The 72089-nt window shown below is 46.9% G+C and overlaps 1 protein-coding gene and 1 pseudogene across 1 annotated transcript; one reads left to right on the top strand and one right to left on the bottom strand.

The window, feature by feature from the left end:
• Positions 1–16058: 16058 nt before the first annotated feature.
• Positions 16059–17135, top strand: LOC119382046 (uncharacterized; annotated as a pseudogene).
• Positions 17136–22790: 5655 nt separating this feature from the next.
• On the bottom strand, positions 22791–28762 carry LOC119383866 (uncharacterized). Its single transcript, XM_037652137.2, has 3 exons — positions 28659–28762; positions 26251–26558; positions 22791–23489 (listed from the first exon to the last, which is right to left on the bottom strand). Exons 2-3 carry the CDS (start codon positions 26535–26537, stop codon positions 23051–23053), a joined length of 726 nt encoding a protein of 241 aa, XP_037508065.1. The 5' UTR covers positions 26538–26558; positions 28659–28762; the 3' UTR covers positions 22791–23050.
• Positions 28763–72089: the final 43327 nt, after the last annotated feature.

Genomic DNA, 72089 nt, shown 5'->3' on the forward strand with positions numbered 1-72089 from the left:
CAAGCTTTGTACCTTGCGGTTGAGTGCGGTGGCAGGTAGCCCCACTTGTCCATCGTTTTCGCAAGTGATCAATATGGGTGAACCGCACGCCGTCTCTGATTTTGACAAGATATGTAGCTGGGCTGATCACTTGCTCGATAATTCCCTCCTGCCAAGATTCTACTTCACCTCTCACCGACTTTACATACACTGTGTCACCGACTGAAAAGTACTCGGCTGACCATCTTCGGTGGTTGCGGAGCTCCGACTCTTTTCTCCGACGCTCCAACATGTTATCTGCGAAGCTTGGCATGAGTAGAGGAAACTTTACACTGGGTGAACGCTTCAAGTATAGTTCAGCTGGCGTCTTTGCCGTAACCGAATTTGGTGTGTTTCGGTATGACAGCAAGAAATCCCAGAGACGCTCTTGCATAGTACGCTTTAACCCGGCAGCGTCATCAGCCAGTACTTGTTTCAGAAGTGCCGTCTTGGTTGTTTAACAAGCTTTTCTGCAGCTCCGCTGAATGCGGCATGGTATGGAGGCGTCCTCGTATGCTTAATTCCGCGTTGTCACAGGAACTCTTGAAACTCGTCTGAGGTAAACTGCGGACCGTTATCCGTCACCAGTTCTTCCGGGTAGCCATATGCTGCGAAGAGGTTGTTCAAACACTGCATCGTTTTTGCACTAGTTGTCGCAGGGAGGCAGAACACCTCGATGCACTTTGAGTAGGCGTCGACCAGCACCAGCAGAATAGAGCCATCCCTTGTAGCGTAGTCGACATGAACGCGTTGCCAAACACTTGTTGGATAGGGCCAGGGTTGCAATCAACCGGTGGTTTTAGCTGGGAGCACACTTTGACAAGTGTGACAGTTTCGTACTGTATCTTCGATGTCCTTGTCCAGGGAAGGCCACCAAACATAAGATCGAGCTAGCATCTTTATCCGTGTCATACCCGGGTGTCGGTCGTGCAATAGGGACAGAACATCGGGTTGCAAGCTCTTGGGCACAATGACTCGGTTACCCCGCGTAAGGCAGTCCTGTTCAATCGACAGTTCATCTCGGCGCATCCAAAATGCTTGCATTTCGCTTGGGTACCTGGCTGGCCATCCTGTGAGCGCATATGTGACCACCGAACTTAAAGAGGCCCTGCAACACTTTTCGAGCATGCTCAAAAAGCGCTGCCGATCGGTAGTCGAGGCTCTCGAGAACACGCGAGCCAAATATTATAGCGATGCGCACGGCCTGGAATTTACAATAAATTCTCAAAGTCAGCTGAAAATCGCTCCCTCTTCTCTCGACAAATGATGTATTAGTCCGCAAAATATGACGCGATTGTCGGCAGTTCCACCATTGGCTGATGTTATAATCACGATAACACCCTCATTATTACTTTCGTTGTTAATTTTAGTTCAATAAGCAGATAATATGTACGTTTATATTATGTTATCGCGTTAAAAACACCGAACAAACATTAATATTAGCACTTCCGGTCTCACCGACAGCTCGTCTGCTCGTAGTTGCGTGGTTCCGTTTTCTTCGCCATGCGCAGTGCCGAAAACGTGAATATTTCTGTGCTTTTGACCATCGCCGGTTGCCGTTGAGAGTGGCAGCCGTTCGAGTGTTGCCTCGTCAGCTGAGAACTGCATCGTCGGCACGTTCTCACGACCGACCGAGGCACGGGCGCAGCGTGTCTCCGATAACAATGCTGGCGTCCGGTAATGGCGGCGCTTCGGGGCCGTCTGCCAGTGCCGTCTTACGAGGCGGTGTATCGGAGTATGGGCCGAAACCGATCTCAGCTGTCATTCGTTCCAAACGAGCGCGCACGCTTGCTTCCATGGTTGGCAGAGTGATGAAAACACTACGGCGTTCGAGGTGCACACCCAACATTACCAAACCGACGCGCAGTTTTCAAGCACGCGCGACACACAGCGCGATCGACTCCGCTCGACGAGAACGACGAAAGCCGACCGGAAGTGGCGGCACAGACCACGTGGTTGCGCCGAGACGCCAGAGAGAAAAAAATGAAAAAAATGCCGCCGGCGCTGACGTCGCCTCCTCGCACCTCCGCCCTCCCTCCCTCCCCTCACGCCGCGCGCAGCTTTCCGCGCGCTCGCTGCGTTGAGTTGAGAGAGAAAGCTGCGGAATGTGATCTCTATAATTTGGTAACACCACTTAGACTTGACGGATTCGAAAAATTTTTGCGGCATATGACTCGTGAAGAGTCATACGTCAATAATGAGACTATTCCAATATAATTAAGAAAGGTGTTGCAGGGCCCCTTTAAAACAATGTCACTCTTGGTTTCTTTTGCAACCTGTGTCGCAGTGAATGGTGCGGCGTTAAAAACGGCCAAGCATTCAGGTCCGTCGTGCGTTTCCACTGATAGCGGCAAGCTTGATAAGGCATCAGCTACTTGCATGTCCCTTCCGCTTCAATATTGAGTATTGTATCGGTATGCGGCCAGCGTCATCGCCCACCGTTGAATTTTTGCTGCTGCAAGTGGTGGTACTGGTTTATCTTGTCAGAGTAAGCCTAGGAGAGGCTGATGATCCGTGTAAGGTCACCGTGCATACGTTAGGAGCCGCCACAGTCGCGCGCTGCCTCCAGCGCCAAAGCGGCCACGGCAGCTGATTTGGCGGGATAAGGGAGCAGACGACGCAGGCGGCGGCAAGCCACTGCGCCGTGCTTTGGCGCTTTGCTTGAGGCGTTTTCTTTCCCGTTTGATTCCAAAACACGTCAAATTTTTAGCAGCTGTCAGAGAACGTAGCGTAAGCCCGTGTGCTTCTTTTCGCCAGACCTCGTGTATCCTCAGGCGGACGCGGCAACGTAAAATGCATGAGCTGGGGGAAGACAACGGAGGTGACGAGCCCGTTGAGCGAAACTGCCCACGTGTAACGCGAGCCGCCTAGCTCACTAAACAATCACAGCTAAAGGCATCGTTCCTCGATTTCACCCAATTGCGAGCGCGCGAGAGCATCCCGCCAAATCTGCGCTTCTTGCCGCTAGGGACATCGGGCACGGTAATGTGCTCGTGTGGTAGTTCGCGTCGCACGTACACTGCACAACGTACTCGATCCTGGGAATGTACTCACACCGTGCACGGCGTGGCCTGGCACGCATACAGTATGCATGACGTTGCGATTTGGTACCCCATGTAGCCGGGGAGTCACAGGTCGGCCGCTGCTACGTAAAACTCCTGCAAAGGAAGCATATCATAGTGACACCGCAGGGGATCTTCCGCACTAGAGCAGACACCGGTGGTGGTGAGGGCGGTTACCTGTTATTTGCCGATAGGTGTCAGCCATATGATAGCCGTTAGGAGGGGGCACGCCGCCTGCCTGCAGGCAGATGAAGCGTAGCTGGTTCTCAGGAGCCAGCAGGCCGGCAACCGGGCTCAGCGGGAGCCTTATGTTTCTGTTCTGCTGGCCCGGTTGAGGTGGGAGGTTGCCTTCGGGTGGGCGAGGCGTGGGAGAGTCCTGCTTCTTTGGACCAGGAGGCGGCCCCCGCTGCTGTGCGCCTGTTTGGCCCGCATGGGTCGATTTTCTTCCATCAATTTGTCCTGCTGACTGCTCCAGGCAAAATTCCCACTTGTGTCCACACCGGCCACGCTACCCAAGCCGCAACAGCACCCATGCACTCATGCACACCGCTCCACACGTAGATGCGACCTAAACAATGCCACAACGTTGGCTCGGGAACTAAAGTGGAGCAAAAATAAACCCTAAAATCGTGGTTCATTCGTCTTAAACCATCTGCTTGCAACAACCGCAGCCTCCAACCGGACGTTCACAAAGACGTATGTGACACTGGTCGATCTCCGCTCACTTGTTGCCAGTGTATACTCAGAATGCTACCTGCATAGGTGAAGAAACTAGACTCCCGAGAAAAACCGCTCTGCCGTCCCGTCTGATGCAAGTTGACTCGCCAGCACTCTGCGGGGCTGCTCGACTGGTGGGCTCTTAGGACTTATCAACGTCGCCTGGTCATTGGCATACCAGTTTTTGTGTACTTTTGAACTTTTGTTATAGTTAGCCACTGCAAGCATATGATTTTCCACTTTTAATCTTAGCAAACTGCAATTCGAGCGTTTACACACACACACACACACACACACACACACACACACACACACACACACACACACACACACACACACACACACACACACACACACACACACACACACACACACACACACATATATATATATATATATATATATATATATAGCAGTGGGAAAAGAATCACGCAGACCCCGATAGAATAAGGAATGAAGAAAGAGGCTACGACTTTCGCTGATTTGGCACTGCGTATTTTCACTAACGTTTCGTCTGGTCGACCAGACCACGGAGTAAGCTAGACAGGCGCGCAGACTCCGCTCGTATGGAAGGGACACATTTTGCAACGCCCCTTCATACATCGCGGCGTGTTTGCCAGATGGCGCTACGAATGGAGAAAAGCGGCGTACGAGAGACGCCGTCCTGGAGCAGAGCCACGGGCGGGGACTCCGTAAGCCGTTGCTATCCGCTTTGTGCATCGGTATGGTGGCGCCACCGCTCGGCTCAGGCGGTTGCACCCTCTCCCAACCCCCCATAGGATCCCATGCATTTTGAATGACGTTTGCGATACCGTTGCGCAAAAACAAACTAGCGCCATCTCTCGACAATACGCCACACCGACGATGCAACACTTCCTCTTTCTTCCACCGACTGGCCATGCTCCAAGCGAACTCCTCTCTCCACTTTCTTTTATTTCTTTCGGTGGCCGTGAGAGGGCGCGCTGTGCACTGTGTAGTCGTAGGCGCTGCACCTTGCTCCCGACCGGGCTGCAGAAATTAATCGCCTTTTCCTCTTCAAACCACTACCACTGTGTAGTTGACAGCGCACCCGACAAGGCCGGCTGGGCTCGTTCCTTTCGTCGCGTCTTCCTTGGACGTTGCAACGTTAATATTGTGTAAGGCGGTGGCCACACGTCGGACGATGAACCCTGATTTTGTTCAGCTGCCATCTCATCAACGGCAATGTTTCAGACGCCTCAGTTGTGGACTTTTGTCCGTTGTTTGCGGGCTTCCTGCAAGACCGCGTTTTTCCAAGTCAGCTGTGTGTGTAGTTCTCGGCGTCGCAGCAGTTTGATGACACGAGGACGTAAACTGGTGCTACATCGTGGGAACCGCTTAAGTGACTGCAAGCTTGACGGCATTGTGCCAGAATATTCTAGCGTACTGCACGCGCACGATTGTGCTACACTTGAAATAGCACGTTTGGCCTCGCGCGTCAACCTGGTACGCCTGTGTGCAACAAGTGTGTTGTTATCGTTGTTGCTTCGGTTAATATTGAATTGCAATTGGAATACCGTTTTTGCAAAGGTAAGTGAAGCTGTAAGTAGTTGCCCTTCTACATGCTGGCTACTCCACGAACATTACTTCTAGAATACCATTTTATGTTGAGCTGCACGTACAAAAGGAGAATCTAGCATATGAGATACATAAGACGCGTGCACATTGCCTATATAAATATGAGTAATGCCATGCTCAATTTAAAGCGCATGTGTTACAGGATTGCGACTTCAATGGTGAAAGTTATTAGATATTCCGAAATATGTGATTGCAATGCAGTTAGAACTTTCTCATATGTTAACACGGTCTGTGAACAAAAAAAAAGAAAAAACGCTGTGTGAATGTTTGTTGGTCATTTGCTAAAGCACTTTCACGCATTATTATGCAGCTGTGTGACGGCTGTTAAAACTTTCAGCAAGTTAGATTTTGGTTTTCTTGGCCTAGTTGAGTGCTACGAGTGTTGGGCGAAGATAAAAACACGTGTATTTTGTGCGTTTCTTAAGCAGGCATACAGCCGTAATAGTCATTGTGGTTGTACTGTTTGGGGTGTTCAATAAAACAAGAATGCTGTTTGGTACTGCAACAGTTTTTATTTCCTCTGTGTTAACAGATCACGCAAACAACTTGGACATATGTACGTAAGAAACGTACGCAGTGCATCGCGCGCACGCATAAAAAACGGGCCTGTCATTTTAAAACAAATAATATAGAACAATCGACGTAACAAACGGCATGGTTGTCTAGTGGAGCAGCGTCGTCAGTACAAATATCAAACCAGAATGAAAAATGAATAGAAAAACGGCGAGTAACGGGCGCTTTGCCCACGGCTTCTATGAGCCGTGCGTATCCACATTTAGCCACCGTTCGCCGTTGGTGGCGCCACCAGTACAACTCAAAGCAGCAGCGCACGAGGCGGATAGCAGCGGCGCGGACGCGTGCTTGGCCGCGTTCGCGGGTCTGCATGCCTATATGTGTTGTCGTCTGCTCCGCGCATGCTGCACGCCTGCTACCAATTCTTTTCTGTAGAGCGCAAAGCTTTTGTCACAGATGGGGCCACGAAGGGCGGAATCTTCTCTCGCCCTTTGCCGTAACCACATTTACAGGCAGGAACAAAACACTTCATTGCCTCCTGTCCTGTTGCTCCATGTTGTTATGCCAGGGCTCCCAAAGCAACCTTCCTTGCTTCGACAAGACATTCAAGCTGGTAGAACATGTGACGCAAGTGGTGTCAACATCGATAGACTGTCTGATGCAACCAACGCCTACACCAGCGAGGTGCCATGCAACCCTCGGCAACTCCTGCGATGCGTCTGACGCAATCTGTGTTAGCAACAACTTGTAGGTTTGGGCGAGTCGGTTCATGATGCGAAAACTAGAGCAGCGCGAAAAAAACGACGACAAAAATAGGAACACACTCAACAGGACTAGCGCTGTACTCACAGCTGTGATGACGGAAGTAGGGTAACCGAATGATTTAAGTCTTTCGGTCTGATGCATTAGGCTAGCCTTCATTTGGTGCTCACATGATTTGTTAATTGCACTTTGTACATAGGTGATGGCGATTCCCCTTTTTACAAGCTTGGAATGGGCACTATCATACGGAAGGATGCCTTTCTTAGATCTAGGTCGATACTCCCAGCAGACATGTTCATTAGACTCAAGAAAGGAAATATTAACGTCCAAAAACTGTATAATATTATTCTTAGGCGTTTCAAAAGTGAATTTCAGTCCCCCTCCAAGCATCCTAAAAATGCCCAGAATATTTTGGACTTCGTCATCAAAACAGTATCCTGGACGTCTCTTTAAAAGAATGAGGTAGTCATCAACGTAGCGATAAATACCAGTGACTGGAGAGTCATTTAACGCAGCGCAAATACGGTTGTCAACGCTAGATAAAAATATGTCGCTGAGAATGGGCGCAATGGATGAACCAATACAAACAAGACTTCCAAACAAGACTTTGAAAACTCAGCAGGCATAAATGTTGACAGTTTTATCACGCTTTTAGAATTTTATCTCAATTCGACAGCCATTAATCAGAATGGAACTTTTTACATTCAGCGCACCGGCATTTGTATTGGTTCATCCATTATCAAATCAAATCATGAATGGTAGTCTACCACTATCTCTCAAGAGGAAGGTATATAACAGCTGCATCTTACCGGTACTTACCTACGGAGCAGAAACCTGGAGACTTACAAAGAGGGTTCAACTTAAATTGAGGACGACGCAGCGAGCGATGGAAAGGAAAATGATAGGTGTAACCTTAAGAGACAGGAAGAGAGCAGAGTGGGTCAGGGAACAAACGGGGGTTAAGGATATCATAGTTGAAATTAAGAAGAAGAAATGGATATGGGCCGGCCACGTAGCACGTCGGCAGGATAACCGGTGGTCATTAAGGGTAACTGACTGGATTCCAAGAGAGGGCAAACGCGTGAGGGGAAGACAGAAAATTAGGTGGGTAGATGAGATTAAGAAGTTTGCAGGTATAACGTGGCAACAGAAAGCACAGGACCGGGTTGATTGGCGGAACATGGGAGAGGCCTTTGCCCTGCAGTGGGCGTATACAGGCTGCTGCTGATGATGATGATATATATATATATATATATATATATATATATAAGTATGAGAGGTGGCACTTCAAGAAAACTTCATTTATTACGTCGACGTTTCGGTCAGAGCCTAACCTTTGCCTTAACTCCCCGTCGCCTTGTCTGCTCCGTCTATCAGCTCTGCGCAGACGCAGCCGCAAGCTCAGACACTCAACTTCAGCCGGCTCTTCGTCTCCGGGACAGAATAGAGCGACGACTTTTAACAATGAGTAATAGCCGACGCATAAGTATAAGCCCTGTCGCGAAGCACTCCGCTGTCGGCGGCGGCGTGTTACTCCTCGCTCCTGATGGGCCCTAAGCAAACTTTTTCCCCTCCCGCGCCTTCTCTCTCTCACCTCCTTACCCTCTCATCTGGTGTCCATATAAACACGGAAATATGCACGAACATTTCGTCTTGAGAAAGGTCAGGCTCTGACCGAAACGTCGACGTAATAAGTGAAGTTTTCTTGAAATGCCACCTCTCATACTTATACGGCAACCAAAGGCAACCACCTCACATATATGTATATATATATATATATATATATATATATATATATATATATATATATATATATATATATATGTATATATATATATGTGTGTGTGTGTGTGTGTGTGTGTGTGTGTGTGTGTGTGTTTATGTTTTGGGGGTTTAGCGCTTCGGCTGGCCCAGTAACCCTTCAGGGACGAGACCAAGACAGACCAGCAGCCATCTTTGCTCCGCCGAGCCCCGGCCACAGCTGCCCGCTGCCAGCGGCTGCTGAGCGCGAGCTGCGAGCGCGCCATCCTTCATCGTTCTCTTCTACGGTCGGCGCGCTCGCAGCCGCCGCTCCTATACTGCCCCCTGCCTCGGGAAAAGCGGGGGAGAAGGACGTGGGCTACTTAGCGCCGGTACCTCGCACAACTGCCCTCGGCGGACGGCACGTGGCGTACATGACCTCACGCCGGCACGGTTCGTCCACCACGTCATCAAGATTCCGGCACTGTCCGTGGCAACTGAAGGCCGAGCATTCCCCTTCAGGTCAGCAGTCGTCGTGGCAGCCGCCTTGCTGCCGCTCTCTGTGGTTGCCTGGTCTTCATGTTGTTGACGTCTGGTTCCTCCTTGTGATCAGGGTGAACATCCTCGGAATCTGCTTGCCGAGCCTTGCTTGCATCCCTGTTGTTGTTAACCTCCTCCTCGTCGTTCTTGTCTTTGCTGTCGGCTGACTCGTCCTCGTTGGCGGCTGCCGTTGAGGCCACCTCAGCAGCGGCAGCCTCCTTCTCTTCATCCTCGCACTCATCCTTCTTACTCCCTGCCTCGTTCTTTTCTTTACGCTCTTCTTCCTCACCACCATCCTTCTTAACGTTCTCCTTCAGTTCACATTTTGTATTTGCGGCTGTCTTCACGCTGCGCGATCTCGTCTTCCTTGTCCACTGCTTGGCCGTTGGCTACCCCTTCCCACTTTCAGCGCTGTCGTCACCTTCGGCGTTCTCATCGCCTTTCCCTTCTTCCACGGCCACCGCTTCGCCATCCGTCGACTCCGCGGCCTCTTTGCCACCACGTTGCTACTGCCCGGCCTGCTATTCGCAGTGCTGAGACTCACCGACCTCTTCGCCGCCTTGGCAGTCACCGGCCGCGTCCCCAACGATCGTCTCGTCCACGGTCGCCTTGTTCTCCGTGGCCTCCACATCACTGCACCGCCCGTCGTGGTCTCTCTTTTTCTTACTTTTCTTCTCCTTCTTCTCAACCTCACAGTTAGCGCCATTGGCTGCTCTCTCCGGCTCCGCAACGCCGTCTCGTCGCGCGGCGTCTTCACAGACGGCGTCCGCCGCAACGCCAGTTCCACGCCCGATCAACCCCCTCGAACCAATCTCCCGCCGTTCGTGGCTCTCGTCACCCGCCACCCGGAAGCCGTGTCCGCACGGTCGCCACATGAACTGTGCTTGACCCGGATCGACCGCCCCGTGGCCTGGACGTCGCGCCTACCTTGGTAGCTACAGCCTCGACCTCTATATGGCAACCCACCCCTAGACGCTCCGGAGCCGTTCCGTGGACTCCTTCTCTTGGATAGGCACCCAATTGAGCCACCACAACCTTACACGGCCGAGGAGACCCGGTCCCTTTGTCCAATATGCCGAGTCCCAGAATTTTTCCGGCGCGCACATCAGGACGGCTGCCTCTACCGCAGCCGCCTGCTTGCGGTAACGACCGTCGAGGCCGCTGCTGCCCTCTTCCACTCAGCCCGTCCGGACCTCCGGCGCAGGGAGCCCTTCTAGCCCTCATCTCGGCGTCACCCCCCAACCCGCCACCAGCGGTCGATGACCTTCTCGACTTCGAGGAATGAGACGCTGCTCATCGAGGGGGGAGGGCACTGGTGTGGGGGCGCTGGTATACGCGAAGACAAGTAGCACAGAGGCATGCGCTGACGATGGAACGGCAGCGTTCAGTCGAGCCCGGACTCCAGGCAGTAAAGGTGTATTTTCTCGTTCTGCCTGCGTGTACTCTCTGAGGGCTTCAGCCGACCCTTAGCCCTGAGCCGACAGTGTTTGTATGTGTGATGTATGTATGTTGACATGCTAGCCCGTCCCCGCCCCCCGAAAAAAATTTCTCGCGACGCCACTGCGTGTGGTCACTATTCATATCATGTTCATTTTCGTATTAAACAGTTGATATTTTGCACTTGTGCATCATTGTTCTCTGTGTTCTGTTCCTTTTTTAAGTTTTCACAAGAAAAGTTGATTACGTTTAACCAACTAGCCCACTGTGAAGTTTTTTTCCGTGAGAAGTTGCGGACTTATAAGCCTGAAGACCCTGTAACCGGCAAACAGTTTGTATGCCGTCTTGCCAACTATTTTGATCGATGGATAGAGTTAACAAAGACAGGAAAGACATACGAAGGAGTCCCCGACCGAATAGTTGCTGAGGAGTTCTTTAACCGCTCCAGCAACAAGTTGGCAGTGTGTTTGAGAGAGAGGAAGCTACGCACAGTAGAGGAGATGGCAAAGCAAGTGGACCAGTTCGTTGAGGGTCAAGGACTAAATATTTTAGGAAAGGTGGACAGTGACAAGCCCACCGCTGCCGAGGGAGAGTTTAAGAGTCAGGTCCGAGTTGGTATACCTAGGGCTCAGCAGCGGTGTTTCTTGTGTAATCGACCGGGGCATATAGCTAAGAATTGCCGAACGAGCAATATTCGACAGGAATCGCCAGTGATCTGCCAACTATGCCAGAAACGGCGGTGCAAGGCTGGCGATTGCAGAACTAGGTCAGTAGGAAACGCTGCACTTACAGTCAGGTTGGAAGAGAAAATGCAGATCGTTTGCACAGTGATGGTCTTGTGAGCATGCAGTGATATGGTGGTGCCGTGACTTCTTGTGTCCATCTTGCACGCTCTGTCTTTCTTCCAGGGGCTGCCGCTCACAGAGAGACTTAAGAGTCTGGGAGTAACCATGTCCAGCGCTATCCTATTACTTCAATACCTTACAGAAACCATCGGATTCAAGTACATAATGACTTGGCGTCGTAATACCGACCCCATAGAGCAACTGTTCGGTATCGCTTGACAGTCCAGTGGCGGTAACGCTCTCCCGTCGCCAGATGTGTTTCTGATCACTGTGAACTGCCTTTCATTTTACGAAATTGTCAGAAGTGTTGGTGGTGCTAATGCAACTTTTGACATTGTCGGTTGACTGCTCCATGTACGTGACAGGACGACCTCAGGCGTCAGACCAAAAAAAAAATCGATGAACTGCTTGCGCAAGGCAAGTTGGATGAAGCACAGAAATGTTTGATTTAAATACCAGCTTCTTGCTTTCTTCCACAACTTTAGTTGTGGAAGAAAGTCACTCACGACTGGTCTGTTACATGGCTGGTTATGCAGCCAGGAAATGTGTTTTGAAGTTTGACTGTCCATCATGCACAGACCATCTTGTAAATCCAAGTTAGACAGTGGAAAATCGGCTCCCGTCAGGGTGGCACATGGCAGTGTGACTAGGGCGGTCTTCTATATCCATCAAAGGACATTTACGCTTTCATCTCTACACTTGAGAACCTATTCGCTGAATGCTTCAGTGTCAACATCTTCGCCCTAACAGCATATGTCTGATGTGGCTTTTCTATGCAAGAACTTCCTTCGAATACCGTGGGCTGTAAAATTCACTGTAGAAAATTAGTATGAAATTTGTTCCTTTGCTAACAGCACTAAGCAGTGCTAACAACGCTAAGCGTCAGAGGTTCAAGTACATTAAGGTGAGCAGGACTACTTAGATGAAAAATGTGTGCAAATTCATTACCCGTCAACTCGCACACGCACATTTGCTGCCGATGTATTCTTTGGTGAATCAAATGTTCGTACTTGTTTTCAAATGCAATAAGCAGTTTTGGCCTAGTGATACAGTAGCATAGTATACAGTGATACAGTGACACAGTACGCGGATTTACTTCACAAAGTGGATGAAAGCGCAGATGCACCAACAGATTGGTAGGCGGTGGGTCCAGCGTGCTCGCGGCGCCCAGGTGAAAGTCGCAGTGGCACCATATTCCGTCGTCGATGCAAATGGACTCGCCGGAGAGCTCGCCCCACTCCACTACCCCTGATCTAGTACACTCTAGTAAGGGGCACGAGCCACGTGCCGAACGACGAGGTTTAGATGGTATGCGAAGTGCAGAAAATTTCTTGATGATATGCGCCTCTGCCACGTCCACGTACGCTATTGGTCGGTGGAGGGTTCGTGGAACGCGAGCCGAGCCGTGGTAAGAAATCCAAAAAGGGAGAACCGCATTGTCTGTAGCGCAACGTTCGAAGAAGGTCGATGAAGCCGATTAACGTGAGAGTTTGGGCGAGCTGGTAGTTCATTGTAAAGGTAATTTCAACTAAAAACGAATGCACGAAAAGAGAGCTGACACAGACAAGCGCTGACTTTCAACTGATTTTTTATACAGGAAAGACACATACATGTAGTGAAAATTTGCGCAATTTGCGATGAGAAAAAATTGTGTGTTCCTTATTTTTATTTTCATTTTAATTCGTCATCGCAAGTTGCGCACTTTTTGACTACATATATGTGTTTTCTGAATAAAAAACCAGTTGAAAGTCAGCGCTTGTTTGTGTCAGCTCTCATTTGGTGCATTTGTGTTTATTCCCGCGCTGTTGAAATTCCCTTTTCGAGGAAGCCATCGTCTCATGGGTGACGAGAGCAGCAGGTTCCAGGTCCGGAGGTGCAGCACCGAGAGTCCCGCGCATACACGTCGATCCCGGCAACGACCGGGTGAGGCTACCACGCAGTCGCAGCATCATCACCACAAGGGGGAGTGTCCAAAGCGCAGCGCGAATACATGGGAGGAGCAAGGGCCTTTTGCGGTGAACTTCCGCGCCGCGGCGCTGCCGTGCCGGACCCGTGGGCTTTCTCCGCGGCGGAAGCCGCGTCAAAGCGGCGAGCGTCTGCTACGCGCGTGATATTTTGGCCGCTATTAGCTAAAATTGTGGAACTTTGGGCAAAATTTAATACTGCGTCACTGTAACATAGTACTGCAGCGACTCATCACACAGAGAACGCGTTTGTGTGTTTTGAAACGGCGTTTTTGTATATATCCTTGCAGCTGGTTTGTCACCGCATTGGTCCACATTTCCGCGGCTGTTTGAGGAACGCATCCTGCGCACACTTCATCGTGAGAAAAGGCGCTTAGCTTACTTTCCTGTGGAATGATGAACGTAAACTTGCTGCAGGAGAGAATAAACTGGTGATAACCAGGAGAACGTAGCACATATGCACGTAGTAACTAGCTCATGCATGTTAACGCGCTTGCACCCTTCATATCCTATCTTTTATTTCGTGCATTCGATTAGTTTTACAAGGCTGCCTCCGGCGCTCTGCTGTTTCAAGCCGTTTCATGCGAAGCCGAATGTGTCAGTCGGCGTGGCCGCGCTACCAAAAGTAAAAAATTACTCGCGTAACTCGCGTCTCGTTCACTTGGTATACACGAAAATTGGCACGGAGGGGCACGAATGTACGTATGCCCAACACGACCGATAGGTCATGGCATCACTAACTTGACATGCTTGCCGTTTGCGTAACGACTAACAATAATAATATGGTGTATGGCGCGCAAACCCGCTTTCAGCCAGAAATAATTCTGACGATGTGTGGTCTGACGATTTGTTTCCGTCAGGTTATAAAAAACGTGGTGGTCACCAATATCGATGTCAACATGTTAGACTTACCCATACATTTTGAAGAACTGACCGCGTAGGTAAAATGTATGCGAAAAAATTACATGAAAAAAAAACATGGTCCCTTATGCATTCGCCGGAGATGACTCGAAAACGAAAGCCATCTTTTTCGTCAGTCGATGCATTGATCCTACCTCGCTCCTCTCTGAAAGCTTTCTGCACATAACGTGGTTGCGGACTGCCGACAGGATCGAAGGCATTGCAAGCTTTCTGCACCTCACCTGCTTTTACATTGCCTACAACGGGGGCCGATCACGGAGGCAATGGAAAGCGACCATGTCATGTGATGGCGTTATCATATTACGTCACGTTGAATGACGTCATAGTGACGTCACAAGTTCTGTCGACATCATCGCCTGATGATTTTGTACATCACTCGTGTTAGCTACGCGGGACTCCGACGGTCAAGAGAGAGAGAGAGAGAGAGAAAGCTGGAAGAGGAAAGGCAGGGAGGTTAACCAGACGAAAGTCCGGTTTGCTACCCTGCGCTGGGGATAAGGGAATGGGGACTAGAAAGAGGAAGAGAGAGAGAAGGAGAGCAGTGCACGTGCAAAGGAGTACAATCAGTCACTGAGGCTGGAGCTTCTCTGACCTACGTGACATCAGCGCTCTGACATTCCATTGGGGAATCGCAGCATTTGAAAGGGCCATGGGCGAGCTGTGGCGATTACTGAAGCGCTGAAAACACTGGATCGACAATCTCCAGCAGTTGCAGGGCAGTTCGGGCTGTCGGAGTGTTTAGCTTGTTCAAAAGCATGAGTATGGTGTCCAGAAGAGAGCGAAGCATCGCAACAATGTCCTGGTCTTTCTCGGGCATGTCGTGTTGAACCAGCGCTGTCGTTGACTCGGTCACTGTCTGCTGCGACCATTGGAGTCGCTGTGGATTGTGCTGTGGCTTTGGCTGTTGCTGTGGTTCTGGCTGTGGCTCTGGCTGCAGCTTTGGTAATGCCGGCCATGCTTCAGAGTCCATGTGTTCTTGTGCGGTCTTGTCCTGAGAAATCGACTCGGACGTGTCTGGTCTAGGAAGCAGAGGAGGAGGTGTCACCTGTGAACTGCGATTCACAGAGTTCCTTGAACCTCTACGGCGTCGGGAGCGTCGCTTTCTGACGACAGCAACAGCTTCCCGACGTGTTTGATTAGGCATCTAAGGCTGATCGTTAAAAAAAAGACAAACCAAAGAAAATGTAACGATAACAGTGCAACATCGTGTATGCCTCACTTCATGTTACGAGCGATCGCCCGAAAACAAACGTGATTCTCAGTTCAGAGCAGCTGATTGCACGCGTCTGCGAGACAAAGGAGGCTTGCTTTACCCGTCTGGTCATCTCTTTATATTTATTCAAGAGATAAGCAGACTCGCTATTTAAGTACTCTCGGAGCTTCAGCACGAAATTGTGGCGGACGCTATATTGAGGTCACCAGGAAAAAGCGGGAAATTGCGGTCGGGTGCCCTGTTGGCGCGCACTAAACTGCCGCAGAAACAATTGTATTTTATGTAACTACTCGTCCACATATTTTCGTAAAGTCTCTGAACCGGGTGAACGCTAACCTCCGAGAACCGTGAAAACATCTGAAGTTGAGAATGAGCTGTTTGAAACTGTTTTCACTTCGTATGGTGAAGGCTTGAAGCAATGCACGCATCTCGCGCTAAAGCCCGAACCATATGGAGTGTTTTTGCCGGCGTTTTCCCGGCGTTTCGTACGCCGGCGTCCCTCGACGTCGACGCTACCGGTGACGGTGGCCGAAACGTCCACCTCTGGACGGTCCAGACATCACGGGCGCCAGCGTCGACGCCGGAAGCGCTTCGCGAATTGGCTAACCAATCAGCACGCGCTATTGCCACGAACTTCCGCCTGTGGCCTCGCCGGCCAAGACGACGAAGTGTACGCCGCCATTGCGCGTGTTTGTCTTGTGTTCTCGTTCGGACTTCGCTGATATCCACGATGCCTCCCCACGTACACATTGACAACGAACGGCTTATTGGAAGCGTGGAGGCGAGGCCGATATTGTGGCAGGTGAAGCATAGGGACTACAAGAATAGACAAAAAAAATGCATTATGGCTGGAAGTCGCCGCGATCGTCCTGCCGGGTGTCCCAGATGCAGGTAAGTAGCATATCTGCCGAATTTGCCGTAATATCTGCCTCATCTAGGCCTTTATTAGCGAATTTACTGTGTATGTCGCGTCCAGTTTTGCGATAATATCGCTAGTTGCGTCTTAATAGTCGACAAGATCCAATAGGCTTCATTAGTTCAAACAAGCAAACTCGGGCAAAACGAGATTGTTCTACGAGATGTTTATTAACATCGTCGCTAATCGAAAAAAAAAGAACGAGTGTTTCTTTGACTGTGTAGGTCGTGCCCGTTTTGTTGATGCTTGCGTTTTGCATCACAAGAGATGCGTATAGCCATGTTAAGTACATATATGTATGTGCATGTAGTCCTGCCTTCCTTTGGGGAAAAACTTCACCAGAACCTAGATCCGATTGTTTAGTGCACTAGAGATCAATGTCCAGCACCACGGCTTTTAAACCTTATCTTGCGCTATAAACGCTGCCCCATATGAGTGTCTGGCACGCAAATAAATCGGTTGTTAGTACGCCCATTGCAGTGTTTGTTTGTTATTTTTACTTGTCCGTACGCCTGTTTTTGGCAGTGCGAAGTCATCAAGTACGAACTAGCCGATGGCCCACATAGCTGCTCTGCTTGCGTTGTACACGGCCGTTTTTGCATATCGCTTCCTTCAAAACTGAGCAGTTTGCAAGTGCGTAGTAGCACCTATTGACATACGAGAGAAATGTTTGACGGTTGTGATGGACATACTTTTGCAGAAAAACACATACAGACGCGGTGGAAGTCGCTCCGCGACAAGTTCCGCCGGCTGTGTGTGGCCTTAAAAGCGGCCCACAAGAGCGGGGCCGGTGCTGAGGACAGCGAGGAATCCGATGTGGCCTGGCCCTACTTTGAAATGATGCATTTCCTTAAAGGGGCCCTGCGACACTTTTGCGACTGCCCTATTTAGCACCGCAATTGCGTGTAGTTATGAATGCCGAGACGAACGCAAAAAGAATTATGCAAATTGGTGCACGAAAAGTGAAGTTATTAGTCCTCAAAGTTCAAAACTCAAGCAGACGACGACGAGAAACGTTTTTTTCGGATTTCACTCTCCCGCTGACGTCAAAGACCGGCTCCAATCACCGCGCGCGTCTTATAAAGACATACCGGAAATGTCACCTCATGGTGGCCTTCACACAGTACATTGCTACACCTCTTTTTGACGGCGTTGTTACCATGCTTACGACAAACCACGTCCGTCAGCTAGCAGACGCTCCAATGATTTGTCGTGTAGTGCACAAAATGAGTCTGGAAGACCTAACAGACCTCGAGCGCGAGCTCTTGCGACGCAGTGATTGATTCCATGTCGTGCACGCCATTGCAAATTGAAAGTGCGTCGCTGAGCCCCGCGCAACGCGAGGATGGCTCCATGGGCCCAGACGAAACGCTAACGCCCGATGAAGCGGAAGGCGTCGGCCGGTAAGCGTTTAGAATTTTTTTTTTGGTTGACAGCATCGCGCCGAATTGAGCGTTGCGTGTTTCGCAGTTGCCGGTGTGGCCGGTGTCGCTCGATGCCGCAAAAGACAAAACGCGGAAGAGTATCGTTTGATTACCATTTCACAACGCACCTAGCGTCGTGTTCGTTGTTTTGAAAATATATCAGTTAGAAACAGGAATCATTTGTTTCTGAGAAAGCATAAAAAGGGATTTTGCTCCTCTTAGACCTCCGTAGTATGGCCTAGCTACCATCATATGAATATTGCACGTCACGTGTCGCGTCAAGCCAATCAAAAACGAACGGTCTTTGTCGTCACTGTCACATGACATCACGCCACTTCCTGTAACAGAAATAGCCGATGTGTGTCGCCATAGTGCGAAATCAAGGTAGTTTATCCCCGTGAATTAAAATTATAACCGCTTCGATTTCGGCGTTGCCACTTGCGCAACAATATCGGTGCATTCCCCAGTGCCAGAAGAACCGATGAAAAAGACATGCTCAAAATTGTGTCGCAGGGCCCCTTTAAGGACAGCGTCGAAGGAAGACCGTAAGTTGCTGGCGTGAACATTTTGACATTCTCTAACAAATAGATCACTGGGCCATTCCTATATAAGGTAGCAGCATACTAGTTTTGAGAGCTGCATTGAGCAAGAAAAAGAAAGGAGTGAACAGTTTCTAACCTGAATTTTATGATTAGTGCTTGACTAAAATAAATTACAATGTAGCAGCTCAATTTAAGAAAAACTTTCCTGCTGGAAACTTCCATCATAAACTAACATTCAAAGCTTCATAATCGCTGTCCTGGATTTGTTTGTGCTCCTCACGCTTGCATTTGTTGAGTTGTTTAAAGATGTGTGTGCATTTCTTTCAGGCGGTTGCACCGTCACCACCTTCATTATACACGGTGTGTGGAAACGGTCAGCTGCATGCAACTACACCAATACAGGTTGGTTGTGTCTGGTTGCTTGTGCAAGAATGAACTTGGCCAATATATAGCATGTCTGCGTGGTGAACAGCCTAACCAATACGCAGCTATGACATATGGTGCACTGATGCTGTAGTCCTCATTTTTGTGTTTTGTCATTACCAGGCATCAGCCAGGTGGCTTACCAATGCTGGAAAGGCTATATTTGGGAATTTCTGCCTCTCCCCAGAGGGCAGAAATTTCAACCCATCGGTAATTTCTCCACTCGCAAAACTGTGTGAATGACCGTGTATTGACATTGGAAAAACCTGAGAGGCATTACATGAGACTACAAAGGTGATGGAACACAAGTGTGAATTCTTGGGACACACTTTACTGAGAGAAAAAGACATGAATCAGTGCTGCAATATGCGTTTGCTATAAGTCGTGTTGAGTGCTGGAAAATGCACAATTATTAATAATACCAAAGAAGTTGAGATTTTTGAGAACGTCTTGGACCCATTACATTGTAGTCAGCATTACATGCAAGCACGTTCGGCAGTGGTATTGAATGTTGTCATAATGTACTTTCAGGACATCTGGAAACATGGAGTCGGCGCAAGACATTTTTGTAACCATGAGATGCAGCCAGGAAAGCAACACGGACCTTGAAGGGTTCGATGTTGATACGTGTCCAGTGCTCAGTGATGTAGAAGCGTCACTGAGCACTGAACACGTATCAATGGTTGTCACAAGTGATGCCAGTGACAACACTCTTCACGGGGCACCACCGACATCAGCAGCAGGCAGCGTCACCACACATGAAGGGCAGCGTGCCCTCCAGCCACCTCAGAAAAAGAGGAAAACGAGGGAGCTCTTCATTGAAGAACTAGGGCACGTGGAGAAGGAGCTCACTACATGTGCCAAGGACATTGACGAAAATTTTGCGGCAACCCTGGTCGATCACATGAGAACCGTGAAGCCAGAGCTTAAACTGGACATGCAGCTGAAGCTTCTTCAGGTGGTTAAGGAGTTTCAGACCCCTGCACATTAAATATGCCTCCCTCTATGTTTTCGAGGTATGTTGTTTCTTGGTCCTGGCTATAGAAAAAGCCAGCAAGGTTACTCAAAGCAGTAGTCACTTGGAAGCTTTATCATTTCCAACACTATCATTCGGTATGTACAAGCATAAAAAGTACCGCTGTTTTACATAAAGAAATAACAAGGGAAAAAGTCAAGGGGAGTGCTCCCCTTGACCACTTTCCTCATTGTTTCTTTGCACAAAAACAGCCATACGTTCGTGTCTTGTACATGAACCAACAATCCCAGCAACGTGTACTTCTATCATTCGGCTTGCTGTGGGCCAATGTCAAAAGAGCCTCTTCACAGGTTTTGCAGCGCAGGAATGGAATGAAAAAGCAACAAAGCTAAAGGTAATTTCTGTGTGTGCAGGTCAATGAACAAAAGTATAGCAAAGCCAGCACAGCCTTTTAATGTGATGAATTATGTTGTCTGATTGTTTTTTTTATGTGGGGGACCTACCACTGTCAGCACAGGTTGACGGTTGCCCACCAGGTTCCATGGCATGGTGTGGTTGCACAGTGGCAACTTCAGTAAGATTTTCAATGCTGTCGTACAGTCCGACTGCCCGATGAAACCTTGGTATACACTAGCAGCACGTACCTAGTCAGCTTGCCATGAAAATAGTATAACATGTAAAAGAAATAAATGCTAAACTTGCAGTGCACAACGTCGCATGTTAATGACACCACAACAAAATGTAGCACTCTTGCCACCTACATTTTATGATAGTATAGTACAGATAAAAACTAGTATACATGCCCTTAGTAACAGTGATTAAACATCTTTGATGAATTCAGACACAGTCAGATGGTGTCCCTTGCGCAGCTCAGAAATACGAAAACAAAGATTAGCTCTGCATTAAAGAAAAAAAACTTTAAAAAATCGTCCTATTTGTTTGAATATACTGCCGAGGATCCTGGGCTTAGTATACTGTGCTAGCACAGTGGAACTAAATGCAAAGGTACAGCAGTGTGGGATAAAAAAAATCAATGACGACGCCAACCTTTTATGAGCCATTACATTTTTTCAAAATATTTTGCATGAATTTCAGTAGATTTTTTGCATCTTGCAGGAATAATTACAGAATACTTTGTATTAATTCTGCACATCCACATATGTAAGCATGAACGGTTCCTTCAAAAACGCAAAATCTCAGCCAAACATTTGCATTGTTACTGTTGGGAATAGCAAATTAGAGAATTGTGATGAGAGGATTTAGCAGTAACAGATTCAACATCTGCGAGTGGAAGGGCGACTATGGGCTCGCATACAAGTACAATATGAATTCCCTCAGTCCACTCTTTCTACACCGCTGTTGTAGCTTGTCACAGGAGGGCACAGTGCTCTTCGCCACCTATGGTTATATACAACTTACAAGGGAGGACAGGTCCTACCCAGATGACCAAAGTACAACTGCCTCCGAGACTAAAGTCTAAATCATGAGCCAAATGACGGATTCACTGGCTTTTTGGCTCGTGGTGTCACACTGTAGTTTGCACCTCTCGGTGCAGGGTCATATACTCCCCCCTTTCATATGTCAGCTGTCTTCTGAAGTGGTGACCGCCTATTGTGGATTACCAAAGGTGCTGTTATCTTTTCCTTGGGAAGTCCCCACTATCGCACAGATACATCTGCGAGGATTTACTTCAGGTCGTGAATGTACAGTGCTGATAGAGTCAAATACGGCCTTCAAATTTTAGCCGTAATTCGTATGCACAATAGCTCAAGATAACCACATCTTGTTACCATGAATATGGCCACCAAGATTGCTGTGGGCTCTGGTGCAAGTGTACCAGCAAATGTTATACCAGTCTGACACAGACTGATGGCAGTGGAACTGAAATTACATGGGCTACTTAGCTCTAAATTGGCATGTTCTAATCTATGAGCTCTGTACATTAGTGGACGGTGAATGTAGCACACTTCGCTGAGGTCCCACCGATCTAACAATGCCATCTTGACAGACTTTCACCTTGCGCTTGGGCCTGCGACACCTTAAAACCCCCAAAGTGGTGAATTTCAAATTTTAGTTAGTCGGGTGACCCATATGGGGTTGCTTGTGTGGTAATGTTCAGGAAGGCTGATGGATTCTTTGAGCAGACATGGATATTTATTGCACATAAAATCAACATTCATTTATAAAACAGGTTTGAATATGTACAATTTGCTTCACAGGCGGAGAATACGGACGGGCTGGGGGCTGAGCCTCCCCCCTGGCGCCAGCACGGGGTTTTCTATAAGAGCTTGGCTTAGGTACCCATCCATAGACAACGAACTGTTGTCCGTCCTGTCTGGCAGTTATTTCACAGGACTTGTATATGTGCGCTTCATTCTCATTTCAGCTTTTTAAAATTCCAATCATGGGCCAGTGCCAAGTCAAACATTGAGTAGAAAATGTTCCTCAATTGGGTCTTATGAGCAAAATATGCTGTGTTGATGCACAACTGAGGTGACCGCTCAAGCTATGACAAGTAAAAAAGTATTGAACCATGTAGTGACTGGTTTATAAAACACAAGAATGCTACTGAGCACACAAAGTCTCGCATAGACTTGCTCGCCAATAAAAAAAAGGGGCAATTTATTGGTTGTCTACAAATGGGTACCCTTTGACATAGAAGTGCCGTGAAAGGATGGTACGCATTTTTGATTAAGAAGCAGAGTTTTACTATCAGGTCGGTGCCCCAATAGCAACTCGAATACTCGTCCAGCAAGCAATCTTTTTCGGAAAAATTCCTAGTCACAACTTCACGCAAGGTGTAGCACTGGCAAATGGTATTTGCTACCTTCTGAGAATAATTTTGGCCACTTTAAATTCACTAGTATAATTGAATCTTTCTGTGCCAGCACTGAACTACTTTCTACGGTCTGCAATGACATGCTTTAACAAAGTAAAGCATGTCAATAAAAAATTCGGCAGGTCTGACTCATTGTGGGAATCTGCTTCATGCGATGTAGTCAGCCAGTAGCAGCCTATGCTTTTTTTGCCTTGAGCCAAACATTACAAGGTAGTTCAATGTTGTAGTGCAAATTGAAAAATAAATCCGGAGTCTATCCACTACAGATCTTCATTCTGGTATACTACAGCGCAGACACACAAAGGACTGAATGAAAAAGACGACAGCGCTCATCGTCGTCTTTTCTGTTCAGTCCTTTGTGTTGTTTGTGCTGCAAGTATACCAGTATCATGTACCAACAAGCCCAACTCGCCACTTTAATACACATCTTCATAATGATATCGCGGTGTCGGCAGCTACGAGACTAAAGTTATATTAAATTTTTCAATTCTAAAGACTCTCTCCCTCTGTCTATATATATATACCTGAAAGAGCAAGTCGGGCCCCCGCCCTCTCCGGGCAAATGAAAAGTCTCTGCCTATGATTAGCTTTCTCGACAGCGCTCATCTCCTTATCAGGGGCAAGAGCTGTTGCTCTTGCAGGTGCTTCAGAGCAGCATCTTTAGCCACACCTGGATGATTCCACTGCCAAGGGAGCTCACCAAAGCTGCTGCAAAAGTAAGCAGTAAATATATTCCTCGCATCTGCTGCCTCTGCAACGAAGTTCCTGGCATGCGTGGGTTCCAGGGAGAAATATCTGGGAGCTCGGCTGTCCTGAGCTGCCCCTTCCACGCTGTCCCGCCAGCGGCCTCGAATAACATTGCCGAAGCTGTCTTCCCTCTCTTCACAGCTCTGCACCTTTGCAGTTGATTTCATAATGAAATTATGAAGGATGCAGGCCGCCTTGATGACGTAGTCAACGTTTTTCGGCTTCAGGTTTATCGTGCGCAGGAGCACTCGCCACCGGGCTGCTGTTATGCCGAAGGCATTCTCAGCGCACCTCCTGTAAAACATACAATACCAGTACCGTCAGGACGTGCCATTTACTGTGAACTCTTCAAGTTAACAAACGCTTGAAATTTCGTGCCTTAATGACAATGCATCCTCACTCAGAGGTGCTCCCACCTCCTAGGACTTGCTATGGTAGTGCTGCCTTCATGCGGAGATAAACAGAACTGATTTCTAGCGTCAGGCGCATTGCGCAGTCTGCGGCAGCGCCAATGGGCAACGCCCTTTCATTTTATGGTTTCGCTGTGTGATCGCAACAGAGGCACGTGAAACTTCATTTTCATCTTTATCGGCACTCCTTTGCAGGAGCGGTGGAAGTTGATTTCCATCTTTATTAGTGCTGCTCTCAACTCGTTTATCACTGACACTCACGAGGTATTCTAGTTACTGATTACCGAGTTTGCTCTGCCCAAGTCAGCCACAAGCAGAGAAGACACCTTGTTTGCCAGCACAACTCATCACTCCAAGAAGAGAACGGAGACGCGTGTTATGTGTGCAGACAGCGATAAGGCACTGTGCGTAGACCCGCGTTTCATTGAGTACCATGCTCTGAAATACTATTGAACGTTTTGCAGTTCTGAGTAATGCTGACATTAAAAAAGTTAATTTTTTTACAAATTTTTCCGGCTTTAAATTAACCATCGGGAAAAGCTTTTTTCAGAAAAATTTGGTACTCCAAGGGTTTATGAACTACTCACAGCCAAGCTTTTGTTCACAGTGTTTACATTGCTTTAATAGGTGGGTCTTTGATAATCAGAGAGCTGAATTATAAATTAAGCATAAAGCATACTTCTGCAAGTCATTAACTCTGCTGAATACTGGTGTTGCCTCAAAACGCATCCTTACAATCAAACTGGTGCCCGTCAATTGTGGAGAACTATATCATCACATGTGCTCGAATTTGGGCAGTGTTGAAACTGCCCTTTTTGAATGAAGGCCTTTTGTGTATGCTCGAATGCAGCAATGCAAGTGCACAAGTATTAACCAGGATGCGCTGCTGCCATTTCTGTGTTCTATAGGACACCTGCAAAATAGTGCCATGTGAAGCACTGTTGAGCACATCAACAACACTCAAGAAAAAGGTGAAGCGCCACAAGGAGCCAAAGGAGCCACTAAATGGTCTCATGGAAGGACAATGAAGTGAGGCGTATTGCACTCAGAGAGGCACTCGTGCTTACCTCAGATCACATTAAATTACGTTCACGGTTGCATTCACCACTTAATATGAAGTCAAAGGTGCTTTCGTATTGAAGGGAGTGGAACCTGAACACTTCAAGCTTGAAACCTCGATGTCGGGAGTCATTTAAAGAAGCCCTCCCACAGGTTTTCAACGTAGAGAGAAAATGCCAATTAACTGCAGTGTAGGCTTCTGCGAGCATGCAAGTCAAATATCGCACTGCCAGAGTTTAAAGGGCCCCTCACCAGGCCACATAGCAAATTTTAGTTAGACGCTGGAAGTTGTTGTGTGCCGAATGAAGAGCAGTATGCCGCAAGAATTTTTCAAATCGGTTCATTACGAGCTGAGAAAAACAATATTTGTAGCGGCGCGAAACCATGATGCGAGGAGACGAGCTTCAAACCCTTGCCACTCGCCCCGTGTAGCCTTAGCAAGCCAAATCCCTTCCCTGCCCTCTTCACTTGACACATACGCATGAACACATGTGCATGCATGGTCACGTGTGCATGATGTGCCCGAGCACGCGAGCGGCAGTTGCACGGCCGCTACCTTTTCTTCTTTGTAGTGGCCGTGGGCATTTTGTCGGCGTTCTCTGTGGTGTACTGCCTGTTTCTGCGGGACGGGCATGAAAGTTGAGACATTTGTACGGGCACGAGAGTGGCGGTATCGTGAGCCAGTGCCGCATTAACGTTTACTTGGACGCGGTAGAATAAATGAGCATAATGAGTGCTCGAACGCGCCCGAACATTACTTTCGTTTCCAGGGCTGGCGCCAGCTCGATTCGCTAACCGCGGGGACACGAACGCATGGTAAAGGGAGGCACATTAGCCTCGCATCTCGCTGCAATTCACGAAAAAAAAATTAAAAAGACTGCACACATTCCTTTTGAGTGTCTCATTATTTCTCTCAAGTTTTATTAATCTATTCAAGCATCAAATTACACAAACTACACATGTCGTGTTAAATAATTACCGCAGTGTCACGTGCTACTGTTGGCGACGTCAGAGCACAGTCGTCTATGTACGTCATCCCCTCATTCTCTAAAGCGCATGCCCGCGAGAGGAAGGGCAAGCAGCGAGCAAACGCCCAGTGTATGCATTGCGCTCGTTAGCTCAAAACTGTCAAACCTGGTGAGGGGCCCTTTAAGGGTTGTGGTTGACGCCTAGATGGGGATGCACGCCCAAGGCCTCTAATAACTAGCAAGGCCTTTCAATAGTGGTTCTTTCTGCACACAGTGGGGAACTCGCAATTTCATTTTAGCTAGAAAACGCTTGCTGTCCTCTTGGCAAACTATGTAGTTCCAAGGGAAGGACGTGAGCATTGGCTGGTTTCATGGTCCAAAATACAGCCATGATAATATTAATATTGCTTGTTTCGATATGACCCAAACAGAAGACGGTGGAAACGAAAGTATTTGCATTATGTAGCCCTAAATTTTAGTCTTAATCCGTGACTACTGTACATTCATGTTCTATGCTGCCACAGCAATCAACTGGAAGTAGAAGAAGTAGGCCCATTCTTTTTTTCTTTGGAATAATCGTTGTAACCTACAATACTAATATTATTTGGAATGCCTTACCGTGCCCTACTGAGTCTGTAATTAAAGACCCTCTTTTCGTCGGTGAGCTGCTTAGCAGGGAAGGGTCTCATAAAATCCTTCCTTAATTGGAATGCTTCGTCACCCACGAAGGCATAGGGTGCCACAGTCCTCGTTCCAGGCAGGAATCCCGCAGGAGGAAGATCAAGGGTTCCTTGAAGCAGCTTTTTTCCAAACTTGGAGTTCTTGAGGACGCCTCCATCACTCTGTCGCCCTTCAGCACCAACATCGATGAGGACGTACTGGCAGTCACTGTCCACGATGGCCATCAGGACGATGGAAAAAGTGTGCTAGAATAGACGTTATAATCAGAATAGTAATGATGCAGCTTCGAAGATACAATGAAAGAATGAACATTAAAAGCACTGAACTAGAATTTTTTGTGGTATGAAACGATTTCAAAAATTCAGCAGATCCCACGCATCGTGTGCATTGGTTTCATGTGAAGCAGTTGGCAAGTAGCAGCCTATGCTGGATGTTTCGCTAGAGAGAAGCCTTAGGAGGTGAACCAATGTCTATGCATATATTCAGTAGTTCTGTGCATATCGTGAGAGTGCCAGGCACGTCGACTACACTGGCTTGTGAAGTATAGCTCTTGCTCCAACATATCGTCGGCACTTGCATTAGGGCAAGATGTCAGTTATATCACAACTGAAGTGTACACTACAGAGCGATGATGTACATATTGTCACCGTAAGCAGCCGTCGTCGCTGTATTCGGGCAACACTTCACTATGACTTACGTACTCAATGTTTATTACATTGTTATCAAAGCAGATAGACAAAACTGCAGCCGTAATCAGAATTTCCCAACATGACGCCTGCATAACGTCTTTTTCCTCAGCAATTTGAAGCACTGGCACGGATAAGTGGTAGAATATATGACTTCCATGCAGAATGCCTGGGTTCAATTTCGCATCTAGTCCAAATTTTTTTTTGCTTCTATCAAGGCATTTCACTAATCGATAATTCCATCAAATTTTCTGCAGCATGAATTTTTTAACACTCTTGCATAAAGATTCCTAAATTCTCTTTTCGGTATCACTTGGTTGATGTAGACTGGCGCATAACCGTACTCCTCCAGCCATGGTATGCGAGTATGTGCCACACGTGATGGGTTGAAAGGGTTTTATGACATATGCGACTGGTAAATCACGCTATTCTTGTCATGACCTGTGAATTGTGCTTGTCATCCAGTCTTGTCCTCCTATGCGAAATTTGGTATACAGACTATATCGAACTTGGATAAATCGAATTATCCTTTATACTGAAATAATTTCGAACATCAAAATGCTTTAGCGTCAATGCATAGGAAAACCTGCGGCTACATCGAACAAAAATAGCCGGAACACGTCATATATCGACCATCAGACAGTGTGAAACGCCCCTGTAAGTCGGCTTTCCCTCACAAGAAGTTGAGTTTCCCTCACGGAAGGGGACTTTCCTGCATGCATTCGGGAGAGCAAGGGGTGTCATTAGTAGGGCGCCGCGCAGAGCGAGTAGAAACTACCGCTTGCCGTCACGAGCTTTCTCATATGATCCTTCGTTGGCACGCCTGTTGGCCCATCGTGCGTGGTCGTTGGGGTCGCCATTCGCTTCTCCGCTCCTTTTGTTAACGCAATGGCTGCGGTGAAAACGGAAGACCGCTCTTCTCCGCAAGGCTGGCAATGATCAACACTATCGGACGTGAACAGAAGTCTGACGTCGCCGCTGCGTACAGAATCCCAAGAAGCACGTTGAATACGATAATGAAGAACAAGGCCGACAAAGGGCCAAGCCGGACTAGCGGCTTGCGGCGCCCGACGAGTATATGCACAGCTGCGTATGAAGATGTTGAGGCGCTGCTCACATTGATACCATATTTTCTCGTGTATAATGCGCCCCTGCATATAACCTGCACCCCCAAATAAAACTGCAGGAAATTAAGGACTAAAAAAAAAGGTGCCTGCGTATTGCTGTCAAGCCGGCTTCCTTGCATTATCGTGAAGCAGTTTCGCAAAGCCAACTTAGGCAACGAAAATACGGTAAATTTTTCTAAAGTTCTATATCCAATTATATGATATATCGAACTAATTTCCGTATTTGTGTGAGTTTGATATATGCGGGTTTGACTGTATACCAAGTAAAGGAGACGGCCACAAGAGAGCCCAGACGTAGGTGGCTAGATAGATAGATGGAAACGGTCAAACTGCCTTTGGTTTCACATTTAAAATGCTTCACATTTAAAACACCCAGCAATCACAAAACAATGTTATAGAACACAAATACTGCAAAGCTGACATAAGTGGTCATCATATGTAACTGTTAGGATGTTAGGATGCACTATATACTTCAACGTGCAACAGATGTTAAAAAATTGTGTGCTTAAGAATGCCTTGTGAAAAAGCTTACCTTGTAGTTGAAGTATAGGCTGCCGGAATTCCCAGGTGCAGTGATGGCAACATGTTTACCATCAACAGCTCCCAAACAGTTGGGAAATTGCCATTGATGGGCGAAGCCTTGTGCGACTTCAGTCCAGTCAGACTGAGAGGGCACCTGAAATTATTTTAAGAAATGTTCTCTAGCAGGAAGCATTACTGAACTAATGTACTTGATGCACACTACGTACAGCACCCCTTGCACTAATGACTGCCAGTACGATGCAACTACTGCCTTGCCAAATCACTACAAAATTGGTTTTATTGGAGTCGCTTGGTTGACTGGCTTGTGGAGCTTGACATCAGAAATCAACTCAGGCTGAGAAACTCTGCAGTGGAGTGCGTCGAATAATATCGACCACCTTTTATACTTGATAGATATTACATCCTTCATAAATGCACGGTCAAATTCCTCATAGAAATAATGTATTTTCAGAACCGATCGTCCCAATTGATTTATGCCCTAAAGTTTGATTTTTCAGACTAAATGGCTCTAAATCACGGCACTCCACTGTCAAGCTGCCATGCTGGATTTTCCACTGGCCTGGCTTCCAGTAGCTAGTTGTGTGGCATTGCGTTCTTATGTACACAATGCAATGCTATTACAGACACCGCTTACACAGTACTAAAATACTAAAACTCACTAGTGTATCCTGTCAAAAGAAACTCTACCCGACTACACGAAGAACCGGATGAAGATTTTGAAGGCATCTGAAAATTAAAGAACAAGAGCCAGAAAAATGCAAAGAAGCGCACCCAGCCCTTGAAGAGACTGAAGGGTGTTTTCGGCATAGAATCTGCCAGGTCTGAAAAATCAGTCGGCAGCTGTACTTCTACGCAAACACGTTTCACTTTTGTGCTGCGAATGGTTCTATGAAAGAGGAATCAACAACAATCGTATTTGGAAGGCGTTCCGTAAGTTTCTCTCCTTTCTTTTTCACCTAACTGCTGAAATTCCATTGAAAGTGTCACTATGAAGTAAATTAGGGAACAAATAAAAGTTCATGTTGATATTTTGTTCTTGCAACAGCGCGTACTAAATTCTACCTTTCCTGTTTTTGTGTTCGCTTGTACCTTATCTCACACCTGCTTTGCTTTATCATGCAAGATGGCAGCATCTTACAATGCATTATGTGCTGCTTACCTTCATGAACTGATTTTTCAGTCTCTCCCAAATAGCCCGGCAGCAAAAGTGAATGCACTCGCGAGCAGTCTCCATGCCCACTCTGTTGGCTAGGGCAACGTCCTTGACATCTTGCCCAGACGCAAGGTAGCTGTAATGAAATACCAAAGACCCAAATATATGTGTATTAAATATAATGCAAAATTTCAGTTGTGTTATAATTACTTGTGATATTCAAAAGCATCGTTTTATTTTTATTTAATTTACAGAAATACTGCAGGCCACATGGCCAAAGCAGGAGTAGGAATACAAAAGCATCATAAACTTTGAACAACAAAAGTTGAAAACAAGCCGTTATAATAACAGAATCCAAAATAAGAAATGAAGGTAATACAGGCAGCAAAAAGGCAATACTATACGAGTGTGACTACACTCACATAGGTGAGTTAAGGGTTGAAGTGATTGCTTCCATCTTCAAATTTTTGTCAATAATAACATGATCAAAGTCAACGCACACTACTGCAGAAATTGCAATAGCATAAGCGTGAAGTTACAGTGTGCATATGTTAGTTAAGCAGCAATCAAGGAATGTGAATACAACTTTACTAACTGTGGCAATGACTGTCACACCTAAGCTTACCACACTGACAGAAAAGCAAGTTCTACCAATGAACAATAAACAGGCTGTAATACATTAATACACATTGCATTGCAACATTAGTGGAATGAAGAACTACGCCATTACTCTGGCTGTTATGTACGGTAAGCTTGAAACTAAAACAGAATTCCACCTCCAGATGCAGCTTCCTTCTGAAACACTCATCTGGTGTTCAAAGTTAGACACAAACTCGGCTTACCTCAAGGTTATCGCAAGCCTTTCACCAGGCTCAAGTGGCTCCCTCACAACATGTTCCCGCCTCAGGTCTTGATGCACAAAAGAGAGAAGGTGATCGAACAATGCTGGAGTCATTCTGTAGAACTTAAAAAATAAATCGTGGTCTCCTTCTCTCATCCGACGCATCTGAAAAAAAAAGACAGAAATAAATGGTTAATTTCAACTTATATTCACTCACTATTGCGAAGCGGTGCGACAAATGGGGAACGAAAATAAAGGCAACAAAGACAGCATACATGTAAATAACACAGAAGGAAAAGCCACTACTTCTCAATTCCAACCTCATGGGATCAAATGCTGTGCGAACAGAATCATACAGATACTTACACTAACGAGTACACTGAAATGGGACATGCACATTGGTAATACGTGTCAAAGTGTTTAAACAACGGGGGTTTTTGTGCATAAAATTTGCACGTCCGAATGTTAATCTATCATGCCCTGATTCTCTGGTTCGCCTCAATCTCGAATACAACAATGTTGTGTGGGATCCCTACCAAGTGTACCTTATTAACACCCCCCCGCCCCCCGAAATTATTCAGTTTTGCGTATGTATACATACACGCACACATACGCACGAACATGCACAAAGTATGGCTAAATCACCCCCTCACAAAATTTCTGGCTACGTCACTGCCTACTATGCTCTAGATCACTTGCACACTTCTTCTTCTGGTGTCAAAACTGAGCCACAAACGTGAGTAGCTCTCAACGTAGTCCTCGAACAACATCAGTTCGCGTGAGTTTGTACAACCACCACATGGTATTGAAATATCATCGCTGCACGAGACAATGCATTTGCACACCTTTTAAGAAACATTCGAAAACGAAATGCGACTTACCGCCGTGTAATAGAGCTCCTCTTGTTTGCGGTGCATGAACACAGGCCGCACGCACCAGCGCCGGGGTTGTCGTTCCTCTTCGTGCAAAAGAGCAAGGAGCAAAAGTTTCTTTTTGAGTAGCAAGAGTTTCCGACGTCTCTCCATCGTAAGACCGCAGGAAAAGCGCTCGGCTGGAGACAAACAGCAGAACCGCAGAACTACTAAGCCGGCACGCAGCTCACTGCCCGTGATAATCACAGCGATGTTGCTGCCAACCTTTGGACGCGTGTGACCTTTCGGTAGCAGTACACTTCTATTTGAATGCCCCAATATTTTTATAACAATAAAAAACACTACAAATAATACGCCAGAACTACAAGTTAGAGCCTTTATTACTGGTTCATTGACGAAAACTTCACACCGCTTAAGGAGATTTCAGAATGAATCCGTCTGGTCACACTGTGCGACGCCGACTTGACGCCGAGCTGAACGCTCGTCATATGGTTTGCCGCCCTCTCTGGCGGCGTTGATGCGACGACGCCGAGGGACGCAACGCCAGAAAACGCCGGCAAAAACGCTCTATATGGTTCGGCCTTAACGTTTCATACTGACGTTCAGCGATCCAATGCAACATGCGATAATATATATATATATATATATATATATATATATATATATATATATATATATATATATATATATATATATATATATATATATATATATATATTCTTACAGTATTTTCGTTCAGGCAGCTTGTACAGCAAGAATGGGGGCATTTGCAACTTTGTTTCATGATATCTGGATATTTGTAAAGCATTTTCTATATTACGCCTTTTATGCAAAAACTTGTGGAATAAGGTTAGTTTACCTGGCATTGCTTTTCTTTCAAATGTTTGCGCACGGTGAGCCTTGTTGTACGCTACCTCAGAAATAAAAATAAGTCAACAGCATTGCGGTCGTATGACCGTCTCTACTCTTTTTTACCTTTTTTTTGTTTCCCTTGCGTCTTCCCAGTGTGTTCCGTACATAATAAAGAGCTTGTGGAGGCTAATGAATTGTCAAATAAAGCGGTGTGCATATGGCTAGTAAACCAGTGGCGACTATGAGTAAAAAGCTCGTGAAGTCACTGCGCCCAAGTATTTCAGCTGACTGCGCGTGCAATTTGCTTTTTTTATTACTCTTAATTCGTGCATGCGTGATGCTATTGCCCGATTACTCGTGCGAATAGGGTTTTTTTTTTTTCGTCCGTTCTGCGCGTTTTTACACACGCACCAACGTTCTCGAACTCTGTGGCCGGAACTAGGCCACGCTGATGCCGCTTGACACGTGATTTTTTGCATTCTGTTGTTGCCCCAGCACTAACACAACGCTTAAAGATGGATAAGCTTCATTCCGCACCGCATTACTTAAGTTGAGTAGACTTCAAGTGCCCTGTGTGGAAACGCGGCGCAAAAAACTACAGCGCGTAGCAGACGCCCCTCGCTTTCCGCGCGCTTCCCGAGCGCGGAAAGCCCACGGGTCCGGCGCAGCAGCGGCGCGGCGCGGGAGTTCACGACAAAAGGCCCACGCGGGAGCCGACGCTTTGGACACTCCCCCTATTCTAGGTCACTCTACCACAGCGGTTCCCGGAGCACTCCTTCGTCACTTAAGCCAGAAGAAGGTGCCCGAGAGGGCAGCTAATCCTAACCCCTCCACTTCAGTGACGGCCATGACGACGACCGGAAAACTGGCAACAAGCAGATAATCCAGCCGTTTCTGAGCGACGACGACTGTACTACCCCTCATGTGTCGACGGTGAGCGGGACGTAGCACGGACGACAAGGATGGACTTGAAGCCGCGCCAACCAGACAAAACTAAGGACTCTCCACGACGAACGCGACTGGGAGACCAATGTGGCCGGACTTCTACTGCAGTTTGGAACTGCGTTTAGCTAAAGTAAATTTCTCGGTTATGTTATTTGCATGAATTTTAATTCTGGGGATGTTATCTTTGGTTTTTATTGTTCTCTGAGATAAAATGTTTGCTGTGCCACTGCCTTCTCCCGCGTCTCTCAAATAAATCCCTTGCAAGCACTCCCGGGATATGTGACAACGACGACGTGAAAAATTCGAGGCGCAATGCAGCCGCATACACAGGCGCCGCCATGTTGACATTTATTGCTAGCGCTATTCGCTTTTACTTGCCCAACGCGTGTGCGCAGACGCTACGGGGACGCCGTGGAGACGACGCGGCGCGGATGGAGGCATATTGAGCAGCGCTGCCGAAGGCCACGGTGTCGGTGGCGCCATCTTATTTTATTTGCACAGCTGGCTGCGGCAAATATTCTATACATCGTATCGCTTTCCCTACAGCAGTACACCCACGGCTTTATGGTATTTTGTTCTTTTACCTGGTGCCTTCGTCACCAAGGGGGGTGAAGAGTGCGGGCGGTGGTATGGCGAACCCACAACGACGAAGGTGTGCCTATGCAGCTATGCTTGAAGCAAGGAGGTTATAAAAAAATCTTTTTAAACCTCTTTGACATGAACAAGCCAGGCTATGCGCGTAAAAAACGTGTGGGGGTGAGCAGAGCGGCTATTGGTAACCGCAATTCCAACCATCAAAAAAATAAATATGGGTCGAATAACGTACCCCATCATAGCACGCATTTAATTTCACAGAGTCTGAGATTGGCGGCGCAGCTTTTGTAGGCATTTCGAACTTTCCACCAAAAATATTCAACTTTCGAACAAAGCTTGCTCGTATCGCAGCTGAAGGAGACAACGTTATCTAATATTTTGCTTACCTTTACGATGTCTTGATACTCCTCGTAATTTTCGTAGTAATCAATGCGCACTTCTCCGTAGTTACCATATACAAAGTCGCACTTATAAAACAAAACGAGAATAAGAATTGTTGCGTTCAGTCTCAGTTTCATTCTCGCACTCGTCATCTGTCCGCTCGTCATATCTGCAGCTATGGAAAACGAAATGTGAGGATTGCGAGCAAAAATATATGCCAGTGCACGTCAGTTGAATAAGGTCACCTTAAAATACCTACCCTGCTGTTCTATGTGTATATTAATCATGTGCTGGTAAGAATTAGGGGCTTTTGTACGGACATACACCGTTAGATCTAATTAACATTCGCGAAAAAGCATCCTATTGTTTTCCAACAAATCTCAAGCCGCTTTAATGGAGGCGAGCAAAGAAATGCGTAGCGTTCATTTCTTCGGAAGTACCTTCGTTTTCGCTTACTTATTATTGCTATAGCAATTGTATGGACACTCTCGGCTGATTTTATTGCGATAGCAACTATATGGACACTCTCGGCTGATTTTTCGCCGTCGCCGTCTGTCGACGCCGTCATGTCCCGGATATGCATATGTATGTATGTATGTATGTATATATATATATATATATATATATATATATATATATATATATATATAAAAGCACAAAGGAAAATAAAGCAGAAGAAAAAATTATGAAGTATCCGACCCCGGATTCGAACCAGCAACCACTCGTTCCCCAGCGCGCTGCGTTAGACAACTCAGCCGCACGCCAGGTATGCACCGGCGAACTAACGACGAGCTATTTATATACACCATGTACCGCTAGTGGTAAGCAAATCTCGGAGGAGCGAGAGCGTGTTTTCTATCATGCAACGCTCATAATTTTCTTTCAATTTGAAAACTGCCCTTGAGTCGCGCACCCCAAAGTGGCCACTTTCTGTACCCAGTCGGGATGTGGAAGGAAAAAAAGAGACAAAGAACACCGGGCACACCTTGCATCAGACGCCCCCTTGGTAGGAGACGCAGAGGGTCACTCCACGCACCGCAGTTTAAAAGAACTATCTAAGAGCGTATAAATACTAGATTTCCCCACTTATATTAACCGCCGGTTTCATGGCCAGTCCCCCGTAGTGGGTAAGAGCCAAGAATTAAGGGTCAAGCAAGCAAGCAGCAAGCAAGCAAGTCTCTTATTCTCCATTGTCGACACTTGCAGCGTGTTGCTCAAGCACATAGGCGTAACAACTGTGACAGTTGTTTGTTCAGGCTTGTCCTGTGCATGCCTGTGCGTTCATTTAGGGCGTCCTTCTTTGTGCTTCAGCGGCACGCTGCAAGTATCAAGCTGCTTCTGGTTCGTCGTGTGACGTTTCGATTTCTTGCTATCGCATTCATTGCATCGCCCTTGCGGCGAAACTGCTTTTGTTCCTGGGTAAAGCATGTTAACGCATTGTTTCTGTTTCCGATGCATTTTCTATGGAAATTTATTTATTCCTTTGAGCTGTTATGTATCTACGTGTTTATTATAAATGCGAAGCATCTCTTTGTGGATAAATAGTGCCATGACAATTTTTATCTATCTATCTATCTATCTATCTATCTATCTATCTATCTATCTATCTATCTATCTATCTATCTATCTATCTATCTATCTATCTATCTATCTATCTATCTATCTATCTATCTATCTATCTATCTATCTATCTATCTATCTATCTATCTATCTATCTAACCGCTTACGTCTCGGCACTCTCCTGGCCGCCGTCCTTTACTTGACAGATACCAATATTGGCATAAGAGCGTGTCAGTGTACAGCAAACATGAATGGCATATTATGACATGAATAACAACATGCCTGTCGTGTACATCATGAAAATATTTTTCCATGTCGCGTGTGGCGCATACCGGCACACCACGGCAGCCCGTGTTGCAGGATATCCGAAGAATATCCGGCACACCACGGAAGCCCGTGTCGCAGAATATCCGAAGAATATCCGGCACACCAGGGCAGCCCGTGTTGCAGAATATCCGAAGATTACCCGGTACACCATGGCAGCCCGCGTTGCAGAATATCCGAAGAATATCCGGCACACCACGGAAGCCCGTGTCGCAGAATATCCGAAGAATATCCGGCACACCACGGAAGCCCGTGTCGCAGTATATCCGAAGAATATCCGGCACACCACGGCAGCCCGTGTTGCAGAATATCCGAAGAATATCCGGCACACAACGGCAGCCCGTGTCGCAGAATATCCGAAGAATATCCGGCACACCACGGCAGCCCGTGTCGCAGAATATCCGAAGAATATCCGGCACACCACGGCAGCCCGTGTTGCAGAATATACGAAGAATATCCGGCACACCACGGAAGCCGTGTCGCAGAATATCCGAAGAATATCCGGCACACCACGGCAGCCCATGTTGCAGAATATCCGAAGAATATCAGGCACACCACGGCAGCCCGTGTTGCAGAATATACGAAGAATATCCGGCACACCACGGAAGCCGTGTCGCAGAATATCCGAAGAATATCCGGCAACCAGGGCAGCCCATGTTGCAGAATATCCGAAGAATATCCGGCACACCACGGAAGCCCGTGTCGCAGAATATCCGAAGAATATGCGGCATACCACGGAAGCCCGTGTCGCAGAATATCCGAAGAATATCCGGCACACCAAGGAAGCCCGTGTCGCAGAATATCCGAAGAATATCCGGCACACCACGGGAGCCCGTGTTGCAGAATATCCAAGAATATCCGGCACACCACGGCAGCTCGTGTTGCAGAATATCCGAAGAACATCCTGCACACCAGAGAAGCCCGTGTCGCAGAATATCCGAAGAATATCCGGCACACCACGGGAGCCCGTGTTGCAGAATATCCGAAGAATATCCGGCACATCACGGAAGCCCGTGTCGCCGAATATCCGAAGAATATCCGGCACACCATGGCAGCCCGTGTTGCAGAATATCCGAAGAATATCCGGCACACGACTGAAGCCCGTGTCGCAGAATATCCGAAGAATATCCAGCACACCACGAAAGCCCGCGTCGCAGAATATCCGAAGAATATGCGGCGCACCACGGCAGCCCGTGTAGCAGAATATCCGAAGAATATCCGGCACACCATGGCAGCCCGTGTCGCAGAATATCCGAAGAATATCCGGCACACCATGGCAGCCGTGTTGCAGAATATCCGAAGAATATCCGGCACACCACGGAAGCCCGCGTCGCAGAATATCCGAAGAATATGCGCCACACCACAGCAGCCAGTGTTGCAGAATATCCGAAGAATATCCGGCACACCACGGAAGCCCGTGTCGCAGAATATCCGAAGAATATCCGGCACACCACGGAAGCCCGTGTCGCCGAATATCCGAAGAATATCCGGCACACCATGGCAGCCCGTGTTGCAGAATATCCGAAGAATATCCGGCACACGACTGAAGCCCGTGTCGCAGAATATCCGAAGAATATCCAGCACACCACGAAAGCCCGCGTCGCAGAATATCCGAAGAATATGCGGCGCACCACGGCAGCCCGTGTAGCAGAATATCCGAAGAATATCCGGCACACCACGGCAGCCCGTGTCGCAGAATATCCGAAGAATATCCGGCACACCATGGCAGCCGTGTTGCAGAATATCCGAAGAATATCCGGCACACCACGGAAGCCCGCGTCGCAGAATATCCGAAGAATATGCGGCACACCACAGCAGCCAGTGTTGCAGAATATCCGAAGAATATCCGGCACACCACGGAAGCCTGTGTCGCAGAATATCCGAAGAATATCCGGCACACCACGGAAGCCCGCGTCGCAGAATATCCGAAGAATATGCGGCACACCACGGCAGCCAGTGTTGCAGAATATCTGAAGAATATCCGGCACACCACGGAAGCCTGTGTCGCAGAATATCCGTTGCCAGCTTCGGTAGTGTTAAGAAGCCCGTTTGCCAGCAAATACGTTGCCAGCCTACGTAGCGTTAGAAGCCCATGTTGCAGAAAATCCGTTGGCAGCGTCAGTAGTGTTAAGAAGCCCGTGTTGGAGAAAATCCTTTGCCAGCGTCGGTAGTGTTGAGAAGCCCATGTCGCAGAAAATCCGCTGCCAGCGTTGGTAGTGTTAAGAAGCGCGTGTCGCAGAAAATACGTTGCCTGCGTGGGTAGTGCTAAGAAGCCCTTGTCGCAGAAAATCCGTTGCCAGCGTCGGTTGCGTTAAGAAGCCCATGTTGCAGAAAATTCGTTGCCAGCGTTGGTAGTGTTAAGAAGCCCATGTCGCAGAAAATCTCTTGCCAACTTCGGTAGTGTTAAGGAGCCCGTGTTGCAGAAAATTCATTGCCAGCGTCGGTAGTGTTAAGAAGCCCGTGTTGCAGAAAATTCGTTGCCAGCGTCGGTAGTGCTAAGATGGCCGTGTCGAAGAAAATCCGTTGCCAGCGTCGGTAGTGTTAAGAAGCCCGTGTCGTAGAAAATACGTTGCCTGCGTCGGCGGCGTTAACGGTGAGCGAAAATTTCAGATAGATACATGGAATGAAAATCACGGTTGGGGGCGAGACGGAACCCTCGAATTCTGCGTAGCAGTCAAGTAAAGTACCACACAGGCGCACCGGTGCTTGAAACATCTTCGGACATCTTCATTCCCTTTTATAACAATGTATTAAACAATAAAGACCCCTATGACTCAGCAACTCGTATGCAAGCATTCCTCTACTCCGGATAAACACGGCAACTACTGCTACTTATGGTATGTACTATATCGTAGCGTGCACTTTGTTTGGTAAAACTGACGTCTGTGCTCTAACGTGAGTGCTGGCAAAATGCCGGACCATTAGCCGCTCTTTAGACGCCAGTGCAGTCGACGTGCCTGCTAAGCTCTCGATATGCCCGCAACTACATTTCACAGTATTGGCAAATGTCCAGTTTTTCAAGCCTGCGATATGCTCTGCTTTTGACTTGTGGCAAAGTGAAATTCTCGAGAAGGGCCACATTAACAATTATGCCGATATGTGTAATCGCACCGCCAGTAAATTTGATGGTCAAGGATTTCAGATTCTTTTGTAAACGCAGAAAAAATAAGGCACCCCTCCCCGCGCTCCCTCAGGCATTGGTACAATTAGGTTTGTTATCGCATTCCGCTTTGACATTGCAAGTACTCTTTTAGAGTGAAGATATGGAAAACGTGCAGCACCTACAGGTGGCGCAACCGTCCAATGCACTAATGCGCCGCCAGCGTCACGGGTGGCCACTTGCGGCCACTTCATTTTCAACTGGCGTGGCACCAAGCATTGTCTCTCCGTCTGCTATCACTGTAAAAAATAGCTGTTAAATTACACAAAAAAGAGGAAGATTTTCTGTTTTGGGTACTGAAATGTTCTTGAACTATAAAATAACAGAAATTTTTTTTAATGACCAGTCTTTCCTGTTAGCGCTATATATGCACTTTTTCTTGGATTTGACAGAAAATGTCTACGCAAGAAACATGAATGTTGTTGAATTTAGCAGAAATGCTGAATGTTGACAATTGTTTGTTTTTAAGCTCATTTTATCTTCCTAAATCATTTCACTAATACCTCTGTAGAAAATGTGCTTCGATACAGGGCTATTGCAACAAGACACGCGTTCGCATACCTCAGTCGGTAAAGAGATGCTTTGGAATGGCATTGTACACGGTCCGCAGCGGAGAAACTCAGACGAATTCTTGCCATCTGGAGGCTCTTTACTCGGTACTCCTCCATTAGAATGCATGCGACCTATGCAGCCGATTCGGTGTCCTTGGGTTCAGAATACAGAGAGATGGATGGATGGTGGAACTTTATTAACTATAGTCCTGAGAGACGCGAATAGCGCTCAGTGGGCTTCTCCCACGTTGGGACGGGCAGGCTTATAGCCTGACCGCCGCATCGTGGGCTCTCTGGAAGGCCCAAAGCTGGTCCCCCTTGTTGGGGCTTCTGATGGCGGAGCTCCACTTGGCTGGGTCGGCTTGTTCACTGCCCAGTAACGAGGGACATCGCCAGAGCATATGCTCTAAGTTAGCTATTTCCCCACAAAGGGGACACGAGCTTCTAGTGTAAGTATCCGGGTAAATTTTGTGAAATAAGGCCAGATTTGGATATGAATCAGTCTGTAGGAGTCTAAGCGTCATGGCCTGGGCTCTGTGTAGATTTCAGTGAGGAGGGGGTAGACCCTCCTGCCTAGGTAGAAGTGCTGCGTAATTTCATTGTATGTGGTGGGCTGATCTCTATTGTCCAACGTCGTGGGCTGGGGAGAACCTCCGTGGGCGCGGAACGTCATACCTCGCGCCTTGGAGTGGGCAACTCGTTGAGGTTGGAGGGGCCTCCTTCAAAATGACCCATGTGAGCAGAGAACCACGTTAAGATATGGTTAGAGATGTGTTTTTCACCGAGAATAAGGCGTGCTTCCTTGGCGATTGCGCCGACGGCGAAGGCACGGACGGCTGCCCGTGAGTCGCTGTATACGTTCGCGCGCTTCTCGTCGAGGAGAGCGACGGCGATGGCCACCTGCTCGGCAGCGCTCGAGGAGGAACATTCAATCGATGCGGCGTTGATGACCGAACCAGCTTGGTCGACCGAGACCACTGCGTATTTGTTGCTGTTCCCGTACCTGGCCGCGTCGACAAAACAGCTCTCCCCAGGGACCTCTGCTACACTGCGGAGGATCGCCGCTGCCCTGGCCCGTCTTCTTCCCCTGTTTCGCAGCGGGTGCATATTGCGCGGAATGGGGGAACGATGATTTGTTCACGTTGTCTTCTTGGCAATCCCTGGTAATTGTCGTCCACTGTGGCCGACGGGATACCCATGGCCATCAGGAGTCGCCTCCCAGCCTTCGTGCCCGAGAGTCTGATGACCTGTGCCCTCTCCTGTGCCTCCGCAATCTCCTCGAGCGTATTGTGCATTCCCAGCTGTAGGAGTCGTTCCGTATGCGTGTAGTTCGGGATACCAAGAGCGCTCTTGATGCCTCTCCGGATCATGGCGTTTAATTTATCCCGCTCAGCCCTCCTCCAGACATGCATGGCCGCGACGTAGGTAAAGTGGCACAGTAAGAACGCGTGGATAAGCCTGACCAGGTTGTCTTCTGCAAGACCGCTGCGTCTATTGGCGACCCTCCTGATAAGGCCGATGGTGCTGTCAGTCTTTTTTGCGAGCCGGAGGATCGTTTGGCTATTGGTGCCCGACGGCTCCACGATCATACCGAGGATGCGGATCGACGCGACCCTAGGGATTATGTCCCCACTCTTCGTATGCAGGTTGATGTCACTCTCTGCTAGGGGCTTCCAGTCTTTTGGCTTGCGTCCCCGCCTGCTAGGTCTATACAAAAGCAGCTCTGATTTACTCGGTGAGCACCTGAGGCCCGTGTCCTGCAGAAAGGACTCTGTGTAGTCGATGGCTTCCTGGAGGGCAGATTCAATGTGCCCATCGCTGCCTCCAGAACACCAGATCGTTATGTCGTCCGCGTAAACAGTATGTCCGATGCCTTGAATCTTGCCCAGACCCTCCGATAGATCAACCATGGCGATATTGAACAATAGCGGTGGAATCACGGACCCTTGCGGGGTGCCCCTATTGGTCAGTGCCATTTTGTCCGTTTCGTTCTCGCCGACCTTGAGCAGGGCGCGGCGTCCCTCGAGGAAAGATCGAACGAAAGCATGGAAGGCCACGCCCAGGCCTAGGTTCGAGATTGAGTCGAGAATGAACGAGTGATATATATTATCAAAAGCCTTCTCTAGGTCAAGACCGAGAATGGCCCTCGTGTCCCGGGTGTTACTGTCGAGTATCTGAGTCTTGATGAGCCTCATAGCGTCCTGAGTTGAAAGACCGGGCCTAAATCCCACCATGTTGTGAGGAAACAGCTCGTTTTCCTCGATAAACCCTGTGATTCTGTCGTGGATGGCGTGCTCCGCCACCTTCCCCACACAGGATGTAAGAGAGATAGGCCGTAGGCTTTCCAAGCTCGGTGGCTTGCCGCGCTTAGGAATGAGGATGACCCGCGCAATCTTCCACTGCTCAGGGACTGCGCCCTCCTTCCATATACGGTTGATTTCGTCCGCGAGAAACTCGACCGACTCGTCCTCGAGGTTTCTGAGTGCCTTGTTTGTTACACCATCCGGGCCTGGCGTGGATCTACCGTTGAGATCATGTACAGCTCTCCGGATCTCCTCGATGGTGAATGGTTCGTCCAGAGTGGAGTTTCGTTTCCCACTGTATTCGGTGTAGGCGCCTCCATCGCTCGTTTTCTGAGGCAGGTACTTTTTTGCAAGATAATCCAGGACTTCCTCCTCCGTTGATGACCTCGTGGCTTCGTGGATGGTCTTGGCCAGTACTCTTCTCTGATTTGATTTGGTTCCGGTCTCGTCAGGGAGGTGTTTTAGAAGATTCCACTTGCCCCGCGTCCGCACCTGACCATCGATCGAATTACAGATATCATCCCACCGCTGTCTTGACAGCGTTTGGCAGTGTTCTTCTATCACCTTGTTGACCTCGGCAATTTTCTTCCGCAGCCTGCGATTGAGGCGCAGGCCCTTCCATCTCTCGAGGAGTGACTGCTTAGCTTCGAGAAGGTGCGCAAGTCGGCTGTCCATCTTCTCTGTCTGCAAGTCTGTCTGCACCATCTTGGTGGACTCCCGGACATCCTGCATAACTGATTCGGTCCATTGTTCTAGGCCTTCCGGCTTCTCTCCATGGTCTGCTCGTTCTCGGCGGTTTTTGCGGAACCTGTCCCAGTCGGTAATCGAGAAGGCCCGAAGCATTTTCTGCGAAACCTCAAAGGTGGTCGTAGTTATGTAGTGATCGCTGCCGAGATCGACCATCAGGTTGGACCACTTGACTGAGTCGACGTTCTTGACGAAGGTGAGGTCTGGTACAAAGTCTCGGGTGGTAGATGTGCCCCTCCTGGTTGGGAACGCCGGGTCTGTCACTAAAGAGAAGCCGAAATCACTCGTTTCCTGATACAGCCGTGTCGTGGGGGTAGTTCCACGCATGAGAGAGAGAGCGATAATAAAACTAGAGAAAGGCAGGGAGGTTAACCAGTATTGTAGCATCCGGTTTGCTACCCTACACTAAGGGGAGGGGGAAAGGGAAAAAAAGATGGAAAGGAAAGCGGAGAGAGGAGCCGCCGAGGGTTGACGCATATAGTGTTTGCACATACACGCTATTTCGCCTCCTTTATAGCTGACACATGAAAGGAGGGAAATTTATTAGGCCCTAAACGACGCAGAGGTCGAAATATAGTTGTGGTGTTCCAGTTGTGCACGAGTGTACACCGAACACGTAGCCGTGAGAACACGTAGCCGTAGCAGCAATAGCGCAGTTACACATGTTTGATGATCCAATAGAGGCCCTCGCTCGTCTCGCTCTTTCCTGCGCTTTGCTCCGTTCGTCAACTCCTCTCTCCTGCTGGCCTCTTCACCGTGCGCGGAGGAAGAGCAGCGAACGCGCATCCTTGCGTGCAGATGAACAGGTTTCTTTGTGGATGACATGAGTAGACGCGAATGTTGACGTCACCGAAAAGGCTGAGGGTCGGAGGAATTGCTGAGAGGTTCGGAGACGTGATGGGATCGCTCCTTTGAATTCGTGAGTCACCCGCGGCTCGTTACGCTGCCACGTTTGGTATTGTTGATCGGGACGGTAATCTAAACCGGATATGTGTGCGCTTAATTTAAATGTTAAAACGCATTATCGCAGGTGTTGCTTAAGGGCTCTACAAGGGCTCGTTTTCTTAGACACGGGAATAATGAAGTGTAGGTGACGTTATTCGTAGTAATTATGATATAAATGTGAGGAAATTGAAGTTGACGACACTACAATTTACTGCCGGCAGGAACCGATCCTGCAACCTTTCAATACCGCATGCGATGTTCTACCACGTGTGTGTGTGTGTGTGTGTGTGTGTGTGTGTGTGGTTCAAGCGATAGGCCTTTGACTATGCCGCTTAGATCTCAGGGACTGTATCGGGGGCCCCTTCACAGCCATTTTGTATGGGACCATGGCCTGTGTAATTTACACGGTTTAACAATATTACAAGGAATAAACATGCGGAGCTGACGTATGGGGCAGTGCTCATGCGAAATATGCCTGGGCTTCACCTTCAAATGCGCATGCAAGGAAAGCGACTGGAAGCATGATTGGCGGCGGAGTACACAACTCTACGCGCGTGAACCACCGTCACTGTATTTGTCACCGGTATTTTTTTAGTAACATATGCTTTATATCGTTCGCTGCCCTTCTCCGCCCTTGGACGCATATTGGATGCATACAAATCCCTATGCAATATGACGGAGAGACATGAAACAACTTTTTATAATGGAAGGCATCGACAGATTCGTAGAAAACCAAATGGATGTGCACCCTATTTTGCATTACTGTGCTGGGAACTTCGCATTCTCGCAGCGTGCCGCAAAGGCTGCAGCGGCCGCACGCGTCCCGTTATCACAGTCTGCTCCAACGTTACTAGATTACTTCGTTTGTCTCTGCGATCCCCACCCCCTTTCCATTCTCATGATTCCTAACGAAGCAGGATAAAGGGACACTCTGAAGGGGTCACAGCACACATGAAGACGAGGGACGAGAGAATGAAATTCACAACGCAAGCGCTGGTATTGTGTCCCCATTGCCGCCCTTCAGAATAAAGAGTATTCCAAAGAACACAGATTACAGGGGTTCTTCAATCCAGGCCGCCGCGACCAGTCGTTTGCTCTCGTTTCATCAATGAGCACGGTGGCGCACGGCATCAAGCAAACACGGCCTATGTCAGGTATGCTGGAGATATCATCCGAGAAACAAAATACCAGTCCTTAGCTATGATTCGGCCCATTATAAGATAGTAAAAAGGGGTATAACGAAAAACAGCATGCGTGCTGCTCTCAGAAAGTCTTGCGATCATGAGGTCAACTGCAGCCTTCAGCTCCAGGTGCTCCGCCTACGCAGGGCTGTCTTCCCCGTTGAATTGCTGGCTTCCACAGCCGGAAGCTTGATTAAGGAACTGTACAACGGGATACACACTGGCCCCCATCGGCAGGACGCCAAAATGGGGCGCCCCGTGGTTGTGCCGTATGTGCATAACCTCTCCCATCGCCTCAAGAAGGTCGCCGGGAAGTGCGGCGTTTCAGTTGTTTTTTCGGCACCTGGCAAGCTCGCACGCATGTGCAGTCGTGTGAATGGGGCTGAGAAGGCTGGCTGCACAAAAAAGCACGCCACTAAATTCATTGATAGCCATGTGGGTGTGGTGTATAGGATCCCACTCACCTGTGGAATGTGCTATGTAGGCCAAATTGGCCGATGCATTATTGAAAGGCTGAGAGAGCGTCGCGCAGCTGTCAATTCATTGGCGGGGGGTGGACATTTGGCAGATCACTGCCGTAGGTGTTCCTGCACGCCTGGCTTGAGGGCACCCGTATCTTGTGCAACTTTGCTGCTCAGCAAGCGTGCGAAATCTACGAAGCATGTTGTATAAGTACAGAAGCTGACAAGTGCGTGAGTACGCCGTCACTGGCGTTGGATGCCAAAGAGATAGAGTATCTGAAGCGACATTGCAGATATCAGTGTTAGTAACGCCGTCTGCACCTTTTTGAAGGTTGTACGCATGTCTGTACAATTTCATCGTTTTTGTGTTAATAAATTCTGAGTTGATGTCTAGCGCCCGTCCTGTCTACCTGTTCCTTTCTCTTGTGTTCTTTCCACTGCGCTGCTATGATGCACAATTTCCACACCCACCAACTAGCCCAAGTTTCCGCGTTGAATGGCCTATACCCCGTTTCATACATCAGGTGCCACACTGGGGAAGCAATCGAGATTTCTTGCTTGCTGCCGAAAGAAGAAATAGCTCAATAGTATGAGGCAGTTTTAGAATAGCGTGAGAAAAGCTTTGCGTTAGCGTTTGTCGCCACTTCGCATGCGTCGTACGCTATCCTCCTGCGGGGGCCCGTTAAGTGGCGGAAATAGGTAGTGTTAGAATAGCGTAAGCTAAGTTAGCGTTCTTTGCGGTCGCCTGCTACTTCCATCACTTAATGGGAGCCCGCAAGAAGTTAGCGCACGACACATGCGCAGTGACGTGAGACACTAACGCAATGCTTTGCGTACGCTATTCTAAAAAAATTCGCTAATAGCGGGCGACCGCAAACTTAGCGTACATCATTCTAAAACTCTATATTACCACCCGGAATGCAATATTCTTTTTTCGTTTCACCGCGAAGTACTAAATGAAAATGCTTTGAGCCTTAGAAATAAACAAACCCGCTTATTTATGCAGTTGTCAGTAGGTTGTTCTGCATCGTTTTTAACGTCTCTTTTTTCGTAACGTGACCTCCGCATTCAGTTCAGGCTGCGCGATGACGGAACAGATCGGGGAAGCCAAGCACGCGACGCGCGGACTTCGACGTGATGCTGATCTAACTGTGTGCATAGCTTCCACAGCGCTGTACTCGATGTATGAAACGGAGTATAAATTCCGCAGTGAGCGACTACTACAGTCGTGATATAGCAACGGCGCAACGTAGAACGAATAACCTCTTTCATACAATCGTCTTGCACACAGTTCGTTACAGTGCTGGGCAATATCGAAGATACATGTATCTTAGATACTATCTTAGATACACTTTGGGTATCTTGTATCTGTATCGCGATACGTCTCGAAAGACGAGTATCTGTATCTGTATTTCCGATACATTCGATAATGTATCGTGTATTTTAAGATACAAGATACTTCTATCGCAAAACAGCCGTGCGAAACAATAATCGCTGGCCAAACTCCGCTTCTCAAGCTGGTACTGGTGCCACTAAGCGATCTCAATAAGTCTAAGGGCAGTGACGTTATTTTTACGCCAGAGTCGTCCAGTGAGCGTATATCAGGAAGACGAACACGCGGACGTCTACGCCCAGACCACGTACCTTTTGTTTTCTCGATGTCTTTTCTTTTTAGTTGCTCCAATGCCGCTACACTTGCTCATAGCCACTGTCCTGCGCCGCGTACTCCCCTGCGTGCGGCGTCTATCGCGCAAATTCTGATGTTGTTACAGTCTCGTTATTGCAGATTCTTTTGCGTCTTGATCCGTAACGAAATGTGATGCGTGCAAGAATGGGGTTGCTTTGCGTCGCGTGGATTTTACATATTAGCAATTGATCTCGAGGATATAAGTTTGACTTGCATGCAATGAAATAACCTATATGCAAATAAGATTCTAACAACTTTAGCACCACAGGTACTGATGCTAGATCTATTAGAGCAAGCGTTTACCTAACAGAAAATATCTTGGCGTACGGTATTTTTTACTTCCTTCTGCATTTATTCAAAAAAAAAATTTATGAAATCATAATTTGATTATTAGCACAAGGCACAAGTGCTTTCTTTGCTGTAATTTTGCGTCACATACATTACCTAGGTCTCTGCACTGTTTTTCCGGTCTGGTCACTGCAGTATGTCTTTTGTAACGCGCTCCCAAAAAAAGATTGCTGCTTTACTCTTCTAACTGTCTGCTTTATTTTTACTACTGTTTACACGTTTACGCGTTGCCAAGGCGATTTTGAAAACAAATATATTATTATGTGGGCGTGCCTTGAGTATACAGTACAAAATATTCTACTTACCGCTTAAGAAAATAGCGAAATTGAGTTTGCATTATAAAAATGGAAGAGCCATCTTAAAGGTGCCCTCTAACACTCTTCAACCCCCCATTTTTTACTCGTGGATTGCGTAGACTGAAGTACGGACAAACTAGTGCAGCAAGAACGGCAGCGATAGCGGCACGCTGTACGAAGTTATTCAATTTAGAAAATTCAAAATACCAGAAAAAAATGCCTACCCTCAACTCAATTTTCGCGGGGTCACGTGACCACATTCCACACTCTGTTGTGACGTCGGATGGAGCTCCAATGAAATGGGCTGAAAGCTCTTACGCAGGGGAAGCTCGCACACCATTGTTGCTTCTCCTTCCCAACGTATTGTTGACGTCGTCGCCATAGTAACAAATGTGGTGCCTGACGCCTGACCAGTCAGAACTTGAGCGGGCGCTACTGCTTCGAAGCGAGGCTGGCGAGGCTTTGTCTGCTGTTCCTTACAACGACATTCCATGTCATCCCCTCCTCTCACTCTGAGAAGGGAATTTGTGGAGCGGCATGGGCGGTTAAACACGGTCGCCCCTACGCCGGTCGCTCGGCGAGCAGCCCGACGAATTCCAAGTGTGCAGCGACAACAATCCAACGAGGAGGATTACTTGCACCGTTTCAACAACAATCATGAGCCTACCGCACATGCGGAAAGAGGCAGCTCGTATACGTACAGACGCAGAAAGAAGGAAGAGGGACAAGCGTTTCATATGAACATCCGACCGGCGCAGGCAAAAAAATCACAGCATATCCACGGAGTGAATGATGATGAGTGGGCGAAGCTGCGGAGGTTCATCGGTAAACCGTGAATCTTCCGTGAATTCTGCCCAGTACATCATCACCGACGCGAGATCGGGCGCGTTTCTACTAAAGGTTCGATGAGTTATGACGACTTGCAGCTCACTTTAATTTTACATGTACGCTGTGAATTTTCATTGTTTAGAAAACCATTGCTTTAGAAAACATCTGGCGTCTTTCGTTAAGCAGCTGGCGTCTTTTCGTTTTCCTTTAGAAACATCTGGCGTTCTTTCGTTTTGCTTTTACAAAACATCTGGCGTCTTTCGTTGGTTTATTTCATCAATCAACGGCGTTTTGAACAAAATTTTTATTGTTTAATCACGCACAGGAGAAATCTCACCAGGCACTACCTTGGAGGTAAAGAATGGCTGCTAATGGGAATGAGAGACAGAAGAAGTGGGCTTTTAGCTAACGCTGTGAATTTTTTATTGTTCAACAACGCACAGGAAAAATCTCCCACCGGCACCACCTTGGAGGTCAAAGCGTAAGACTGGTTACGCACTACGACTACGACTACGAGGGACGAACGGGTGCCGCCTTAAGGAGCTTCGCCCCTAAAAAAAAAACCAGAGGCGAAATGGCAACCAGCGCCTCTGTCGTACTTTGTGGTTGTAGTGATATTTTTTGTTGCGACGGCGGCTATTTGGAGTTCATTGAAAAAGCACAGAAAAGAAAAACGAAACACAACAGTGATCTCAACTTTGATGCAACGCCGTTATTGCTTCTAACGTTACATTTATCCAATCATAGGCCAGCGCTCATCTTCGTCATTTCCGCCCGCAATAGTTCTGGCAAGCGCCACTACGCGCTAATGCGGTCAGCAGCGATGTAACGACTTCAACGCGTGATTAAAATACTAAATAATTTGATATCGGTGCTTCAACTTATGCTAAAATTATCCCCAGCCATCAGTCTACGCAACCCGCAAGTAAAAATGAGGGGTTGAATAGTGTTGCAGGGCCCCTTTAAAGATGTTAGGAAGGGTATTCGAGAAACGTTCTTTTACTGAATGCTCCGTTTTACTCATGAGCGTCCCAACGAGCCGTTTCAGGCAATTTTTTCTAGGCACTGAATTTCACATTGTCTCAACCAGGCCCTTAGCCGGGGGGGGGGGGGGGGGCGGGGCGGCTAAGGGCTGCGATGGGGGAGGGGGGAGTGGCCCGAGCCACTCTCCCCCCCCCCGCGAAGTTTTGGTGAAGTAGGTGGTTATAACAAAAATAAATAATGAAAATAGGTGTTTTTCTCAAACAGTCAAGGTTTTCAGCAAGTGCCCCCCCCCCCGAAAAAATTTTTGGCTACGGGCCTGGTTCAACAGTTAAGTTGACGATACTTCGTGATGGATGGATGGATGGATGGCTGCTATGAGCGTCCCCTTTATAACGGGGCGGTGACATGTCTGCCACCAGGCTCGAAGAAAAAAAAAGAAAAAAAAACTTCCTTGTTTCAAGTTGGCTTAATACCTTATCTACACTGATTATATCTATGTTATTATGCAAAAAATATAAATTCACGGTCGATCTCTCTGCCTGTTAAGGCAGAATGACCTTATTTTTCCCCATTATTTATTTTTGCACTTTATCTCTGCTTTTCTGCCCCCAATACTCTAACCGTCTCTTACTTATTTCTATCGCGGACCTGTTCAGCTTTCCATTGTTGTCCCTAAAACCCAAGGCGTCATGTAGACTCGTGCCCACACGTATACCTGGGTGAATATCGCCACATTCAATCAGTACATGATCCATTGTTTCCTTAGTTCCTCCGCAGCATGTACATTGTTTTTCTTCGTTACTGAATCTCGCTTTATAACTACGCGTTCTAAGGCAGCCCGACCTTGCTTCAAACAGCAAAGCGCTTCCCCTTGAATTATCATAAAACATTTTCCTCCTTATTGCGTATTTTCCCTTCGATAGTTACTCAGAGCTGGTTTCTTTTCCATCGCTGCCACCCAATAAGTCCTCTCCGCCTCTCTGACCTTCCGCATAATGCTCCCTGTTGCCATATCGCCCGCACTGCTAACCGTATATTTACTGGTGAGCGTCCTAGTTCTTTTTCTCCACTGCGTGTCAACGCTTTTTCTATACAAATACCTGAAAACCTTCTCTGCCCATCTACTCTTCTTCATTTCCCTCAGCCTCTCTTCGAATCTCATTTTGCTCTGAGCTTCCCTCACTTCAAAGCCTGTCCATCCCATATCACCCTTTACAGCCTCATTTGTCGTCTTCCCGTGAGCGCCCAACGCGAGGCGGCCCACCGTCCTTTGATTTACATCCATTCCTGATTGTACCTCTGACTTCATGCACACCACTGAGTTCTCATATGTAAGCCCCGGGACCATCACACCCTTCCACAGCCCTCGAAGCACCTCGTACCTCTTGTATCCCCATAAAGCTCTCTGCTTCATAATTGCAGCATTCCTATTTCCCTTTGCTACCGATGCTTTCTCTTGTACCTCCATATATCTGTCCCCCTCATTTACCCATACTCCGAGGTACTTGTACTCGCTTACCCTCGGTATTTTTTGGCCCTGTATTATGACCGCATGGTCTTCGTGATCATTGAATACCATCAATCAACATTTTGTTGCACTAAATCGTAGTCCTAGAGCCTCACATTCCCTTCCGCATATATCTGCCAGTCGCTGTATATCATCTTGACTGTCCGCAAATAAGACAATATCATCAGCATAAAATGGACCTGGAAGCTTCTGCTCAACCATCGTGCCGACCTGTTTGTGTGACAAATTAAATCCAATGTTGCTGCCTTCTAGTGCTTTTTCCATCCTCACTATGTACAGCATGAATAACAACGGGGACAAAGGACATCCCTGTCTCAGCCCCTTGCTAATTTCAACGCTGTCCTTGCTACTCATTCCTTCCCATTCTATACAAACTGTATTTTCTCGGTATATTTCCCTCAAAAGCTGTGTACAGTCGTGCCCTATGCCCCGTTCTTTCAATATCTCCCACAAAATGTCCTGATTAACGTTGTCATACGCCCCGGTGATATCTAGATAAGCTACGTATAAGGGCCTGTTTTCTATTTTCGATATTTCTATACACTGGGTAAGAACAAACAGATTATCGTCTAACCGCCTGTCGATTCGAAATCTATTCTGAAGTTCTCCCAAAATATCATTTTGTTCTACCCACGCTTCTATTTTTTAATTTTACTGCCTGCATCGCCAACCTGTATAGCACCGATGTAATGATTAGTGGTCTATACGAGCGAATGTTATTCTTTTCTCCCCTGTCTTTATAAAATAACTTCATTCTACTTTTTCGCCAACTCTCTGGTATTTCCCTTCCTGTAAGCACTTTTCTACGGCTTTCAGCAGTGCTTCTTTAGTTTTATGTCCAAGTTCGTTAATGAGGCTGACGGGAACCCCATCTAAGGCCGGAGTAGTGCGCTTAGGAATTTTTCCTTCGGCCTTCTTCCTATTGAAATTCTCTAGTACTACATCTTTGGCGGTTGCACTCCTTTGCGTACTTTTACTCACCGGGGTAATCCCCTGGACGACCTTTTTAAATGAATCGGCTGTTATATTTCGGATGTCCGCTAGCGCTTCATACCCTTCCAATTGATTTCCTCATTCATCTACGAAACGTTGTTGCATTGTGACAGACTTCCTACCCAGCGTTTTAGGTGCCTCCAAAATATCCTAGGCGCGGCCTTCTTTTCGCGAATCTCTGTCATCCAGCGTTCACTTTCACCTTTAATTTTTGCCTCGACTAATTTCTGCACAATAGATGTTTGCTCTAAATATATTTTCCATATTTGGTTGTCTTCGTCCTGTGGCCGCTTCTCCTTTTTTGCCTGTCTGTGCTGCCGTGATGCCTCACATCGCTTGTCGATTGCCTCCCGGATTTCTTTGTTCCACCAACTTTTTGGCTTTCTCTTTCCTTTCCAACAAATAGTTTTCTTCTCGTTTTCCATTTCTTTCGTGATTACATCTATCAGCTCACTATACTTCCAGTCTTTGCCTGGTAGTTCGTCTACTTTTTCCTCTTCTCTTGCGGCTATATTTGTTATTTGTTTGTCATTTAGATACAAGCTGCCAAACTTTGATTCTATGTTCTTATTTTCAGTTTTATATCCCATTTATAATGTTATGCGTTTATGATCACTACCCAAGCTGTTAATGCCTTCCTCGTCTATTCTCATCTCTCTAAGTTTGTCATATATTCCTTCTGTCATGAGACAATAATCAATGCTCGATTGCCTGTTTTCGACTTCCCACGTGATCTGCCCCTCGCACTTAGGCGCCACGTTAACTATCTGAAGACTATGTTGCTCGCAGAGATCTAGCAATAACTTGCCATTGGTGTCTGAATAACCGTCAAGGTTGTTAAGGGCGCCATCTGTATCGTGTTTCTGTACTCATTCATTGTGAATGTTTGATAAACAACCACCTCTCTATTTTACTTATATTTTTTTCCGGTTTTAGGCCTTCTTAAATATTTTTCTTATTACTAATCGCTACGTAAAGGGAGCTATAAGCGGCAATATCGCGAATAACGGCGGTGTCCTGCGATGCTTCGTGCAGCTACGCAATACGTCTGAGACATTTCTGTGTTGCACATGTTCTCTCGTTCAAGAAAAAGTGCTAAAAAATTGCACGTTAGTGAGTATATCAACAAAGAATCCCTTACGCCAGCAGCTAAGTAGAACATGGAAATTCATTGCAGGTTTACGTCATCTGCATATACAACAGGGGTCTCAAACTCAGCTTATAGCCGGCGGGCCGCAGTCGCGAAATTTAGCTCCAAAGGCCCGGGGACAGTGAAGATGGTGGGGTCGGAGAGAGTTTGAACAAAATGACGTTGCCATTTGAAAGGAGGCCTTTGACATATCTCATATATAGGTCATTTCTGAAGGGGATTTTGAGTCCGGATTCCAGAAACAACGATACGGATGTACATAACGAGTGAAATCTGGACGCGGATTGAAATATAGAGTTTTTGTTCCACGGTTATGTTTCAGCACATGGTGACCACGTGTTCCTCACGAAAGAAATGCTTGAGACCAGCCATGTCTGTGTAGCTCACTAACCTACTTATTTAGAAAACAAAAACAAATGGAACGGAGACGGTCATGTGTGCCGGCCGGGCCGCTAGCAAACGGTCGCAAGCCCCGTATGCACCATGCGTTCCCCGCGCCACTCGCACCCCCCCCCCCCCCCAGGAAGAAAAAAAGTCGCTATTAGCGTTGTTGCTGCCGTACACCTGTCTGGATATATGGTATTGTGCAAACTGTCTTTTACGTACAAGGTAAAAGTCCACACCGGTATTTGCGCCGTCGTGCGAAGGCTTCTTATGGACGTTATTGTGATTACATGGCAACTCGCTAGCTGCTCGGCAAGCTGAGCAGCGACTCCCATCAATTACAAAAATGACAAGCAAGAACCGCTGTCAGCGAAGTGTATAAAGAGTTGTCCTGTGAACAAGCTAAAACAAGCCCCAAAAAGTTGTTTTGGAAGGAAACTAATGTACTTTGAGCAAGAAGGGCAGAACTTTCGAGATACTAAGAGACATTTCATGCAAGTGAAACTAAATAGGTCGCAGTTCAGAAATTTTCAAGGCGACATCTTTGTGTATAGGCGTTTGCTACTACCTTGTATGGATCTATAATAACAAATTTGAGAATGTATAGAAGTATCTTAAGATACAATTGCCAAGTATCGTATCGGATACAATTAGTGCGGCAGTATCTTGTATCTGTATCTCCAATACTTTTTGCCTGAGTATCTTGTATCGTATCGCGATACAATTTCAAAGTATCTTTACCCAGCCCTGGTTCGTTACGCACATTCAGTGTAATAAGGCAGAAAACGAAACGAGCCGAAAGCGAAACTGAACTATTCTGCGGACGCAGCGGAGTGACACAGCCTTCACATGCGGAGGCCTAACTTTTGCCGCTTAAATTGCGCCATCAGTTGCGTTAGCGTCTTCGCTCCTGTGCCAATGCTCTGCCTGTACATGTTGAATTTATCGCGGGCTGCTAGTTAACGGTAGTCGCCGGGTGCGTGTGTGCTTGCTTGGTTGGTTCTACTTGCACCGTGTCGTTGCGGCCGCGTGACTCACTACTGCTGCTGGGAGATATTTGGAGCTGCTAACGAATGAGAAGGCACCGAGCTCGTCCACGCTGAAACGAGGTAAGCAAGGGCAGTAGTTCATTTCTGTCTTCGTTTCACTTTCAGCCACGGCAAAGCTCTATGAGTTCCTTGTCTTGTATAACGGGTAATGGGCTTCAGCACATGGAGGAAGGAAAACTCAGGAGAGGCCCTATCGTATCCCAATGCATTGCGAAAAGTGTGGCGGAAGTGACGTCAGATTTATGGGGCAAACAAACCGGTATGGGGCAAACAAAACAGCAGACGCCCCGCGGCGTGCTCTCCGCGGTGGTTCGCTTCTGCTCAGATTTGTAGTCCCGGCGTAAACTTAGCGCGTATTGTGCGGTTCGCACGTAGTAAAACGTTGCAAGCAGACGTTTACCAGGCTGTTCGTGCGTGGCAGGCCCGACCACTGCGTGCTGAAATTCTTCGTGGAGCGTTTTTGTGCAACAGTACAGAAAGTACCGGTACGTGCCGTAATCAAAAACACTCTGCCCCTCCATCACCGTATGCGACCTCACCTAGCAGTGACCTACGCGTTCTGCTGGACGTTAGATCTTTCTTTTCCTTTCTCGTAGCCCGATTTCCCGATCTGTTGCCCTGATTAGCGGTTGTTTCTCGTGTATATGGAATGAGCGCAGGAGCTATTCGGCGCAACGCCAACCTATAGTCTTCACGTCGAAAAGAGGACACCGCTGTATTGTATAGGCGATCGTGCACGTAAAGGTTGTAATTCCAGTGCGCACACAACACAAGCACGCAGCGAGCGCACACCGAACAATACATACATCACGTAGTCCGATAATAACAATTGTTTATTGCCCTTTCGTTGAACGACACAGCCTTTAAAACGTACGATGCCTTCAGCGCATGTTATGTATGGCGCGTCAGACGCCACAAACAAAAGTTCACATGAGTTCTGACTTGATAGAATGAGTAACAGGCAACAGAGCGCACATCCGAGAGCTTCGCACGGAAATACCATGCCTTAGTGATCAGCAATGAAGCGAACGTATACGTACACATGAAAAGTGACACCCGGTACTGTACGCAGTGCACGCGATTTGCACCGGGTATACGCAACAGCTGGCTTTCCTAAAGAACACACACAACACAAAGAGCAGCATGCGTGAATCGACTACACCGCTTGCACGGCGAAAAACAAACAAACAAAAAAAGGCTGCAAAGTTTCGCGATGCGCGCATGCGCTTGCAAACGTCCCGACGGAAATCGCGAAATGTTTCGCTGCGCCTTCGCTAGGAGGCGATGCGGGTGTTTGCGATGTGGAGGCTTCACGAATATGACGTCAGGGCCTCTCCCCCTCTCCTTAGTATTCCTTCCTCCATGCTTGAGCACCACAACTTCTGCAAATGCCATAACTCGTTGTTGGGCTCTAGTGAACAGAGCCTTCCTGCTGCGACTGCATGCTGTATGAGTTAAGCCTTCTCTTTTTTGCGGTGGCCATTTCTATCATTCGGGCATCGGATCGCAAACTTCATGTCTGAAATTCTGCTGTTAAAAATTCCTCATACTCTGACATTACGGCGCCCGCGTGCTGATGGTGGTCGGTCACGTCAGGTTTGGTAAAGTTAACAATGTCGCGCCAGGCGCGCACCCCCACTTCCATATATTTGCTACAGTCAAACACCTTCGACGCAGCGTGGCCGCCGAGGCGCATGCGCGGAACGTCCGTTGTGAGTTTGGGAAGAAGGGAAGCGGTAAACGGAGACCTTTCCATCGCTCGCTGCGTCGTCCTCAATTTAAGTTGAACCCTCTTTGTAAGTCTCCAGGTTTCTGCTCCGTAGGTAAGTACCGGTAAGATGCAGCTGTTATATACCTTCCTCTTGAGGGATAGTGGCAGATTACCAGTCATGATTTGATAATGCTTCCCGAATGAGCCCCAACCCATCCTTATTCTTCTAGTTATTTCACTCTCATGGTTCGGCTCCGCGGTTACTACCTGTCCTAAGTAGACGTACTCCTTTACAACTTCCAGTGTCTCGCCACCTATCGCAAAGCGATGTTCTCTGCCAAGATTGTTCCACATTACTTTAGTTTTATGCATATTAATTTTCAGACCTACTCTTCTACTTTCCGTATCCAGTTCAGTAATCATGAGCTGCAATTCGTCTCCCGCGTTACTCATCAATGCAATGTCGTCAGCGAATCGTAGGTTACTGAGATACTCTCCATTAACTCTTATCCCTAACTCTTCCCAATCTAGGGCCCTGAAAACCTCCTGTAAACACGCGGTGAATAACATTGGAGAGGTCGTGTCTCCCTGCCGTACGCCCTTCTTTATCGGGATTCTGTCGCTTTCTTTATGGAGGACTATAGTGGCTGTGGATCCGCTGTAGATTTCTTCCATTATGTTTATATAGGCTTCGTCGATGCCTTGATTCCGCAGTGCCTGCATGACTGCTGATGTCTCCACCGAATCAAATGCCTTCTCGTAATCTATGAAGGCTATGTATAGGGGTTGGTTGTATTCCGCGCATTTCTCTATCACCTGATTGATAGTATGAATATGGTCTATTGTTGAGAATCCTGTACGAAATCCTGCCTGGTCCCTTGGTTGATTGAACTCTAATGTCGTGATAGGTGTAACCTTAAGATAGGTGTAACCTTAAGAGACAGGAAGAGAGCAGAGTGGGTCAGGGAACAAACGGGGGTTAAGGACATCATAGTTGAAATCAAGAAGAAGAAATGGATATGGGCCGGGCACGTAGCACGTCGGCAGGATAACCGGTGGTCGTTAAGGGTAACTGACTGGATTCCAAGAGATGGCAAACGCGTGAGGGGGAGACAGAAAATTAGGTGGGTAGATGAGATTAAGAAGTTTGCAGGTATTACGTGGCAGCAGAAAGCACAGGACCGGGTTGATTGGCGGAACATGGGAGAGGCCTTTGCCCTGCAGTGGGCGTAGACAGGCTGATGATGATGAAACGGAGACCGGCCTCTCCGGCGCCGGGAGCCGTCGAAGCGCGCCACAAGTCGTAGAGCGCGCTGCCAGCTGATTGTCGGCGGAATACAATTGGTATAGTTTCGCGGTTTAACCAATGGTATATCGCTGCGCTGTTCACCATTTTCGGGGCTTTCTCTACGGCGCGCCTCATTGCCGATGTCGCTTTGGGAAGTTAAACGCTATGAACTAAACCAAACGTGGGTAATCGAGTTTTATGCAGCAAAACATGCTTGTAGTGAACTTTTAATGCGCTGTGAAGGAGCTGTCGTCATGAGTTTTTCGTAATTACTGTGTGCTTAGAAGTGCGGGGACGCAAGTTTCATCTGCGAGGACAGTATATATTACTTGCGCGAGCACCGCGGCGCATAATCCCTAGGAGATCACGCAGTCGGTGCACATAGACACAAATAGCTTCAGTTGCCGGATAATGCAGGATCGCGTTCGTGCTCAGTCGAAGAAGTCGTGCATGAGCACAATAATGGTTATTATTGAGACTAGTGCTCGATTATCGCCTGGCAGCTGTTCGTGTTACGCGCATCGTATCTTGTTTCGGGTACACCAATTCGTGTTTACCAACTGCTTGTGTAGCGACGAAAAGTACGTGAGTGAATAACAAATTCATGGCAGTAATACTGACCAATAATGGCGTGGCTCAACTCATGCAGGTATCGCTGGTATTTCCTCTACCACTGACGGAATCGCACAATGCAGCTTCAGCAACTATTATGATGTGTATCTGTCACGAGTAAGAGCCCCTCGGAGGCAGAAAGACGACGAAGAAGCGTTGGCGTCGGCACGAGCGCGTGCGTGGAAAAATTCTAGAGCTCGTGGCACGTGAACCGAGCCGCGAAAGAACACGAAGCGGAGTGAGCGGGGTTGTCTGGGTGGACTCGGCAGCGGAAGGTTGCATCGCCAGCCTGTGCACTGGCGACGGGCGTTCGGGTGTGCGGCTGGTGACGCGGGCGTCCCGAGGTGCGGCCGGCGAACGAGACGGCGTTCGAGCCAGACTTCTCGGAGATGCAGCTACCGCGCACCGCATGTACCAGCGTTCCTGACGCAAGCCCCCTTCTGTAGCAGGCCGCCGAAGGCAATCCCCGGAGCGCCACGTCAGCGGTGGAACGCCACGCCGGGTGAAGCAGCCGACGACGACGTTAGGCCTACTGGGCCTAGCAGTCAGGCCAGCTACGACGACCTGCTTGTGTACAGGCGACGGCTGCTGCGTCGAGCTGCAGAGTTGACATCAAGTGTGTGGAGACATCAGGAGCCACGACAGATGACCCGACGGAAACGACGACAGACTGGACATTGGCTATGTACCATGTCATCAGCAATGCCAAGTAAGGCCAATCCGATGTATCAGTTGTTCTAAGACTGAAGCAGACTATGAGTGGAGCAGTTTAGTTAAATAGCTTATTACAGTTTAAGTTTGATTGTATTTCTGTACATCTATATATGTATATATATATTTGAGTGCCGTGTGTTTCGTTTATTAAATGTGTTTTGGTGTTCAACGAGTCTTGGCCGAGTCCATCACCCGCAACCACCCGAATCCGTGACAATTGGCGAGCCTGCCAGGATCCAATTTCCTGCCCGTTACGGATCTCGGAGGTCTAGTGAGGGACTTGGCGAAGATTTTAGAATTGGCACTAGAACTTGGATTGTCGGGCGAAGAAGCGATAAGCCTCTATGTTCGCGAGCAAAAGAGGATAAGAGATGAGCGAGCGAGGGCACGCGAGGAGAGGCGCAAGGAGGAGGAACGCGACATAAGGAAGATCGAACGCGAGAAGGAGTTTCTTTTATGGAAACAACTTATGGTAGAGCGCAAACTGCGACCGGCTCAAGCCACAGGGTACATTAAACGAGATGAAAGAATGCCCACAGAGGTCTTAGCGAGAGATGCCAGTGTGACCGATTTTCAATGCTCTGGTGCAGTTGAGCAAAGGAGTAGCGAGCACGCGTGTTGCATTATTGAAAGCAGTCTGGTAAGCAATGAAAAGGAAGAGGGCTCAAATGTTACTTATATTGGTAGTAAAGGAACGGTTGGTGAACGGTACGCCAGTGTAGTTGAAGAGGGCACGGATGAAGAGAACGCGAGGCATCCAGACAACGAAGAGGCAGAATATTGCTCTTCGATTATGGGCATGCGAGTACGCGAGAGGTAATGCCAGATTGTAACAGGATGAACGGCGTGTTGCAGACACATGGTGTTGAACGCTTAAAACTGGAGGAAATGGGGACACCACCGAAAGCACCTAAAACTCGTCGTAATTGTCAGCAGGACACAAGGAGGGTCGCCAAAGGTGTCAATGGCAGACGCGTAAGACAAAAGGCAAAGAATGCTCTGAAAACACGTGAATTAGGTCATGAATATTGGGCTAAAAATAGAGTGGGTCAAGGAACCAATAGCGGACATAGAGGTAGGACACAGCCTTGGAAAGTTGATCCGAAGAAGCGTCGGGTTATTAAGAGCAGGAACACAGGCAGCAGATGTAGGGAGCGTTCTAGGCGACATGTCGTGAGGAGACGCAGGAAGAAATTGAAGAAGACGCGCAACGTGAAAAAAACATAGGTTTAAGTAAGTCCTATCAAACTGGTGGCTGCTCTGTGAAAAGAAAAATACTTTTTAAAGTGGAATAGGTTATAAGCAGACAAATGGATGACAATTCTGAGTATGCTCTGTGCACCATGAATTTCTGAACATTTTTTGAACAGTGACGGCTGCATATTCTATGTAGTTCTGTTTTATGTGTGCGGAGCCACATAGTTTTTTGGACAATGAAGTGCTGGACATTGTAATGGGTTCTGTGTAGTGTTTGGTGATGTGTTTCCGAAAGTGCATCATCATGACCAGTGAGTGAACGAAAGTGTCAGCGCAAGGCAAGCAAAAACAAGTGAGAAGTTACTGACCAAGGTTATGGCAAGCACAAGATGCTGGCAAGAAGCAGTTTTTTGAGAAAAAAACTCTTGGAAAAGGGGGCGTATGTCACGAGTAAGAGCCCCTCTGAGGCAGAAAGACGACGAAGAAGCGTTGGCGTCGGCACGAGCGCGTGCGTGGAAAAATTCTAGAGCTCGTGGCACGTGAACCGAGCCGCGAAAGAACACGAAGCGGAGTGAGCGGGGTTGTCTGGGTGGACTCGGCAGCGGAAGGTTGCATCGCCAGCCTGTGCACTGGCGACGGGCGTTCGGGTGTGCGGCTGGTGACGCGGGCGTCCCGAGGTGCGGCCGGCGAACGAGACGGCGTTCGAGCCAGACTTCTCGGAGATGCAGCTACCGCGCACCGCATGTACCAGCGTTCCTGACGCAAGCCCCCTTCTGTAGCAGGCCGCCGAAGGCAATCCCCGGAGCGCCACGTCAGCGGTGGAACGCCACGCCGGGTGAAGCAGCCGACGACGACGTTAGGCCTACTGGGCCTAGCAGTCAGGCCAGCTACGACGACCTGCTTGTGTACAGGCGACGGCTGCTGCGTCGAGCTGCAGAGTTGACATCAAGTGTGTGGAGACATCAGGAGCCACGACAGATGACCCGACGGAAACGACGACAGACTGGACATTGGCTATGTACCATGTCATCAGCAATGCCAAGTAAGGCCAATCCGATGTATCAGTTGTTCTAAGACTGAAGCAGACTATGACTGGAGCAGTTTAGTTAAATAGCTTATTACAGTTTAAGTTTGATTGTATTTCTGTACATCTATATATGTATATATATATTTGAGTGCCGTGTGTTTCGTTTATTAAATGTGTTTTGGTGTTCAACGAGTCTTGGCCGAGTCCATCACCCGCAACCACCCGAATCCGTGACAGTATCTGCAAGGACAGTGAAACTCCAATTGCATGGCTGTATAAACGGGCAGCCCCCTTCACATTGTTAGCACGCTTGCATACAATTCCTAAGCGCTCGGCTAATGGTGTATCTTCATTTGCATAGCCTGTCATGCCGTTTATTTCGCTTGTGTAACTCAATCTTAAGTTAGCTATGATTGCATTGCCCAGCATTCAGTCCTAAAAAGATGTGTAGTGGGTTCGCTTTTACTGCTGAGCTTCACTTTAATTCTTGGGTCGTCTGACCATTTCAGTGCGCGCAGCACACCCCAGTCAAGTAATCGGTAACATTAAGTTCGAGAGGCGAGGGTAATACGAAACAGCGTTTGATTCTTTATAAATTATTTTTCTGCAATTGTAAAGGTTACTCTCACTCACTAGTAGGCCTTCAGCTTTAATGAATGACTGTGTGTCGCTGCCGTCACATGCAGTAAAACTTAGCGAAAATAATTGCATTGAAAATTTTAGATGTGTCGGTTCTGTATTGATCCTCGCTTCTGTCATGCAGTGGCAACCTTGTCCAGGGTTACTACGCATTTCCTTTTAGTGGCCACGACAAATATTCGCCAATTTAGTTCGGAACGAGTCGAACATAGCCGTGTGTGGCGCTCCCAGCTAACAGAAACTCATTGTGATGTCTTGACAAACAAGGTGAGCTGTTCTAAACATCTTACTCCAACTTTTCTTAGATGCCTGCTAAGCTTGTTTGCATCTTAAGATAATACATATCAGGAATAAGGGTTCGCAGCGCTTTTGCTCTCAACGGCCACCATTGACTACGAATTTAATGAAGCTGAACTGCTAGCTCTGAATTATTTTTTCCTCTCACTTTTAGGAGCACACAGTACAGGTGTGTGCATTTTCTATTGCGACGACGGCAAATAGTAAATTTGATGGAAGCAGTACCTTCAGTGTTTCACCTTCTGTACTTGTGTGTAAAGGAGTTGCAGATTATAAAGATAACAGCATTGCAGTAAGCACTGCTTAAAAAAAGATATAGGAAGTGCAGCACTCTGTATGAGCTAAGATTTGGATCAATTCCCATGACGCAAAATTTGATGCTAATTTCTGTGAAATATTTAATTCGTCGCTGTTGAAGGGGTCCAGTCCGCCAAGGTGCCCCGCAATATTCAGAATGGCGTACAAGTGCAGCATATGTCTAGCAGTTGTCATTACTTTGCCTTAGTTCTTGACGCATTAATCACTGCACAGAAATGAAAGCAGCCTTCACATTCGCTGTCCTTGTTGCAGAGCGTTTAGGAAAGTGAGCTCATTGAAAAGCCATATATTTAGATGTCACAAGCGTGATGGCATTCCAGCGGCTGTGGTAACTTGCAGGAGCGTGTCACTGACCTGCACCATTGATACATGTATTCAGACATGCCGAGATCTCAAGTCCTTATTGAGTCATCTGAAAATGTATATCACTGAAGTAAACAAAATGTTTCATGCCCCTTTGTTGCTTGTTCACGAATGTTTGCAAACAAGTCCACATTTTCGTCCCATATTTCACGATGTCACAGACATGCTTTTCAACCAGGTGTATGCGAGTCATATTTGGAGGGAATCTCTACAGCAAGGCACATGGAAGCACAAAATAATCTACGAACGGAGACACATAGTGCTGACTTGGAGACATGTGCATCTGTGGAACCAAATAATGAAGACTGCCACTCGGGGTTTTGTGGAAGCAAACGAGCGGCGGCTGAAAGTGTCTTCCATCATGAATCTCTACGTACCGATATAACAGATGCTTTCGGATAGTTTTGTGCCATCAAGTACAGTTCAAGTCATTTCTGAGGCAATTTTCGACCTCCATAGCAACAATCTTGACCATATGGCTGATGCATTAAAAATGAAGTTGAGAGATGTGGGCTTGAATGAGGATTTCATTGAGCTGGCTGTCAAAAGTATGCTTGAAAGTGATGTTATTGTTGGCCTGCACAGCAACAGTGGAGCTTTTCACAGTGCTTACTCTCGCAGGGAGTATTTCCAGAGCAAATTCAATTATGTGCAGCCAGTAGCTGTGTGTCTAGGAAAAAGTAAAAACAATCAAGATGCTTATTTTAATTATGTTCCAATAACTGAAACCATGAAATTTCTGCTAAGAGATAACTCACTTTAAGATCAGAGTGTTAACTTGGATGCTCATGAACCAGGTGCGTTTAAGAATTTCACTGATGTTCACTGATGATTGCTATGCTTACAGCCAGATAAAGTGGCCAAAAGTGAAGAAATGTCTCGAAGAAATAGAACAGGCAAAGAACCGTCTGAATAGTGTGACACCAGAGTATGAAGGTGCACCTGTTCACCTTTTTGCCCTGCTTGACGAGCAGGAAGAGCTCATCTACAAGACCGTTGAGGCAAGCTTAAATTTTTCCCTTCCGTTTCCATCTGGCAGAAAAGTGCTTGTGCGTGCAGAATTCAGAGGTGCGATGCATTTGTGTATAAACAATTCCACTTACCATAACTGCATTATTTTACCGCCAGTAAGTCACTTCAATGTATGAAGTTGGTGATATTTAAAATCTGTCATACATTTTGCAATCTTTTTAAGCTTAGCGCATCATATGTTTGTTCATGCTAGACTGCTCTGAGACTCTCGGTGTAGGTATCATGAAAAATACAGTACAATTGCATTAATTTAAAGTGTTAAGAACTATTCCAGCGAAATTGTTCAAGGCCTGTTCCTACAGAATATTCAGCGTTGGCGAGGTCAATGCTAAATCAAGAGCACATATCTGGCTGTACACTGATTGGTCGGTGATTCTGTGGTTCGCGAGGCTGCATGAAATGACTTGGCGGGACCAGCCAGCTCATTTAAAGTCATTGAGATGGCAGGTCGAAATTGGGTGTCGCGACCTCTGGTACCCTTGGATTGCTGTTGAAAGAAGCTACTCCTAAGGCACATTCGTACGGCTTGGTTAAAGGGTAGCTTCATATCTTTGCTAGTCACGCGGAGTATAACTTATGACTATATGCTAACGGGTATGCGCGAGATGTTGTAGCTGCATAAATTAGGGGTTATTGAGTAGAAAATTGCATGTCATGTATGCGAACGAGGGTCCGCAGATGGAAGACGTTAATGAGGTTGCACTATATTTTTTAGAGCCCATTAGGAGTCACGCAAATTTTGGTGGTGACAAACTTTATATAAAAGAATATCTGTTTAGTCTAGCTTAGTAACAGATATGTTTGTGACTGCAACCATTAAACATTTCCGTATTCTTTAACGACATCGTTCTCGGCCTGATTTCATGTGTTAATGTCTTAAATTGTGTTAAAATGTGATTTCATGTGTTAATTTGTTAATGTGATTTCATGTGTTCATGTGTTAAAAATCAGTCTTCAGAACTGTTTTGTCTCTTGCATGCGATTTATCTTGCCTTTGGCATGCAAGTTGGCATGCAATGAAGGAGTAATTACTCAAACTCTCGCAGGTACAACCACACGGCTACTTAGGAAACTGCAGCTTTCATGCGAACTTCGCATTTGAATAGAAAATGGTCCTGGTTGCATATTTGAAACCAGACCGCCAAAGAGAGGCGTTTATCTCGGGTTCAAACCCTGGACCAGGACGAATTTTTCGGCAACTAAGAAGCTTTTCTCTGAGAAATCCGCGCGGATTTACTTGTGGCTTCGTGCTACAAGCGGGTGGTTGTCTATTTTCGCTTTTTTAACCCTTCCGCCACCTTGCGGGATTCCGCACAACTCATTTGCGTTTTGCATGACATACCCTTACAGGTAGAGCTTAAGTGTCCGCCTTAATTTTCTATGACGGCAGCCCTTCGCATTATGAGGTAGCCTACAGTTGTATACTGAAGAGCGTGTAAGAGCATAAAATTAAGAAATCATGCATGCGAATGACGTTCCACAAGTCTGCAAACTGGGGCTATTAACCCAGTCGCGTTATAGCCTTAAATGGCGGTTCCCCAGTTATTTCCTCCAAATGGCCACTTTTATTCTGAAAACAGATGAAAGAAGGCAGCAGGGACTTAAATCGACCAACGACGTCACAGGGGGAGATATTTGTTATGTTTACCTTAGTTTTCTGGCTTGTGGCTTCTTTCATACATGATTAAAAACAAGTCAATAATTTCTGTCTTTGTGCACTGGTGAAAAAAAGCAAGTGGCGTGGAACTTGTGCCTTGCTTTCTACTAGTGATTTTTTTCTGTTATGTTAACAGCATTATAGTCAGCAATTTTGATCATTTTTCGTGATTTGTTTAATCTAAGCTTTCGGAGCACACATTACTAGCCCGGCGCTATTTTTAGTTTATTAATATCGACTCTTCGTTTCTTCAAGGGCAATCGCAAGAATAAACCCAGAAAGAAGCACAAAGGCACGATGAACACCGAAGAAGCAGTATTGTTTGTCGCCAAATTCGCTGCCCTGGCGAATGCCCTGGATCAGTGCAAGTACTATTCTTGTGTTTGAGCTTTTTAAGAAAAAGTAAAATTTAGAGGTTCATACTGTTGCCTTCAAATTCATTTGTGAATTTGAAACACTGGTTTTAATGCTAGCACCATGCTTACCCAATTGCCGCATGTTTTGCAGATGATGGCACATAAACTGTACCAGTATCTAAGTGTTAGTCAAAATATGCACTGAGTTTAGGATAGAAAAGAACGCATCTTTCTTAAACCTGCAGGATCACAATCAATATGTAAACAAAAATTGTGATCCCAAACTAATTCTTACTATAATACTAGACATGCAAGGCAGAAAAATTAACTGCAGACATTACTGAATAGCACAAAAAAACCACAGACAAGGTAGAGACGATGGACAGGACGTCGTCTCTACCTTGTCTGTGTTTTTTTTTTTGCGCTATTTAGTCATGTGCAGACAACTAGCCCAACTCAAGTCTCTAAACCTACAGAGAAAATATGTGTAGAATTACAGAAAAAGCATTCTAAGAGATGTTGTGTGCGATTATAAAAATAGTCTGTTATTTGAACTCTGTTTTAGGGAGGAATAATTTCTGTAGGATAGCAAAAAAAGCAATAACAGAAATGTAGCGTGAAAATGCGAAAAACTTGTTTTTTTAAGAAAAGTGCTACAAACTGAAAATCTCTGTAGAAGTACAGAAAATCAATGACAGACATTATATGCTAAATTACAGCGAAATTGAAAACAAAACAAACAAGAACAGAACTGTTATGTCACGAAATTTGCAATGCATTTTCTGTTTTTTTCACAAAATTTTTTTACATTATATATTGCATGAAACCTGGTTAACTTGAATGACATCTGCTGTAAACTTCAACATAACGCATCGTTTAGGTAGCGAGTATATTTTTAATGGCCAAGCGCTATTGTTGCTTCTCACGGTGATTAATGTTTTAGTTCTCATATGAGCACGGACTCTTTTCCGGATGATTAAGTTGAGCTCGTGCCTGGGAAGTCTCACAAGCAGACAGTTTGTTCTTGTTCGTTCAGGAAATTCGTCCACAAGAACAAGCTTTTGAGACTGCAGTGCGCCACGCTATTCAAGAAAAAATTTCATTCTCGAGAGAGTACCGCGTTATTTAAACAACCCATAGAAAGGCTCGAAACAAGCGACGGAATATCTCTTCTTTTTCCCCGAACAATGAAACAGGATGGAGCTCCGCCGATAAATTTAAGGATTCCTTAATTGCACTTTTTAAGTCAGCTGGAATACCAGTCGACTCTGCGGCGCCAAGGCTTCTAGAGGGGGTCGTATGAAAACAGGCGTCAAGCATGTAAATTGGCAGTTTGACATCCAGAGCGCCAGAAGCAGAATAATTTTTAGCAGGTTTGCATTTGATTTTTGCGTTAATATTTTGATAAACAGCCGCAGTACATCTAAACAAATGGCTGAAAATTGATATTATTTTTAAAATCAGCCGCATCTCCCCTTATACAAAAATCTTTCAATTCACAGGAAAATAATTTTCACAAGTGCCCCTGAACTACCTCAATCGCAGTACGAATACGCGACGGGGTGGTCTGTAAAAGTAGGCTCTTGGGGAGCGCGGCTGCCTCCAAAAAGTGAAAGACGACGCCTTAGAGAGTGAAGGGGGAAACAATGCCTCAATAAGTCCCCCTCGCCCCTGGCGCGGGCAGCGCATCGCGCGCACAATTTTAGCTTCTGTGGTGTGGTGGTATCTGGTGGCAACTTCCTTAACTACGTCAATGTCCCCAATTCCTGGCCAAGTTCTTCAATGACTCCAGCGGTATAGCAAGTTGCTAAAAAAGGCGAGAGAACAAACTTCTGCCGTACACCAGCAAGATATTAAGCTACGATCGCGATGGGATTATGTGAAAAGCGTGATTGAGAAATTGAACTGTTGCCAATTTTTTCACCGTCGCAGCCTTCACTCCAAGCCAGAAAGCTTTGAGACCTCGTCAGTAACTTGGACTTCGTGCCTCATGTTTGGGAACGCTTATCTTTATTCACAAGTATTTTCACTCGTAATTGCTTATTGGTATTCACCGGCCAGCTACGCCAATTATATGCACAGCATCGCAACTGGCTCAAATTTTCTTTGACGAAGAATTGTAATGTATGAAATTTTTTGAACGCTGGCCTACACTTTTCACGTCCACAGCATTCAACCATTTATGAAGCAAATTCAAAGTACATTCATCCATCCATGAGTAGAAGTATGTTTTTGTCCCATTAAATGGGGCTACAACATGCCACTTTGCGAAAAATAAAATCTACATGAGGAACTGCAACATTTTTGCTCAATATAATATACTGCAAGTATCATCTTTCCAAAAAAGTTCAGCGCACCCAAAGTAAAAGTTTGCTGTGTGTTCCATAAATTCTTTTCTTCAGTTGTTAACTTCGTACCATGTGGAGAGTTTTTATACCATGAAGAAAACCTTTAAAAAATGCGAGGAAAATATTTGACCACGTTTTCGTTTAGCGCATTTTATTTGGCTGTCTACTAAAGCTAACTCTGGCGAATATAACGCTTACGCTTTTACTGCTTAAACATCAACGATATGCAAGATAAATGACAACTGACAGAAAATCAACGCCAAGGAAAGTATAGGGGATATTATTTGTAGTAATTGTAATATACGTGTCAAGTAATTAAAGTAGGCTAAAAGATACCTTGCCGCTGGCATGGTTCGAACTCGCAACCTTTCAATAACGCATTTGATGCTCTACCAATTGAGCTAGGGTGGCGGTCATCCTCCCGTACACTGAATCGGGTATATCTGTGCACTTTCATTTGGGAGTGTTAATCAGCGCCGCTGTCCGTTAGTTCTCATTAGTGTTGCGTGTAAGAAAGAAAAACGAGCCCTCAAAATTCCCCTTGAATAATATGAAGGCGTCTCCTGCGGTAAATTCCCAAAAACGTTAATCGAAACAGCCTACCGAAACCACTAAAAGCGATGTTTTAATTAAGCATGCGAATGCTTGTCGCTGTTGTATATGACACTTGTGCACGTATATTTGGCTAATATCTCAAGTTCACTCTGCGATAATACAAGCAGAAAATCATAAAATGTAAATGTTGCGTAGTGGTTTGTTTGAACATTATGCAAACACAAGGAACTGGAAGCTTAGGAAATGCTCACAGTCATCACATCAGTCCTTACTTACAACCGCTATTAATTATAGGAAAACAGCTTATTTTAGGTGAGGCTGTTAAATTTCGAAGACATTAGCCTTACCTTAACGCTGTCTTGAGAGCGCAAATTTTTTGAGGTGTTGTCAATGCGCAATTCGCTGCGTTCACCTTCTTTGGAAAGCGTGAGTACTGATAAACCACAGAAAAGCTTGAAATTATACGTGTTGGTATTTGTGAGCGCTCATTGGCAACAGAAAAATAGTACCGATTGTTTTCGGAGGAGATATATATATATATATATATATATAGCGCGTGAGATACATGTGAACGTCAGAGAGGAAACAGAAACAGCGGGCGTTCGCATGCCACGAAGTCGCGATAAAAATAAGCGAATGTTCGTCAATACAAAATAGTACAAAAAAGCAACGATACTAAAGAAATCAATGAAAAAGAAAAAAATTCGGCAGATCCCACGTACCATGGGAGTCGATGTTATACGAAGCATGCGGCGGGAAGGCGACTGTGGCGTAATTTTTTTTACTCAGCGAAACGTTACGAAATGATGCTAAAGATTTGTATAAATTTTATACGCACACATATATGTTGAAGAGCTGCATATGTGTTATAAACCAGTTGTTTACAGTTGGGTAGCGCTGCCAACGGCAACGTGGGTATTACTAACACCAGAAGCGGTAAGCTGATATGTAGTGCTTATACTTCTCCGTTATCGTGGAGAAAGCACGCACGTTTCGCGAACCCGTGTGCATGTGTGGAAGGGGTTCCTAACAGTTCTTGAACAAGGTCATCATCACCGTGATCAGTGAGCACCAGACGCTGGTCATGACTTGTTATCGGATCCGGACGCGATCGCGGTGGCGAGTGGTCCATGTGTAGTAAAGTATGAGGTATAGTAAAGCTGTTAGAAATCGTGGATGCCTCGGTCATTTCGTCGACAAATTGTCTGTCTATAGAGCCGGCGATATGTGGGAATCTGAAGTCACTCATTGTGTTGGTGAGGTTTAGGCGGTTGAGGCTGGTAGGCCTGTATAGGGCTACGTAGACCAACATCAGTGGATGGCGCTTGTCGTATTCGTAGACTACCTGGGCGTATGTGACCTACGTAGCCAAGTGTACAAAGCGGCTGTCAATCAATCTGTCATCATACTCGGTCAGCATGAGGCCATCGCCCAGTCTCGTAAGAAATGAAGAGGACACTGCGTCGTTCTGGCGGACTAAGTACACTTTACGCTGCGATGATGTGAATATCATAAGTAACTTTCTTTAATGTATTCCTCTGGGGTCGAGCAATGCTGCAATATAGCTTGTTGAATCATAGGAATACAAATGTAATGCTTATTAGACTGCTATAAAAGCGGAGCCAACACTGGAATCACGGACGTTAATCTGACATGACGCCTGTATTGTAGGACTACATATGTAATGTTTATTGCTTTCTTGTAAAATTAGATATCCAGCACCACAACCACAACTGACGTTGCACCGACATTACGCTTGCATAGGCTGTTTTTCCAAACCAGTTTGTAGACCTGGCGTGGCTTTGTGGTAGAATACCTGATTGCCACGCAGAATGCTCGGGTTCGATTCCTGCTGGGATCCTGATTTTTCTTCTTTCCATTCGTCTGGTCAACGCTGCCGCTGTCGGTTTTTCTTAACGCTCTCGCATTTAAATTATCAATGTCTGTTCTCGCCGTTCCTGGGTAGATATAAACTGTCAATCACCTGTGGCGCATACCCGTACACCGCGGCCAGTGGTAAACGGTTATGTGCACCACGTGTCTGGAGGAAAGGGTTTGACGACGTACACGACAGGATTTTCACGTTATTCATGTCATGATCACGCAGTCATATTCGTCAAGTACTCTTACCCTCCTATGCTAAATTTGGTCAACACCAAGTTAAGGAGGCGATCGCGAGAGCACCCAGACGTAGGCGGCTAGATAGATAGATAGATAGATACGTAGATAGAAACGCTCAAAGTGCCAGAGGTTCGCTAAGAAATGCTTCGCATTTAAAATAAGGTCACACATCAGCGGCCTAATAATTTGTTTGCGTAAAGGAACAACACAACCAGGAAGCAGTGCACATGCGAGCGCGCATGGAAGATAAATGAGTGCGTTTCCTGCAGACCTGTTCAGTGGAGAGAAGGAGTAGAAATGCTGACGTCACAGCCTCGGCATTGCGTTTTCCGGGGCCCACGCATATTAGCAACCGCCCAGGCAAGATTATGGGGCGCCCATGAAGCCTTTGTTGACAAGGCGCTTAGCTCACAGTTGTGGATGTTAATTCGGGAACTCTGGTAAAAGGTGGTAAAAGGTTCCCGCCTGTCTTCATGAGCGAGAATTAGGAAACGTATAATTGTGTTCATGTCGCAGCAGTCTTGTGCCTTTAGTAGAATTACCCAGATAATGAAGTGCATGTACGATCCTTCGTGGCAATAGCAATGTGTCAGTGTTATTTTTTTCACAAAGCTGCCCTTTTAGTAAATCACGTAGTACGCCGTACAGTAGAAAAAGCAAATATGAGAAATTAAGAATCAACGAATAGAACAGGGTTATGTGCATATTTATTTACTCATACATATCCATCTATCATACATACACACGTACATACATGGATACACCAATCACACATACATACATACATACATACATACATACATACATACATACATACATACATACATACATACATACATACATACATACATACATACATACATACGGCAGCCTGTCCGGGTAAACCAGCACAATCCCATAGAAGAGAAAAAGAAACGGGACAAGTGTCGCACCATCAATTAAATTTTATTCACGCTAGCTGTCCGTAAAGGTATAGACGCGAAAATGGAGCAGTACGAAGCATAGTGTGCACTGCGCCAGCTTCTGCAGGAACCGAAGAATAAAAGTTCAAAAAAGGAATCAAAGTAA

The sequence above is a fragment of the Rhipicephalus sanguineus genome, chromosome 2 (assembly GCF_013339695.2).
Source record: "Rhipicephalus sanguineus isolate Rsan-2018 chromosome 2, BIME_Rsan_1.4, whole genome shotgun sequence".
In the NCBI taxonomy this organism is placed as follows: Eukaryota; Metazoa; Arthropoda; class Arachnida; order Ixodida; family Ixodidae; genus Rhipicephalus; species Rhipicephalus sanguineus.

Bases quoted from the DNA above. Each gene is read 5' to 3' on its own strand.
- LOC119383866 (XM_037652137.2), bottom strand. From the start codon at position 26,537: ATGGCCATCGTGGACAGTGACTGCCAGTACGTCCTCATCGATGTTGGT. The intron at 23,490-26,250 runs GTAAGGCATTCC...TATGTTTTACAG, and splicing joins TACAGACTCAGTAGGGCACG to GAGGTGCGCTGAGAATGCCT.